This window comes from Leptodactylus fuscus, chromosome 7 (genome assembly GCF_031893055.1).
Source record: "Leptodactylus fuscus isolate aLepFus1 chromosome 7, aLepFus1.hap2, whole genome shotgun sequence".
In the NCBI taxonomy this organism is placed as follows: domain Eukaryota; kingdom Metazoa; phylum Chordata; class Amphibia; order Anura; family Leptodactylidae; genus Leptodactylus; species Leptodactylus fuscus.
The window spans coordinates 229312-301400 of NC_134271.1; the positions used below are offsets into that span (position 1 = coordinate 229312).

Genomic DNA, 72089 nt, shown 5'->3' on the forward strand with positions numbered 1-72089 from the left:
CAATGATATGACCTGTTCTGTACATAAGTAGCAGCTTAGACAAAACCTCTGAGGGAAGGGGCTCAAACACCTTAGTGGAGGCGGCAGCATTAGTCACTGACTAGACTGGACTGACCCTATAAACTATCGAGAAAGCCAAGGACGGTCAGGCATTGCTTAAATATCTAAGAACATGTCATCAATGTTTCTGCTCAGACAAGGTCTTTTAAAGAGGTTTTCTAGTTCGGATATTGTTTTCTTATTTCCCACAGATGGCAATTTATGGTTATAATCACATTAGTGATCAGTTACATGCTAGGTTCATTGCAAGCGGATGGCACCCAAAACTTTACATATCTGTTGACCCCTTGAGGTAGAGGTATTATACATAGGAGGCATAACCTTTAATGAAGTTTCCCCCTTCTTTGTACTGGTTGTTGTACAAGTAACCTATCTATCTGCAGGGCTGGGGTGATATGCTGGGTCTGGTGACAGTAACCTATCTATCTGCAGGGCTGGGGTGATATGCTGGGTCTGGTGACAGTAACCTATCTATCTGCAGGGCTGGGGTGATATGCTGGGTCTGGTGACAGTAACCTATCTATCTGCAGGGCTGGGGTGAAGTGCTGGGTCTGGTGACAGTAACCTATCTATCTGCAGGGCTGGGGTGATGTGCTGGTTCTGGTGACAGTAACCTATCTATCTGCAGGGCTGGGGTGATATGCTGGTTCTGGTGAGACTAACCTATCTATCTGCAGGGCTGGGGTGATATGCTGGGTCTGGTGACAGTAACCTATCTATCTGCAGGGCTGGGGTGATATGCTGGGTCTGGTGACAGTAACCTATCTATCTGCAGGGCTGGGGTGATATGCTGGTGACAGTAACCTATCTATCTGCAGGGCTGGGGTGATGTGCTGGGTCTGGTGACAGTAACCTATCTATCTGCAGGGCTGGGGTGATGTGCTGGTTCTGGTGACAGTAACCTATCTATCTGCAGGGCTGGGGTGATGTGCTGGGTCTGGTGACAGTAACCTATCTATCTGCAGGGCTGGAGTGATATGCTGGGTCTGGTGACAGTAACCTATCTATCTGCAGGGCTGGAGTGATATGCTGGTTCTGGTGACAGTAACCTATCTATCTGCAGGGCTGGGGTGATGTGCTGGGTCTGGTGACAGTAACCTATCTATCTGCAGGACTGGGGTGATGTGCTGGTTCTGGTGACAGTAACCTATCTATCTGCAGGGCTGGGGTGATGTGCTGGTTCTGGTGACAGTAACCTATCTATCTGCAGGGCTGGGGTGATGTGCTGGTTCTGGTGACAGTAACCTATCTATCTGCAGGGCTGGGGTGATGTGCTGGTTCTGGTGACAGTAACCTATCTATCTGCAGGGCTGGGGTGATGTGCTGGGTCTGGTGACAGTAACCTATCTATCTGCAGGGCTGGGGTGATGTGCTGGGTCTGGTGACAGTAACCTATCTATCTGCAGGGCTGGGGTGATGTGCTGGGTCTGGTGACAGTAACCTATCTATCTGCAGGGCTGGGGTGATGTGCTGGTTCTGGTGACAGTAACCTATCTATCTGCAGGGCTGGGGTGATGTGCTGGTTCTGGTGACAGTAACCTATCTATCTGCAGGGCTGGGGTGATGTGCTGGTTCTGGTGACAGTAACCTATCTATCTGCAGGGCTGGGGTGATATGCTGGTTCTGGTGACAGTAACCTATCTATCTGCAGGGCTGGGGTGATATGCTGGTTCTGGTGACAGTAACCTATCTATCTGCAGGGCTGGGGTGATATGCTGGGTCTGGTGACAGTAACCTATCTATCTGCAGGGCTGGGGTGATATGCTGGGTCTGGTGACAGTAACCTATCTATCTGCAGGGCTGGGGTGATATGCTGGGTCTGGTGACAGTAACCTATCTATCTGCAGGGCTGGGGTGATATGCTGGGTCTGGTGACAGTAACCTATCTATCTGCAGGGCTGGGGTGATATGCTGGTTCTGGTGACAGTAACCTATCTATCTGCAGGGCTGGGGTGATATGCTGGTGACAGTAACCTATCTATCTGCAGGGCTGGGGTGATATTAACCTTTGCTTGACCTTACAGATTGCTCTGGTTGCAAATTGGGAATATTAACCCGATCAGAACTTTACTTTTAAAGGTGGTTTCAAATGAATTTCTTGTTTGATGTTTCTGTGCAGAAAATGGCAGAACCAAAACTTTTTTACCACAACCGGATGAATTTGCATTAAATGTGTTTAACCCCTTTTAGGCCTCTCCATGGTCGTGCGCACCTTCCCACTGCCAATATCTTCCAACGTTATGACGAATTGTTTTCTTCTTTATCCAATCCCTGATGTCTCTGTTGACCATTGCTGTTCGCATTGAGTATTGATGGAGATTTTTTTGTTAGAGATCTCTATATAGAGCAGTGTTTTGCACCCTGTGTCTTTCCAGCATGTAGAAGATGATAGAAGACACCGCACGGAATAATATCAGAACGATCAGAACGAAGCATCCAAATCTCTAAGAATCTAATAGAAAGGTTACTTGTCATAATCAGAGCAGGGAAAAGCTGACAAAACCTCATTGGATACGAAGAGTTTTGATTAAAAAGTGCTCAACTAGTCGGGTCTTGGTTTTCATTTGTATCATTGAACGCAACGTTTTGCTAATTCATGTATCCTAGAAATCGCTCCATTAGGCTGAAACCACACATTGCTGCATTTAGTTGTGTTGTTTGTTGCAGATTTTTCTGCACTTTTTCAGCCAAAGCCAGCAGTTGTCTCAAAAGGACGGGGCCGTATAACTTCTATAGCTTCTTAGACATTTCCCTTCTTCTAAATCCACAAATGGCTTGAAAAACAAACAAACAAAAAAAAAAAACAGCTGCAAAATTTACAACAAAAGCAGAAATTTCCACAAAGTGCCGTGAAATGTCATTCCCTCCAAACTTCAGCATTTTTTGCTGTAAACATCTCAAAGTCTGTTCATTCAAGAAAATCTAACATGTCCTTCCCTTGTGTCATCAGATATCGACTATGAGAGGGCTGGAGACAGCACTTACTACCTAGGGGGAACCGAGAGGAATCGTGGGAAATACAGAGAGCGAGAGGAATCGTGGGAAATAGAGCGAGCGAGAGGAATCGTGGGAAATAGAGCGAGCGAGAGGAATCGTGGGAAATACAGAGAGCGAGCGAGAGGAATCGTGGGAAATACAGAGAGCGAGAGGAATCGTGGGAAATACAGAGAGCGAGCGAGAGGAATCGTGGGAAATACAGAGAGCGAGCGAGAGGAATCGTGGGAAATACAGAGAGCGAGCGAGAGGAATCGTGGGAAATACAGAGAGCGAGCGAGAGGAATCGTGGGAAATAGAGCGAGCGAGAGGAATCGTGGGAAATAGAGCGAGCGAGAGGAATTGTGGGAAATACAGAGAGCGAGCGAGAGGAATCGTGGGAAATACAGAGAGCGAGAGGAATCGTGGGAAATACAGAGAGCGAGAGGAATCGTGGGAAATACAGAGAGCGAGAGGAATCGTGGGAAACAGAGCGAGCGAGAGGAATCGTGGGAAACAGAGCGAGCGAGAGGAATCGTGGGAAACAGAGCGAGCGAGAGGAATCGTGGGAAACAGAGCGAGCGAGAGGAATCGTGGGAAACAGAGCGAGCGAGAGGAATCGTGGGAAATAGAGCGAGCGAGAGGAATCGTGGGAAATACAGAGGGCGAGAGGAATCCTGGGAAATACAGAGAGCGAGAGGAATCCTGGGAAATACAGAGGGCGAGAGGAATCCTGGGAAATACAGAGCGAGAGGAATCGTCAGAAATACAGAGAGCGAGAGGAATCCTGGGAAATAGAGCGAGAGGAATCGTCAGAAATACAGAGGGCGAGAGGAATCGTGGGAAATACAGAGCGAGAGGAATCCTGGGAAATACAGAGAGCGAGAGGAATCCTGGGAAATACAGAGGGCGAGAGGAATCGTGGGAAATAGAGCGAGAGGAATCCTGGGAAATGGAGAGAGCGAGAGGAATCCTGGGAAATACAGAGAGCGAGAGGAATCCTGGGAAATACAGAGAGCGAGAGGAATCCTGGGAAATACAGAGAGCGAGAGGAATCCTGGGAAATACAGAGAGCGAGAGGAATCCTGGGAAATACAGAGAGCGAGAGGAATCCTGGGAAATACAGAGGGCGAGAGGAATCGTGGGAAATAGAGCGAGAGGAATCCTGGGAAATGGAGAGAGCGAGAGGAATCCTGGGAAATACAGAGAGCGAGAGGAATCCTGGGAAATACAGAGAGCGAGAGGAATCCTGGGAAATACAGAGAGCGAGAGGAATCCTGGGAAATACAGAGGGCGAGAGGAATCCTGGGAAATGGAGAGAGCGAGAGGAATCCTGGGAAATACAGAGAGCGAGAGGAATCCTGGGAAATACAGAGCGAGCGAGAGGAATCGTGGGAAATAGAGCGAGAGGAATCCTGGGAAATGGAGAGAGCGAGAGGAATCCTGGGAAATACAGAGAGCGAGAGGAATCGTGGGAAATACAGAGAGCGAGAGGAATCCTGGGAAATACAGAGAGTGAGAGGAATCGTGGGAAATAGAGCGAGAGGAATCCTGGGAAATACAGAGAGTGAGAGGAATCGTGGGAAATAGAGCGAGAGGAATCCTGGGAAATGGAGAGAGCGAGAGGAATCCTGGGAAATACAGAGAGCGAGAGGAATCGTGGGAAATACAGAGAGCGAGAGGAATCGTGGGAAATACAGAGAGCGAGAGGAATCCTGGGAAATACAGAGAGCGAGAGGAATCCTGGGAAATACAGAGAGCGAGAGGAATCGTGGGAAATACAGAGAGCGAGAGGAATCGTGGGAAATACAGAGCGAGCGAGAGGAATCCTGGGAAATACAGAGCGAGCGAGAGGAATCGTGGGAAATACAGAGCGAGCGAGAGGAATCGTGGGAAATACAGAGAGCAAGAGGAATCCTGGGAAATACAGAGAGCGAGAGGAATCGTGGGAAATACAGAGGGCGAGAGGAATCCTGGGAAATACAGAGAGCGAGAGGAATCGTGGGAAATGGAGAGAGCGAGAGGAATCCTGGGAAATACAGAGAGCGAGAGGAATCCTGGGAAATACAGAGAGCGAGAGGAATCGTGGGAAATGGAGAGAGCGAGAGGAATCCTGGGAAATACAGACAGCGAGAGGAATCGTGGGAAATACAGAGGGCGAGAGGAATCCTGGGAAATACAGAGAGCGAGAGGAATCCTGGGAAATACAGAGAGCGAGAGGAATCCTGGGAAATACAGAGCGAGCGAGAGGAATCCTGGGAAATGGAGAGAGCGAGAGGAATCCTGGGAAATGGAGAGAGCGAGAGGAATCGTGGGAAATACAGAGCGAGCGAAAAGAATCCTGGGAAATACAGAGAGCGAGAGGAATCCTGGGAAATGGAGAGAGCGAGAGGAATCGTGGGAAATAGAGCGAGAGGAATCCTGGGAAATACAGAGAGCGAGAGGAATCCTGGGAAATAGAGCGAGAGGAATCCTGGGAAATGGAGAGAGCGAGAGGAATCCTGGGAAATACAGAGCGAGCGAGAGGAATCGTGGGAAATACAGAGGGCGAGAGGAATCGTGGGAAATACAGAGAGCGAGAGGAATCGTGGGAAATACAGAGAGCGAGAGGAATCGTGGGAAATACAGAGAGCGAGAGGAATCCTGGGAAACAGAGCGAGCAAGAGGAATCCTGGGAAATACAGAGGGCGAGAGGAATCCTGGGAAACAGAGCGAGCAAGAGGAATCCTGGGAAATACAGAGAGCGAGAGGAATCGTGGGAAATACAGAGAGCGAGAGGAATCGTGGGAAATACAGAGAGCGAGAGGAATCCTGGGAAATACAGAGAGCGAGAGGAATCATGGGAAATAGAGCGAGAGGAATCATGGGAAATAGAGCGAGAGGAATCCTGGGAAACAGAGCGAGCAAGAGGAATCCTGGGAAATACAGAGAGCGAGAGGAATCGTGGGAAATACAGAGAGCGAGAGGAATCGTGGGAAATACAGAGAGCGAGAGGAATCGTGGGAAATACAGAGGGCGAGAGGAATCGTGGGAAATACAGAGAGCGAGAGGAATCGTGGGAAATACAGAGGGCGAGAGGAATCCTGGGAAACAGAGCGAGCGAGAGGAATCGTGGGAAATACAGAGGGCGAGAGGAATCCTGGGAAACAGAGCGAGAGGAATCGTGGGAAATACAGAGCGAGCGAGAGGAATCCTGGGAAATAAAGAGGGCGAGAGGAATCCTGGGAAATACAGAGGGCGAGAGGAATCCTGGGAAATACAGAGAGCGAGAGGAATCGTGGGAAATACAGAGCGAGCGAGAGGAATCCTGGGAAATACAGAGAGCGAGAGGAATCCTGGGAAATACAGAGGGCGAGAGGAATCCTGGGAAACAGAGCGAGCGAGAGGAATCCTGGGAAACAGAGCGAGCGAGAGGAATCGTGGGAAATACAGAGCGAGCGAGAGGAATCGTGGGAAACAGAGCGAGCGAGAGGAATCGTGGGAAATACAGAGAGCGAGAGGAATCGTGGGAAATACAGAGAGCGAGAGGAATCCTGGGAAATACAGAGAGCGAGAGGAATCCTGGGAAATACAGAGCGAGCGAGAGGAATCGTGGGAAATACAGAGAGCGAGAGGAATCCTGGGAAATACAGAGCGAGCGAGAGGAATCGTGGGAAATACAGAGCGAGCGAGAGGAATCCTGGGAAATACAGAGCGAGCGAGAGGAATCCTGGGAAATACAGAGAGCGAGAGGAATCCTGGGAAATACAGAGAGCGAGAGGAATCCTGGGAAATACAGAGCGAGCGAGAGGAATCGTGGGAAATACAGAGCGAGCGAGAGGAATCGTGGGAAATACAGAGCGAGCGAGAGGAATCCTGGGAAATACAGAGTGAGCGAGAGGAATCCTGGGAAATACAGAGAGCGAGAGGAATCGTGGGAAACAGAGCGAGCTAGAGGAATCCTGGGAAATACAGAGCGAGCGAGAGGAATCCTGGGAAATACAGAGAGCGAGAGGAATCGTGGGAAACAGAGCGAGCGAGAGGAATCCTGGGAAATACAGAGGGCGAGAGGAATCCTGGGAAATGTAATCTGTCCACGGATTCACTGCATGTAAATAACCGATTATATATTTATCACTTACTTTGTGGCTAAATTTCTCTAAACAGACAAGAACTCGGGAACAAGATGTGGGTCGTGTACACAGAACAGAGAACAGGACGTGGACCCAGAGGATTTTTTTTTATTTAGGACGGAGCCTTTCTGGAGAATCCGCAGCTGCAGACAGAATGAGCGGCCATATTGAGTCTGTGACATTCCACGTCCTATCAGCCTCCATTTCCCGCAGCGTCTGAATTAGTCACTAACCGATAAAACTTCTCCAGCATTTGCCGCTGTCTGTTGTGGATCAAGATGTGAGGACGGATTTGTGCGATGAAAGCGCTGGCAACATCGGGTTTCCATTTATGTCTCTGCGAATAGGAACAAGTGTGTGCGTTAGTGATTTGGCCCTAGAATTTTCCTTTTACATCCTCACCTCTATAAGCGGAATACGGGGAGAATCTTGTATTGAACAAAAACGGTCATTCCATGTGTAAGATTTAGGCAGTAATGCATCTTTGTGATCCTGCCCCAATAGCGGGACCTCTATGATGCTTCTAGTTTAGGTCATTAGACCCCCAGCTGGGATAGAACTTGTGACTCTGAACATGAATATCATGTTATGGCTGAATGTGGCCTTACCCATAATTACTGATATTCTAGCACTCGATGCCAGGCTGCTGCATGTAAAGCTAATAAGGTTCATTGTCTTACAGCACTCGGGTCAATACTGTGAGATCATCAGTGTATACCAAGCACAGTTGCACACAGAACATAGTGACAGTGCCTGGTATAGTAGCTCAGTCCTACTCGAATGGGACTGAGCTGCAGAAGGATCACATGATGCCGGCTACTTAAAAAAGCTGCAGAGCTTGTCAGTGCATTGCAACCCTTCCATCAAATGTTGGGCGCACTCGTCTTATACAGATGTTCTGAAGACCTACCTATAGGACACGCCATCAATATATGGGCTAGTTCACACTTTTGGCAGCCGAATCCGCCTCAAAATCTGCTGCCAAAAATGTCTCCCATTGACTTCAATGGGAGCCGCTCGCTTCTTTTTTCCACAAGCGTTTTTTTAGTGCTAGCGGAAAAAAGAAGCGAGGTGACCTATCTTGCCACAGATTCCGCAACTGATTCAGCCATGGCGTCCGCAGCACAAGACTCGCTCCTGACTAGACTCCATTCATTTGGTTCTAATCCAGAGCAGAATGCCAATGCACTGCACCTACAACCCGTCGCGGCTAGCCGCGCAGAATAGTCACATGTCCCAAATACCCCTTTATAGAGAGACTACATTGTGAGGTTCTTCCCTTACTTGTCTATTGAGATTTGTCCTCGCCATCTCACTGTGTGCGGAATACGAGAAAATCTATCACATGCCGGACGGTCGTCGTTCTAACCGGATTATTGTCAGACATATCGCTGGTTGAAAACGCCGTCGGGATTGGGACATTTCTCATCATGTACATATGTGTATATAGGCGAACCTCAGCGGTGGGTCACTCGGCTCACATGTCAGGACACGTATATTCAGCAGCTGCGCCCAATCCTGACTATTTCCAATCTCTTCATGGCCAAGCTTGGGAGTGACTTCCTCTCCACCTGCACCATTAGGCCTCGGGCCTACTACCGATTCATTGACGATATCCTAATCATTTGGACCGGGTCTGAACAACAGCTGAAAACCTTCCATGAACAATTCCACCAGTTCCATCCCACCATCAACCTGACGCTCAATCACTTCTTCTCTGAAATAAACTTCCTGGACGCCGTCATCAAGATACAGGACAACAAAATGGAGACATCGCTGTATCGGAAGCCGACTGACCGCCTGACCTACCTAGGATGGGACAGCTTTCATCCTAAACACATAAAGAACTCCATTGTCTACAGCAAGGCCATCAGATACCATCGCATATGTTCAGACCCTGCAGATACAGACAAACACCTTGGAGGCCTCAAAAACACATTCTTAGGGCAGGGTTACCATCCAGGAACAACTGATAACCAAATCACCAGAATACCAAGATCGGAGTTATTAAGATACAATACCAAACAGGAGAACAATCGGGGGCCCCTGGTGTCACATATAACCCCCACCTGGAGACGCTGAGAGGAATCACACGCAGATTACATCCACTACTGCAATAAGACCACCGTGTAATATCCAGATCTCCAGACCCCCCTCTCCTGTGCTACAGACACCAAACCTCAGGAATATGGTGATTGTCAGCAGCTCACTGTCACCTCCAACTAACACAGGAACATTCCCATGTGGACAGAAGAGGAGCAAAACCTGCCCGCACATACTGACCACCGACAGGATAGAGATACCAAACTCAAACAGGGAATATAAAATCCCAGGTACGTTCACCTGTAACACCCCGCATGTAGTGTATGTAATAATGTGCACCAAGTTAACCAAATGGGTTTTATTGGTAGAGTAAATGTTTTTGGTCTCCGTGCACCTTCATCAGACTCTACACAAAGAAATAAGAAACAAAAATAAGGCTTTATCACCTTACTGAGCATGCTCAGACATAGAAGGCTTTATTTTGGTTTCTTATTTCTTTGTGTAGAGTCTGATGAAGGTCCACGGAGACCGAAAACGTTTACTCTACCAATAAAACCCATTTGGTTGGCTTTGGCAAAACATCTTATGAAGTTCCTTTTTTATCTATTGAAACGGGGTGGGACCCTAACTTCACCATCCGGGACTACATCTGTATCCCTTTATATAATGTGCCCCAAGTGTCCCACTGATAATCTGTATGTTGGAGAGAACGGACAGCAGCTTAGAATGCGGATGAACGCACATCGCCATACAATTAGAGAACAAAGACTGGACCTGCCCGTGCCAAAACATTTCTGCAATGAGGATCAGAATATCACCGATCACATGAAAGTTTTGGTTTTTAGAGGAAATTTCAAATCAAAGAAAGAACGACGGATTTAGGAGTATAAACTTATGACCCGGCTTCATACAGTGGAGAAGGGGTTAAATCTGTCACATGGGTTTATGGCATCTTACAGACATCACTGACCTGAGACCCCGAGAACTGATAAGAACCTGGAAGTGTTACATTGTTTCTACCAATTACTAATAACCCCCCCCCCCCCCTCCCCCTTCCTCCTGGAATTCTATCCCTATGTGTCCTCTGTACATAAATCTGCTCCTTCACAAATGGTTTTTAAATTTATTTGAGAAAGGAGCCGAGTATATACAGCCCTAGATCTGACAGTATATACAGCCCCAGATCTGACAGTATATACAGCCCCAGATCTGACAGTATATACAGCCCCAGGTCTGACAGTGCATACAGCCCCAGATCTGACAGTGTATACAGCTCCAGATCTGACAGTATATACAGCCCTAGATCTGACAGTATATACAGCCCCAGATCTGACAGTATATACAGCCCCAGATCTGACAGTGTATACAGCCCCAGATCTGACAGTGTATACAGCCCCAGATCTGACAGTATATACAGCCCCAGGTCTGACAGTATATACAGCCCCAGATCTGACAGTGTATACAGCCCCAGATCTGACAGTGCATACGGCCCCAGATCTGACAGTGCATACGGCCCCAGATCTGACAGTATATACGGCCCCAGGTCTGACAGTATATACAGCCCCAGATCTGACAGTGTATACAGCCCCAGATCTGACAGTATATACAGCCCCAGGTCTGACAGTATATACAGCCCCAGATCTGACAGTGTATACAGCCCCAGATCTGACAGTGCATACAGCCCCAGATCTGACAGTATATACGGCCCCAGGTCTGACAGTATATACAGCCCCAGATCTGACAGTGTATACAGCCCCAGATCTGACAGTATATACAGCCCCAGATCTGACAGTGTATACAGCCCCAGGTCTGACAGTGTATACAGCCCTAGATCTGACAGTGTATACAGCCCCAGATCTGACAGTGTATACAGCCCCAGATCTGACAGTGTATACAGCCCCAGATCTGACAGTGTATACAGCCCCAGATCTGACAGTATATACAGCCCCAGATCTGACAGTGTATACAGCCCCAGATCTGACAGTATATACAGCTCCAGATCTGACAGTGTATACAGCTCCAGATCTGACAGTGTATACAGCCCCAGATCTGACAGTATATACAGCCCCAGATCTGACAGTATATACAGCCCCAGATCTGACAGTGCATACAGCCCCAGATCTGACAGTGTATACAGCCCCAGGTCTGACAGTATATACAGCTCCAGATCTGACAGTGTATACAGCTCCAGATCTGACAGTGCATACAGCCCCAGATCTGACAGTGTATACAGCCCCAGATCTGACAGTATATACAGCCCCAGATCTGACAGTGTATACAGCCCCAGATCTGACAGTGTATACAGCCCCAGGTCTGACAGTGTATACAGCTCCAGATCTGACACTGCATACGGCCCCAGATCTGACAGTGTATACAGCCCCAGATCTGACAGTATATACAGCTCCAGATCTGACAGTGTATAGCGGCCCCAGATCTGACAGTGTATACAGCCCCAGATCTGACAGTGTATAGCGGCCCCAGATCTGACAGTGTATACAGCCCCAGATCTGACAGTGCATACGGCCCCAGATCTGACACTGCATACGGCCCCAGATCTGACAGTGTATACAGCCCCAGATCTGACAGTATATACAGCCCCAGGTCTGACAGTATATACAGCCCCAGATCTGACAGTGTATACAGCCCCAGATCTGACAGTGTATACAGCCCCAGATCTGACAGTGTATACAGCCCCAGATCTGACAGTGTATACAGCCCCAGATCTGACAGTGTATACAGCCCCAGATCTGACAGTGTATACAGCCCCAGGTCTGACAGTATATACAGCTCCAGATCTGACAGTGTATACAGCCCCAGATCTGACACTGCATACGGCCCCAGATCTGACAGTGTATACAGCCCCAGATCTGACAGTATATACAGCCCCAGATCTGACAGTATATACAGCCCCAGATCTGACAGTATATACAGCCCCAGATCTGACAGTGTATACAGCCCCAGATCTGACAGTATATACAGCTCCAGATCTGACAGTGTATACAGCCCCAGATCTGACAGTGTATAGCGGCCCCAGATCTGACAGTGTATACAGCCCCAGATCTGACAGTGCATACAGCCCCAGATCTGACACTGCATACGGCCCCAGATCTAACAGTGTATACAGCCCCAGATCTGACAGTATATACAGCCCCTATACAGCCCCAGATCTGACAGTGCATACAGCCCCAGATCTGACAGTGTATACAGCCCCAGATCTGACAGTATATACAGCCCCAGATCTGACAGTATATACAGCCCCAGATCTGACAGTGCATACAGCCTAGATCTGACAGTGTATACAGCTCCAGATCTGACAGTGTATACAGCCCCAGATCTGACAGTGTATACAGCCCCAGATCTGACAGTGTATACAGCCCCAGGTCTGACAGTGTATACAGCTCCAGATCTGACAGTGTATACAGCTCCAGATCTGACAGTGTATACAGCCCCAGATCTGACAGTATATACAGCCCCAGATCTAACAGTATATACAGCTCCAGATCTGACAGTGTATACAGCCCCAGATCTGACAGTGTATACAGCCCCAGATCTGACAGTGTATACTGCCCCAGGTCTGACAGTGTATACAGCTCCAGATCTGACAGTGTATACAGCCCAGATCTGACAGTATATGCAGCCCCAGATCTGACAGTGTATACAGCCCCAGGTCTGACAGTGTATACAGCCCCAGGTCTGACAGTGTATAGCGGCCCCAGATCTGACAGTATATACAGCCCCAGGTCTGACAGTATATACAGCCCCAGGTCTGACAGTGTATACAGCTCCAGATCTGACAGTGTATAGCGGCCCCAGATCTGACAGTATATACAGCTCCCAGATCTGACAGTGTATACAGCCCCAGATCTGACAGTATATACAGCCCCAGATCTGACAGTATATACAGCCACAGATCTGACAGTGTATACAGCCCCAGATCTGACAGTATATACAGCCCCAGATCTGACAGTATATACAGCCCCAGATCTGACAGTGTATACAGCCCCAGATCTGACAGTGCATACAGCCCCAGATCTGACAGTGTATACGGCCCCAGATCTGACAGTGTATACGGCCCAGATCTGACAGTGTATACAGCCCCAGATCTGACAGTATATACAGCCCCAGATCTGACAGTGTATACAGCTCCAGATCTGACAGTGTATACAGCCCCAGATCTGACAGTGTATACAGCCCTAGATCTGACAGTGCATACAGCCCCAGATCTGACAGTGTATACAGCCCAGATCTGACAGTATATACAGCCCCAGATCTGACAGTGTATACAGCCCCAGATCTGACAGTATATACGGCTCCAGATCTGACAGTGTATACGGCCCCAGATCTGACAGTGTATACGGCCCCAGATCTGACAGTGCATAGCGGCCCCAGATCTGACAGTGTATAGCGGCCCCAGATCTGACAGTATATACAGCCCCAGGTCTGACAGTATATACAGCTCCAGGTCTGACAGTGTATACAGCCCCAGATCTGACAGTATATACAGCCCCAGATCTGACAGTGTATACAGCCCCAGATCTGACAGTGTATACAGCCCCAGGTCTGACAGTGTATACAGCCCCAGATCTGACAGTATATACAGCCCTAGATCTGACAGTGCATACAGCCCCAGATCTGACAGTGTATACAGCCCCAGATCTGACAGTGTATACAGCCCTAGGATCTAACAGTGTATACAGCCCCAGATCTGACAGTATATACAGCCCCAGATCTGACAGTATATACAGCCCCAGATCTGACAGTGTATACAGCTCCAGATCTGAAAGTGTATACAGCCCCAGATCTGACAGTGTATACAGCTCCAGATTCTGACAGTATATACAGCCCCAGATCTGACAGTGTATACAGCCCCAGATCTGACAGTATATACAGCCCCAGATCTGACAGTGTATACGGCCCCAAGATCTGACAGTGTATAGCGGCCCCAGATCTGACAGTATATACGGCCCCAGATCTGACAGTGTATACAGCCCCAGATCTGACAGTGTATACAGCCCCAGGTCTGACAGTGTATACAGCCCCAGGTCTGACAGTGTATACATCTCCAGATCTGACAGTGTATAGCGGCCCCAGATCTGACAGTATATACGGCCCCAGATCTGACAGTATATACAGCCCCAGATCTGACAGTGCATACAGCCCCAGATCTGACAGTATATACAGCCCCAGATCTGACAGTATATACAGCCCCAGATCTGACAGTATATACGCCCCAGACCTGACAGTGTATACAGCTCCAGATCTGACAGTGTATACGGCCCCAGATCTGACAGTGTATACGGCCCCAGATCTGACAGTGTATAGCGGCCCCAGATCTGACAGTGCATACAGCCCCAGATCTGACAGTATATACAGCCCCAGATCTGACAGTGTATACAGCCCCAGATCTGACAGTGTATACAGCCCAGATCTGACAGTGCATACAGCCCCAGATCTGACAGTATATACAGCCCTAGATCTGACAGTGTATACAGCCCCAGATCTGACAGTGTATACAGCCCCAGATCTGACAGTGCATACAGCCCCAGATCTGACAGTGTATACAGCCCCAGATCTGACAGTATATACAGCCCCAGGTCTGACAGTATATACAGCCCCAGATCTGACAGTATATACAGCCCCAGATCTGACAGTGCATACAGCCCCAGATCTGACAGTGTATACAGCCCCAGATCTGACAGTATATACAGCCCTAGATCTGACAGTGTATACAGCCCCAGATCTGACAGTATATACAGCCCCAGATCTGACAGTGCATACAGCCCCAGATCTGACAGTGTATACAGCTCCAGATCTGACAGTATATACAGCCCCAGATCTGACAGTGTATACAGCTCCAGATCTGACAGTATATACAGCCCCAGATCTGACAGTATATACAGCCCCAGATCTGACAGTGCATACAGCCCCAGGTCTGACAGTATATACAGCCCCAGATCTGACAGTGTATACAGCCCCAGATCTGACAGTGTATACAGCCCCAGATCTGACAGTATATACAGCCCCAGATCTGACAGTATATACAGCCCCAGATCTGACAGTGTATAGCGGCCCCAGATCTGACAGTGCATACAGCCCCAGATCTGACAGTGTATACAGCCCCAGATCTGACAGTATATACAGCCCCAGATCTGACAGTGTATAGCGGCCCAGATCTGACAGTGTATACAGCCCCAGATCTGACAGTATATACAGCCCAGATCTGACAGTGCATACAGCCCCAGATCTGACAGTATATACAGCCCCAGATCTGACAGTATATACAGCTCCAGATCTGACAGTGTATACAGCCCCAGATCTGACAGTATATACAGCCCCAGATCTGACAGTGTATAGCGGCCCCAGATCTGACAGTATATACAGCCCCAGGTCTGACAGTATATACAGCCCCAGGGTCTGACAGTATATACAGCCCCAGGTCTGACAGTATATACAGCCCCAGGTCTGACAGTATATACAGCCCCAGGTCTGACAGTATATACAGCCCCAGATCTGACAGTGTATACAGCCCCAGATCTGACAGTATATACAGCCCCAGATCTGACAGTATATACAGCCCCAGGTCTGACAGTATATACAGCCCCAGGTCTGACAGTATATACAGCCCCAGGTCTGACAGTATATACAGCCCCAGATCTGACAGTATATACAGCCCCAGATCTGACAGTATATACAGCCCCAGATCTGACAGTGTATACAGCCCCAGATCTGACAGTGTATACAGCCCCAGATCTGACAGTATATACAGCCCCAGATCTGACAGTGTATACAGCTCCAGATCTGACAGTGTATACAGCCCCAGATCTGACAGTATATACAGCCCCAGGTCTGACAGTGCATACAGCCCCAGATCTGACAGTATATACAGCCCCAGATCTGACAGTATATACAGCCCCAGATCTGACAGTGTATACAGCCCCAGGTCTGACAGTGTATACAGCCCCAGGTCTGACAGTATATACAGCCCCAGATCTGACAGTATATACAGCCCCAGATCTGACAGTGTATACAGCCCCAGGTCTGACAGTATATACAGCTCCAGATCTGACAGTATATACAGCCCCAGATCTGACAGTGTATACAGCCCCAGGTCTGACAGTATATACAGCCCCAGATCTGACAGTATATACAGCCCCAGATCTGACAGTGCATACAGCCCCAGATCTGACAGTGCATACAGCCCCAGATCTGACAGTGTATACAGCCCCAGATCTGACAGTATATACAGCTCCAGATCTGACAGTGCATACAGCCCCAGATCTGACAGTGTATACAGCTCCAGATCTGACAGTGTATAGCGGCCCCAGATCTGACAGTGTATACAGCCCCAGATCTGACAGTGTATACAGCTCCAGATCTGACAGTGTATACAGCCCCAGATCTGACAGTGTATAGCGGCCCCAGATCTGACAGTATATACAGCCCCAGATCTGACAGTGTATACAGCTCCAGGTCTGACAGTATATACAGCCCCAGATCTGACAGTGTATAGCGGCCCCAGATCTGACAGTGTATACAGCCCCAGATCTGACAGTGTATACAGCCCCAGATCTGACAGTGTATACAGCCCTAGATCTGACAGTGTATACAGCCCCAGATCTGACAGTATATACAGCCCCAGATCTGACAGTGTATACAGCCCCAGATCTGACAGTGTATACAGCCCCAGATCTGACAGTATATACAGCTCCAGATCTGACAGTGTATACAGCCCCAGATCTGACAGTGCATACAGCCCTAGATCTGACAGTGTATACAGCCCCAGATCTGACAGTATATACAGCCCCAGATCTGACAGTATATACAGCCCCAGATCTGACAGTGTATACAGCCCCAGATCTGACAGTATATACAGCCCCAGATCTGACAGTGTATACAGCTCCAGATCTGACAGTATATACAGCCCCAGATCTGACAGTATATACAGCCCCAGGTCTGACAGTGCATACAGCCCCAGATCTGACAGTATATACAGCCCCAGATCTGACAGTATATACAGCCCCAGATCTGACAGTGTATACAGCCCCAGGTCTGACAGTGTATACAGCCCCAGGTCTGACAGTATATACAGCCCCAGATCTGACAGTATATACAGCCCCAGATCTGACAGTGTATACAGCCCCAGGTCTGACAGTATATACAGCTCCAGATCTGACAGTATATACAGCCCCAGATCTGACAGTGTATACAGCCCCAGGTCTGACAGTATATACAGCCCCAGATCTGACAGTATATACAGCCCCAGATCTGACAGTGCATACAGCCCCAGATCTGACAGTGCATACAGCCCCAGATCTGACAGTGTATACAGCCCCAGATCTGACAGTATATACAGCTCCAGATCTGACAGTGCATACAGCCCCAGATCTGACAGTGTATACAGCTCCAGATCTGACAGTGTATAGCGGCCCCAGATCTGACAGTGTATACAGCCCCAGATCTGACAGTGTATACAGCTCCAGATCTGACAGTGTATACAGCCCCAGATCTGACAGTGTATAGCGGCCCCAGATCTGACAGTATATACAGCCCCAGATCTGACAGTGTATACAGCTCCAGGTCTGACAGTATATACAGCCCCAGATCTGACAGTGTATAGCGGCCCCAGATCTGACAGTGTATACAGCCCCAGATCTGACAGTGTATACAGCCCCAGATCTGACAGTGTATACAGCCCTAGATCTGACAGTGTATACAGCCCCAGATCTGACAGTATATACAGCCCCAGATCTGACAGTGTATACAGCCCCAGATCTGACAGTGTATACAGCCCCAGATCTGACAGTATATACAGCTCCAGATCTGACAGTGTATACAGCCCCAGATCTGACAGTGCATACAGCCCTAGATCTGACAGTGTATACAGCCCCAGATCTGACAGTATATACAGCCCCAGATCTGACAGTGCATACAGCCCCAGGTCTGACAGTGTATACAGCCCCAGGTCTGACAGTGTATACAGCTCCAGATCTGACAGTGCATAGCGGCCCCAGATCTGACAGTATATACAGCCCCAGATCTGACAGTGCATACAGCCCTAGATCTGACAGTGTATACAGCCCCAGATCTGACAGTGTATACAGCCCCAGATCTGACAGTGTATACAGCCCCAGATCTGACAGTATATACAGCTCCAGATCTGACAGTGTATACAGCCCCAGATCTGACAGTGTATACAGCCCCAGATCTGACAGTGTATACAGCCCCAGATCTGACAGTGTATACAGCCCCAGGTCTGACAGTGTATACAGCCCCAGGTCTGACAGTGTATACAGCTCCAGGTCTGACAGTATATACAGCCCCAGATCTGACAGTGTATAGCGGCCCCAGATCTGACAGTGTATACAGCCCCAGATCTGACAGTGTATACAGCCCCAGATCTGACAGTGTATACAGCCCTAGATCTGACAGTGTATACAGCCCCAGATCTGACAGTATATACAGCCCCAGATCTGACAGTGTATACAGCCCCAGATCTGACAGTGTATACAGCCCCAGATCTGACAGTATATACAGCTCCAGATCTGACAGTGTATACAGCCCCAGATCTGACAGTGCATACAGCCCTAGATCTGACAGTGTATACAGCCCCAGATCTGACAGTATATACAGCCCCAGATCTGACAGTGCATACAGCCCCAGGTCTGACAGTGTATACAGCCCCAGGTCTGACAGTGTATACAGCTCCAGATCTGACAGTGCATAGCGGCCCCAGATCTGACAGTATATACAGCCCCAGATCTGACAGTGCATACAGCCCTAGATCTGACAGTGTATACAGCCCCAGATCTGACAGTGTATACAGCCCCAGATCTGACAGTGTATACAGCCCCAGATCTGACAGTATATACAGCTCAAGATCTGACAGTGTATACAGCCCCAGATCTGACAGTGTATACAGCCCCAGATCTGACAGTGTATACAGCCCCAGATCTGACAGTGTATACAGCCCCAGGTCTGACAGTGTATACAGCCCCAGGTCTGACAGTGTATACAGCTCCAGATCTGACAGTATATACAGCCCCAGATCTGACAGTGTATACAGCCCCAGATCTGACAGTATATACAGCCCCAGGTCTGACAGTGTATACAGCCCCAGATCTGACAGTGTATACAGCCCTAGATCTGACAGTGTATACAGCCCCAGATCTGACAGTATATACAGCCCCAGATCTGACAGTGCATACAGCCCCAGATCTGACAGTATATACAGCCCCAGATCTGACAGTGTATACAGCCCCAGATCTGACAGTATATACAGCCCCAGATCTGACAGTATATACAGCTCCAGATCTGACAGTGTATACAGCCCCAGATCTGACAGTGTATACTGCCCCAGGTCTGACAGTGTATACAGCCCTAGATCTGACAGTGTATACAGCCCCAGGTCTGACAGTGTATACAGCCCCAGGTCTGACAGTGTATACAGCTCCAGATCTGACAGTGCATAGCGGCCCCAGATCTGACAGTGTATAGCGGCCCCAGATCTGACAGTATATACAGCCCCAGGTCTGACAGTATATACAGCCCCAGATCTGACAGTATATACAGCCCCAGGTCTGACAGTGTATACAGCCCCAGATCTGACAGTGTATACAGCCCCAGATCTGACAGTGTATACAGCCCCAGGTCTGACAGTGTATACAGCCCCAGATCTGACAGTATATACAGCCCCAGATCTGACAGTGTATACAGCCCCAGATCTGACAGTATATACAGCCCCAGATCTGACAGTGTATACAGCCCTAGATCTGACAGTGTATACAGCCCCAGATCTGACAGTATATACAGCCCCAGATCTGACAGTGTATACAGCCCTAGATCTGACAGTGTATACAGCCCCAGATCTGACAGTGTATACAGCCCCAGGTCTGACAGTGTATACAGCCCCAGATCTGACAGTATATACAGCCCTAGATCTGACAGTGTATATAGCCCCAGATCTGACAGTGCATACAGCCCCAGATCTGACAGTGTATACAGCCCCAGATCTGACAGTGTATACAGCCCCAGGTCTGACAGTGTATACAGCCCCAGATCTGACAGTATATACAGCCCCAGATCTGACAGTGTATACAGCCCTAGATCTGACAGTGTATACAGCCCCAGATCTGACAGTATATACAGCCCCAGATCTGACAGTATATACAGCCCCAGATCTGACAGTGTATACAGCCCCAGATCTGAAAGTGTATACAGCCCCAGATCTGACAGTGTATACAGCTCCAGATCTGACAGTGTATACAGCCCCAGATCTGACAGTGTATACAGCCCCAGATCTGACAGTGTATACAGCCCTAGATCTGACAGTGTATACAGCCCCAGATCTGACAGTATATACAGCCCCAGATCTGACAGTGTATACAGCCCCAGATCTGACAGTGTATACAGCCCCAGATCTGACAGTATATACAGCTCCAGATCTGACAGTGCATACAGCCCTAGATCTGACAGTATATACAGCCCCAGATCTGACAGTGCATACAGCCCCAGGTCTGACAGTGTATACAGCCCCAGGTCTGACAGTGTATACAGCCCCAGGTCTGACAGTATATACAGCCCCAGATCTGACAGTGTATACAGCCCTAGATCTGACAGTGTATACAGCCCCAGATCTGACAGTATATACAGCCCCAGATCTGACAGTGTATACAGCCCCAGATCTGACAGTGTATACAGCCCCAGATCTGAAAGTGTATACAGCCCCAGATCTGACAGTGTATACAGCTCCAGATCTGACAGTGTATACAGCCCCAGATCTGACAGTGTATACAGCCCCAGATCTGACAGTGTATACAGCTCCAGATCTGACAGTATATACAGCCCCAGATCTGACAGTGTATAGCGGCCCCAGATCTGACAGTGTATACGGCCCCAGATCTGACAGTGTATACAGCCCCAGATCTGACAGTGTATACAGCTCCAGATCTGACAGTATATACAGCCCCAGATCTGACAGTGTATACAGCCCTAGATCTGACAGTGTATACAGCCCCAGATCTGACAGTGTATACAGCCCCAGATCTGACAGTATATACAGCCCCAGATCTGACAGTGTATACAGCTCCAGGTCTGACAGTATATACAGCCCCAGATCTGACAGTATATACAGCCCCAGATCTGACAGTGTATACAGCTCCAGATCTGACAGTATATACAGCCCCAGATCTGACAGTGTATACAGCCCTAGATCTGACAGTGTATACAGCCCCAGATCTGACAGTGTATACAGCCCCAGATCTGACAGTATATACAGCCCCAGATCTGACAGTGTATACAGCTCCAGGTCTGACAGTATATACAGCCCCAGATCTGACAGTGTATAGCGGCCCCAGATCTGACAGTGCATACGGCCCCAGATCTGACAGTATATACGGCCCCAGATCTGACAGTGTATACAGCCCCAGATCTGACAGTGTATACAGCCCCAGGTCTGACAGTGTATACAGCCCCAGGTCTGACAGTGTATACAGCTCCAGATCTGACAGTGCATACAGCCCCAGATCTGACAGTGTATACAGCCCCAGGTCTGACAGTATATACAGCCCCAGGTCTGACAGTGTATACAGCCCCAGGTCTGACAGTGTATACAGCCCCAGATCTGACAGTGTATACAGCCCCAGGTCTGACAGTATATACAGCCCCAGATCTGACAGTGCATACAGCCCCAGATCTGACAGTATATACAGCCCCAGATCTGACAGTATATACAGCCCCAGGTCTGACAGTGTATACAGCCCCAGATCTGACAGTATATACAGCCCCAGATCTGACAGTGTATACAGCCCCAGGTCTGACAGTATATACAGCCCCAGATCTGACAGTATATACAGCCCCAGATCTGACAGTGTATACAGCCCCAGGTCTGACAGTGTATACAGCTCCAGATCTGACAGTGTATACAGCCCTAGATCTGACAGTGTATACAGCCCCAGATCTGACAGTGTATAGCGGCCCCAGATCTGACAGTATATACAGCCCCAGGTCTGACAGTATATACAGCCCCAGGTCTGACAGTGTATACAGCCCCAGATCTGACAGTATATACAGCCCCAGATCTGACAGTGTATACAGCCCCAGGTCTGACAGTATATACAGCCCCAGATCTGACAGTGCATACAGCCCCAGATCTGACAGTATATACAGCCCCAGATCTGACAGTATATACAGCCCCAGATCTGACAGTATATACAGCCCCAGATCTGACAGTGTATACAGCCCCAGATCTGACAGTGCATACAGCCCCAGATCTGACAGTGCATACAGCCCCAGATCTGACAGTGTATACAGCCCCAGATCTGACAGTATATACAGCCCCAGATCTGACAGTGTATACAGCCCCAGATCTGACAGTGTATACGGCCCCAGATCTGACAGTGTATACAGCCCCAGATCTGACAGTGTATACAGCCCCAGATCTGACAGTATATACAGCCCCAGGTCTGACAGTGTATACAGCCCCAGGTCTGACAGTGTATACAGCCCCAGATCTGACAGTGTATACAGCCCCAGATCTGACAGTGTATACAGCCCCAGATCTGACAGTATATACAGCCCCAGATCTGACAGTATATACGGCCCCAGATCTGACAGTATATACGGCCCCAGATCTGACAGTGTATACAGCCCCAGATCTGACAGTGTATACAGCCCCAGATCTGACAGTATATACAGCTCCAGATCTGACAGTGTATACAGCCCCAGATCTGACAGTGTATACAGCCCCAGATCTGACAGTATATACAGCTCCAGATCTGACAGTGTATACAGCCCCAGATCTGACAGTGTATACAGCCCTAGATCTGACAGTATATACAGCTCCAGATCTGACACTGCATACAGCCCCAGGTCTGACGGTGTATACAGCCCCAGATCTGACAGTATATACAGCCCCAGATCTGACAGTGTATACAGCCCCAGATCTGACAGTGTATACAGCCCTAGATCTGACAGTATATACAGCCCCAGATCTGACAGTGTATACAGCCCCGGATCTGACAGTATATACAGCCCCAGATCTGACAGTATATACAGCCCCAGATCTGACAGTGTATACAGCCCCAGGTCTGACAGTGTATACAGCCCCAGATCTGACAGTGTATACAGCCCCAGATCTGACAGTATATACAGCCCCAGATCTGACAGTGCATACAGCCCCAGATCTGACAGTGTATACAGCCCTAGATCTGACAGTGTATACAGCTCCAGATCTGACAGTATATACAGCCCCAGATCTGACAGTGTATACAGCCCCAGATCTGACAGTATATACAGCCCCAGATCTGACAGTGTATACAGCCCCAGATCTGACAGTATATACGGCTCCAGATCTGACAGTGTATACGGCCCCAGATCTGACAGTGTATACGGCCCCAGATCTGACAGTGCATAGCGGCCCCAGATCTGACAGTGTATAGCGGCCCCAGATCTGACAGTATATACAGCCCCAGGTCTGACAGTATATACAGCCCCAGGTCTGACAGTGTATACAGCCCCAGATCTGACAGTATATACAGCCCCAGATCTGACAGTGTATACAGCCCCAGATCTGACAGTGTATACAGCCCCAGGTCTGACAGTGCATACAGCCCCAGATCTGACAGTGTATAGCGGCCCCAGATCTGACAGTATATACAGCCCCAGATCTGACAGTGTATACAGCCCCAGATCTGACAGTATATACAGCCCCAGATCTGACAGTGTATAGCGGCCCCAGATCTGACAGTGTATACAGCCCCAGATCTGACAGTGTATACAGCCCCAGATCTGACAGTATATACAGCCCCAGATCTGACAGTGTATAGCGGCCCCAGATCTGACAGTGTATACAGCCCCAGATCTGACAGTATATACAGCTCCAGATCTGACAGTGTATACAGCCCCAGATCTGACAGTGTATACAGCCCTAGATCTGACAGTGTATACAGCCCCAGATCTGACAGTGTATACAGCCCCAGATCTGACAGTATATACAGCCCCAGATCTGACAGTATATACAGCCCCAGATCTGACAGTGTATACAGCCCCAGGTCTGACAGTATATACAGCCCCAGATCTGACAGTGCATACAGCCCCAGATCTGACAGTGTATACAGCCCTAGATCTGACAGTGTATACAGCTCCAGATCTGACAGTATATACAGCCCCAGATCTGACAGTGTATACAGCCCCAGATCTGACAGTGCATACAGCCCCAGATCTGACAGTGTATACAGCCCCAGGTCTGACAGTGTATACAGCTCCAGATCTGACAGTATATACAGCCCCAGATCTGACAGTATATACAGCCCCAGATCTGACAGTGCATACAGCCCCAGATCTGACAGTGTATACAGCCCCAGATCTGACAGTATATACAGCCCCAGATCTGACAGTATATACAGCCCCAGATCTGACAGTGCATACAGCCCTAGATCTGACAGTGTATACAGCTCCAGATCTGACAGTGTATACAGCCCCAGATCTGACAGTGTATACAGCCCCAGATCTGACAGTGTATACAGCCCCAGGTCTGACAGTGTATACAGCTCCAGATCTGACAGTGTATACAGCTCCAGATCTGACAGTGTATACGGCCCCAGATCTGACAGTGTATACGGCCCCAGATCTGACAGTGCATAGCGGCCCCAGATCTGACAGTGTATAGCGGCCCCAGATCTGACAGTATATACAGCCCCAGGTCTGACAGTATATACAGCCCCAGGTCTGACAGTGTATACAGCCCCAGATCTGACAGTATATACAGCCCCAGATCTGACAGTGTATACAGCCCCAGATCTGACAGTGTATACAGCCCCAGGTCTGACAGTGTATACAGCCCCAGATCTGACAGTATATACAGCCCTAGATCTGACAGTGCATACAGCCCCAGATCTGACAGTGTATAGCGGCCCCAGATCTGACAGTGCATACAGCCCCAGATCTGACAGTGTATACAGCCCCAGATCTGACAGTATATACAGCCCCAGATCTGACAGTGTATAGCGGCCCCAGATCTGACAGTGTATACAGCCCCAGATCTGACAGTATATACAGCTCCAGATCTGACAGTGTATACAGCCCCAGATCTGACAGTGTATACAGCCCTAGATCTGACAGTATATACAGCTCCAGATCTGACACTGCATACAGCCCCAGGTCTGACGGTGTATACAGCCCCAGATCCGACAGTATATACAGCCCCAGATCTGACAGTGTATACAGCCCCAGATCTGACAGTGTATACAGCCCTAGATCTGACAGTATATACAGCCCCAGATCTGACAGTGTATACAGCCCCAGATCTGACAGTATATACAGCCCCAGATCTGACAGTATATACAGCCCCAGATCTGACAGTGTATACAGCCCCAGGTCTGACAGTATATACAGCCCCAGATCTGACAGTGCATACAGCCCCAGATCTGACAGTGTATACAGCCCTAGATCTGACAGTGTATACAGCTCCAGATCTGACAGTATATACAGCCCCAGATCTGACAGTGTATACAGCCCCAGATCTGACAGTGCATACAGCCCCAGATCTGACAGTGTATACAGCCCCAGGTCTGACAGTGTATACAGCTCCAGATCTGACAGTATATACAGCCCCAGATCTGACAGTATATACAGCCCCAGATCTGACAGTGCATACAGCCCCAGATCTGACAGTGTATACAGCCCCAGATCTGACAGTATATACAGCCCCAGATCTGACAGTATATACAGCCCCAGATCTGACAGTGCATACAGCCCTAGATCTGACAGTGTATACAGCTCCAGATCTGACAGTGTATACAGCCCCAGATCTGACAGTGTATACAGCCCCAGATCTGACAGTGTATACAGCCCCAGGTCTGACAGTGTATACAGCTCCAGATCTGACAGTGTATACAGCTCCAGATCTGACAGTGTATACAGCCCCAGATCTGACAGTATATACAGCCCCAGATCTAACAGTATATACAGCTCCAGATCTGACAGTGTATACAGCCCCAGATCTGACAGTGTATACAGCCCCAGATCTGACAGTGTATACTGCCCCAGGTCTGACAGTGTATACAGCTCCAGATCTGACAGTGTATACAGCCCAGATCTGACAGTATATGCAGCCCCAGATCTGACAGTGTATACAGCCCCAGGTCTGACAGTGTATACAGCCCCAGGTCTGACAGTGTATAGCGGCCCCAGATCTGACAGTATATACAGCCCCAGGTCTGACAGTATATACAGCCCCAGGTCTGACAGTGTATACAGCTCCAGATCTGACAGTGTATAGCGGCCCCAGATCTGACAGTATATACAGCTCCAGATCTGACAGTGTATACAGCCCCAGATCTGACAGTATATACAGCCCCAGATCTGACAGTATATACAGCCACAGATCTGACAGTGTATACAGCCCCAGATCTGACAGTATATACAGCCCCAGATCTGACAGTATATACAGCCCCAGATCTGACAGTGTATACAGCCCCAGATCTGACAGTGCATACAGCCCCAGATCTGACAGTGTATACGGCCCCAGATCTGACAGTGTATACGGCCCCAGATCTGACAGTGTATACAGCCCCAGATCTGACAGTATATACAGCCCCAGATCTGACAGTGTATACAGCTCCAGATCTGACAGTGTATACAGCCCCAGATCTGACAGTGTATACAGCCCTAGATCTGACAGTGCATACAGCCCCAGATCTGACAGTGTATACAGCCCAGATCTGACAGTATATACAGCCCCAGATCTGACAGTGTATACAGCCCCAGATCTGACAGTATATACGGCTCCAGATCTGACAGTGTATACGGCCCCAGATCTGACAGTGTATACGGCCCCAGATCTGACAGTGCATAGCGGCCCCAGATCTGACAGTGTATAGCGGCCCCAGATCTGACAGTATATACAGCCCCAGGTCTGACAGTATATACAGCTCCAGGTCTGACAGTGTATACAGCCCCAGATCTGACAGTATATACAGCCCCAGATCTGACAGTGTATACAGCCCCAGATCTGACAGTGTATACAGCCCCAGGTCTGACAGTGTATACAGCCCCAGATCTGACAGTATATACAGCCCTAGATCTGACAGTGCATACAGCCCCAGATCTGACAGTGTATACAGCCCCAGATCTGACAGTGTATACAGCCCTAGATCTAACAGTGTATACAGCCCCAGATCTGACAGTATATACAGCCCCAGATCTGACAGTATATACAGCCCCAGATCTGACAGTGTATACAGCTCCAGATCTGAAAGTGTATACAGCCCCAGATCTGACAGTGTATACAGCTCCAGATCTGACAGTATATACAGCCCCAGATCTGACAGTGTATACAGCCCCAGATCTGACAGTATATACAGCCCCAGATCTGACAGTGTATACGGCCCCAGATCTGACAGTGTATAGCGGCCCCAGATCTGACAGTATATACGGCCCCAGATCTGACAGTGTATACAGCCCCAGATCTGACAGTGTATACAGCCCCAGGTCTGACAGTGTATACAGCCCCAGGTCTGACAGTGTATACATCTCCAGATCTGACAGTGTATAGCGGCCCCAGATCTGACAGTATATACGGCCCCAGATCTGACAGTATATACAGCCCCAGATCTGACAGTGCATACAGCCCCAGATCTGACAGTATATACAGCCCCAGATCTGACAGTATATACAGCCCCAGATCTGACAGTATATACAGCCCCAGACCTGACAGTGTATACAGCTCCAGATCTGACAGTGTATACGGCCCCAGATCTGACAGTGTATACGGCCCCAGATCTGACAGTGTATAGCGGCCCCAGATCTGACAGTGCATACAGCCCCAGATCTGACAGTATATACAGCCCCAGATCTGACAGTGTATACAGCCCCAGATCTGACAGTGTATACAGCCCCAGATCTGACAGTGCATACAGCCCCAGATCTGACAGTATATACAGCCCTAGATCTGACAGTGTATACAGCCCCAGATCTGACAGTGTATACAGCCCCAGATCTGACAGTGCATACAGCCCCAGATCTGACAGTGTATACAGCCCCAGATCTGACAGTATATACAGCCCCAGGTCTGACAGTATATACAGCCCCAGATCTGACAGTATATACAGCCCCAGATCTGACAGTGCATACAGCCCCAGATCTGACAGTGTATACAGCCCCAGATCTGACAGTATATACAGCCCTAGATCTGACAGTGTATACAGCCCCAGATCTGACAGTATATACAGCCCCAGATCTGACAGTGCATACAGCCCCAGATCTGACAGTGTATACAGCTCCAGATCTGACAGTATATACAGCCCCAGATCTGACAGTGTATACAGCTCCAGATCTGACAGTATATACAGCCCCAGATCTGACAGTATATACAGCCCCAGATCTGACAGTGCATACAGCCCCAGGTCTGACAGTATATACAGCCCCAGATCTGACAGTGTATACAGCCCCAGATCTGACAGTGTATACAGCCCCAGATCTGACAGTATATACAGCCCCAGATCTGACAGTATATACAGCCCCAGATCTGACAGTGTATAGCGGCCCCAGATCTGACAGTGCATACTGCCCCAGATCTGACAGTGTATACAGCCCCAGATCTGACAGTATATACAGCCCCAGATCTGACAGTGTATAGCGGCCCCAGATCTGACAGTGTATACAGCCCCAGATCTGACAGTATATACAGCCCCAGATCTGACAGTGCATACAGCCCCAGATCTGACAGTATATACAGCCCCAGATCTGACAGTATATACAGCTCCAGATCTGACAGTGTATACAGCCCCAGATCTGACAGTATATACAGCCCCAGATCTGACAGTGTATAGCGGCCCCAGATCTGACAGTATATACAGCCCCAGGTCTGACAGTATATACAGCCCCAGGTCTGACAGTATATACAGCCCCAGGTCTGACAGTATATACAGCCCCAGGTCTGACAGTATATACAGCCCCAGGTCTGACAGTATATACAGCCCCAGATCTGACAGTGTATACAGCCCCAGATCTGACAGTATATACAGCCCCAGATCTGACAGTATATACAGCCCCAGGTCTGACAGTATATACAGCCCCAGGTCTGACAGTATATACAGCCCCAGGTCTGACAGTATATACAGCCCCAGATCTGACAGTATATACAGCCCCAGATCTGACAGTATATACAGCCCCAGATCTGACAGTATATACAGCCCCAGATCTGACAGTGTATACAGCTCCAGATCTGACAGTGTATACAGCCCCAGATCTGACAGTGTATACAGCCCCAGATCTGACAGTGTATACAGCCCCAGATCTGACAGTGTATACAGCCCCAGGTCTGACAGTGTATACAGCCCCAGATCTGACAGTGTATACAGCCCCAGGTCTGACAGTGTATACAGCCCCAGGTCTGACAGTGTATACAGCCCCAGGTCTGACAGTGTATACAGCCCCAGGTCTGACAGTGTATAGCGGCCCTTCCTCAAATTGAGTGAGAAGCCGGGGAAGAGAAAGAGTGGCAGAAAAGTGGTAAGAAAGTATATAATGTGTACACAATGTGTCACTGACACCACATGACAACGTCCGGTTACACTTTAGCTTTCTGCAATATGGAGGCCCATGGTCAGATCTTACCTCTACTAGATAGGCCGCTACCATGGTGGCGCTGCGGGAGCGCCCGGCCTTACAGTGGATGTAAACGCTGTGCCCCATTTTCCGATGCTTGTGAACAAACTGAACCCCCTCCTGTAAGTGCTCCAGGGTGGGAACGCCAGTGAAGTCGACAGTGCTGAGTCGGAGCTGCTCCACACCAAAAGCTTCCCACTCCTGTGGAGAGAAGAGACAATGGGCGACACGTAACAGCAATCCAATCTTACTGGCTTTTCGGTATCTTGAATGTCATCCTGTTCCATAGGATTTGGAGAATGAGGCCGCACCTGGGAGGAGGGGCAGAGCAGTCGGGTCTCATATTCTTCATTCATGGTGACAACTCCGTGGACATTTTCTTCTGTAATTAACTGTAAGAGACGTTGTCATCAGCCCCGTAAAGTTGTGACCAATGACTGACACAATCGCCAGATCGCTGCAGAGCGTTTTCTCACATTAAAGAACAAATTTAGCGCTTCTCACCAATGTGTATGGACAAAGTGGCAATACCTTGCCCCACCATGGCTCAGCTGATGGCGCACTAGAGTAAGGAGCAGTCTATTCACTGAAAGATGTCTGAGCGCCAAGACCCCTTCCCACAGCCAATTGGTGGCGATGTTTACAGTAAGACCCTGTCTGTGACTGAGACACTTATGGGGGACATGTCTGGGGCTGAGACACTTATGGGGGGCACGTCTGGGGCTGAGACACTTATGGGCGGCACGTCTGTGACTGAGACACTTATGGGGGGCACGTCTGGGGCTGAGACACTTATGGGGGCACGTCTGGGGCTGAGACACTTATGGGGGACATGTCTGTGACTGAGACACTTATGGGGAGCACGTCTGGGGCTGAGACACTTATGGGGGGCACGTCTGTGACCGAGACACTTATGGGGAGCACGTCTGTGACTGAGACACTTATGGGGGGCACGTCTTGGGCTGAGACACTTATGGGGGGCACGTCTGTGACCGAGACACTTATGGGGAGCACGTCTGGGGCTGAGACACTTATGGGGGCACGTCTGGGGCTGAGACACTTATGGGGGACATGTCTGTGACTGAGACACTTATGGGGGGCACGTCTGGGGCCGAGACACTTATGGGGGACACATCTGGGGCTGAGACACTTATGGGGGGGGACACGTCTGGGGCTGAGACACTTATGGGGGACACGTCTGTGACTGAGACACTTATGGGGGACACGTCTGGGGCTGAGACACTTATGGGGGACATGTCTGGGGCTGAGACACTTATGGGGGGACACGTCTGGGGCTGAGACACTTATGGGGGGCACGTCTGTGACCGAGACACTTATGGGGAGCACGTTTGGGGTTGAGACACTTATGGGGGCACGTCTGGGGCTGAGACACTTATGGGGGACATGTCTGTGACTGAGACACTTATGGGGGGCACGTCTGGGGCCGAGACACTTATGGGGGACACATCTGGGGCTGAGACACTTATGGGGGGACACGTCTGGGGCTGAGACACTTATGGGGGGCACGTCTGTGACTGAGACACTTATGGGGGACACGTCTGGGGCTGAGACACTTATGGGGGGGACACGTCTGGGGCTGAGACACTTATGGGCGGCACGTCTGTGACTGAGACACTTATGGGGGGCACGTCTGGGGCTGAGACACTTATGGGGGGCACGTCTGTGACCGAGACACTTATGGGGAGCACGTCTGGGGCTGAGACACTTATGGGGGCACGTCTGGGGCTGAGACACTTATGGGGGACATGTCTGTGACTGAGACACTTATGGGGAGCACGTCTGGGGCTGAGACACTTATGGGGGGCACGTCTGTGACCGAGACACTTATGGGGAGCACGTCTGTGACTGAGACACTTATGGGGGGCACGTCTTGGGCTGAGACACTTATGGGGGGCACGTCTGTGACCGAGACACTTATGGGGAGCACGTCTGGGGCTGAGACACTTATGGGGGCACGTCTGGGGCTGAGACACTTATGGGGGACATGTCTGTGACTGAGACACTTATGGGGGGCACGTCTGGGGCCGAGACACTTATGGGGGACACATCTGGGGCTGAGACACTTATGGGGGGGGACACGTCTGGGGCTGAGACACTTATGGGGGACACGTCTGTGACTGAGACACTTATGGGGGACACGTCTGGGGCTGAGACACTTATGGGGGACATGTCTGGGGCTGAGACACTTATGGGGGGACACGTCTGGGTCTGAGACACTTATGGGGGGCACGTCTGTGACCGAGACACTTATGGGGAGCACGTTTGGGGTTGAGACACTTATGGGGGCACGTCTGGGGCTGAGACACTTATGGGGGGGCACGTCTGGGGCTGAGACACTTATGGGGGACATGTCTGTGACTGAGACACTTATGGGGGACATGTCTGTGACTGAGACACTTATGGGGGGCACGTCTGGGGCCGAGACACTTATGGGGGACACATCTGGGGCTGAGACACTTATGGGGGGACACGTCTGGGGCTGAGACACTTATGGGGGGCACGTCTGTGACTGAGACACTTATGGGGGACACGTCTGGGGCTGAGACACTTATGGGGGGGACACGTCTGGGGCTGAGACACTTATGGGGGACACGTCTGTGACTGAGACACTTATGGGGGACACGTCTGGGGCTGAGACACTTATGGGGGACACGTCTGGGGCTGAGACACTTATGGGGGGACACGTCTGGGGCTGAGACACTTATGGGGGGACACGTCTGGGGCTGAGACACTTATGGGGGGACACGTCTGGGGCTGAGACACTTATGGGGGACACGTCTGTGACTGAGACACTTATGGGGGACACGTCTGTGACCGAGACACTTATGGGGACACGTCTGGGGCTGAGACACTTATGGGGGGACACGTCTGGGGCTGAGACACTTATGGGGAGCACGTCTGGGGCTGAGACACTTATGGGGGACACATCTGGGGCTGAGACACTTATGGGGGGACACGTCTGGGGCTGAGACACTTATGGGGGCACGTCTGGGGCTGAGACAATTATGGGGGACACGTCTGGGGCTGAGACACTTATGGGGGACATGTCTGTGACTGAGACACTTATGGGGGGACACGTCTGGGGCTGAGACACTTATGGGGGACACGTCTGGGGCTGAGACACTTATGGGGGACACGTCTGGGGCTGAGACACTTATGGGGGACATGTCTGGGGCTGAGACACTTATGGGGGACATGTCTGTGACTGAGACACTTATGGGGGGCACGTCTGGGGCTGAGACACTTATGGGAGACATGTCTGTGACTGAGACACTTATGGGGGGGCACGTCTGGGGCTGAGACACTTATGGGGGACATGTCTGTGACTGAGACACTTATGGGGGGCACGTCTGGGGCTGAGACACTTATGGGGGACACGTCTGTGACCGAGACACTTATGGGGGGCACGTCTGGGGCTGAGACACTTATGGGGAGCACGTCTGGGGCTGAGACACTTATGGGGGACATGTCTGTGACTGAGACATTTATGGGGGGCACGTCTGGGGCTGAGACACTTATGGGAGACATGTCTGTGACTGAGACACTTATGGGGGGGGCACGTCTGGGGCTGAGACACTTATGGGGGACACGTCTGTGACCGAGACACTTATGGGGGGACACGTCTGGGGCTGAGACACTTATGGGGGGCACGTCTGGGGCTGAGACACTTATGGGGGACACGTCTGGGGCTGAGACACTTATGGGGGGCACGTCTGGGGGCTGAGACACTTATGGGGGACACGTCTGGGGCTGAGACACTTATGGGAGGCACGTCTGGGGCTGAGACACTTATGGGGGGCACGTCTGGGGCTGAGACACTTATGGGGGGGCACGTCTGGGGCTGAGACACTTATGGGGGACACGTCTGTGACCGAGACACTTATGGGGGGACACGTCTGGGGCTGAGACACTTATGGGGGGGCACGTCTGTGACCGAGACACTTATGGGGGGCACGTCTGGGGCTGAGACACTTATGGGAGGCACGTCTGGGGCTGAGACACTTATGGGGGGGACACGTCTGTGACTGAGACACTTATGGGGGGGCACGTCTGGGGCTGAGACACTTATGGGGGACATGTCTGTGACTGAGACACTTATGGGGGACATGTCTGTGACTGAGACACTTATGGGGGGACACGTCTGGGGCTGAGACACTTATGGGGGACACGTCTGTGACCGAGACACTTATGGGGGGCACGTCTGGGGCCGAGACACTTATGGGGGGCACGTCTGGGGCTGAGACACTTATGGGGGACATGTCTGTGACTGAGACACTTATGGGGGGCACGTCTGGGGCTGAGACACTTATGGGGGACATGTCTGTGACTGAGACACTTATGGGGGGCACGTCTGGGGCTGAGACACTTATGGGGCACACAGTTGTCATTCATTTAAGAAACTACAATGTACAAATCGCATCAGAGCTAAATACTGAACCCAATGGGGCTGTGACTACATAGCCTACGAGAAAGCAAGTGCGCATGCGCACTTACCCTGTCACTGATTCCCCGGAAGGGCAGCGCTCCAAGGATCACGGTCTCATCGATCCTGTCATACCACTTCCGGCTGGAGATCTTCTCCATGATCACATTGTACAGCAAGGTCGGATAGAATAACACACGCGTCGCTGCCGACTGTAAAGTCATGATTCCGACCGACCATGTTAGTTGTTACAGGACAGAACTGCGGTCGCCATATTTGTCAATGGCACTTCCGCCTAAACCGGTTCTTGAGACCGGAAATAAGATGCGGCCATGTTGTGTGAGGGCAGTGGTCACCATTAATCTGGTCTGAGCTCAGAGAGATGACGCAATAATACTGAGGGCTTAGTCACACCTGGCGACCACTGTCTGCTTTTTTTTGTGTCCCCACACAGAATAACACCCCTACAGTCACCATAACATGGTATGCCCTCACAATATAATGTCTCCCTCTAAATGCCTCCACAGTATAAAGTCCCCCTCCAGTTACCCTTACAATTCAATTTCCCCTCCTAGTTGCCCAGTTTATTGTCCCCCTCCAGCTACCCCCCCAGTTTATTGTCCCCCTCCAGCTACCCCCCCAGTTTATTGTCCCCCTCCAGCTACCCCCCAGTTTATTGTCCCCCTCCAGCTACCCCCCCAGTTTATTGTCCCCCCTCCAGCTACCCCCCCAGTTTATTGTCCCCCTCCAGCTACCCCCCCAGTTTGTCCCCTCCAGCTACCCCCCCCAGTTTATTGTCCCCCTCCAGCTACCCCCCAGTTTGTCCCCGTCCAGCTACCCCCCCCCAGTTTATTGTCCCCCTCCAGCTACCCCCCCACCCAGTTTATTGTCCCCTCCAGCTACCCCCCCCCCAGTTTATTGTCCCCCTCCAGCTACCCCCCCAGTTTATTGTCCCCCTCCAGCTACCCCCCCAGTTTATTGTCCCCCTCCAGCTACCCCCCCCAGTTTATTGTCCCCCTCCAGCTACCCCCCAGTTTATTGTCCCCCTCCAGCTACCCCCCCAGTTTATTGTCCCCCTCCAGCTACCCCCCAGTTTATTGTCCCCCTCCAGCTACCCCCCAGTTTATTGTCCCCCTCCAGCTACCCCCCCAGTTTATTGTCCCCCTCCAGCTACCCCCCCAGTTTATTGTCCCCCTCCAGCTACCCCCCCCAGTTTATTGTCCCCCTCCCAGCTACCCCCCCAGTTTGTCCCCTCCAGCTACCCCCCCCAGTTTATTGTCCCCCTCCAGCTACCCCCCCAGTTTGTCCCCGTCCAGCTACCCCCCCAGTTTATTGTCCCCCTCCAGCTACCCCCCCCAGTTTAATGTCCCCTCCAGCTACCCCCCCAGTTTATTGTCCCCTCCAGCTACCCCTCCCAGTTTATTGTCCCCCTCCAGCTACCCCCCCTAGTTTATTGTCCCCCTCCAGCTACACCCCCAGTTTATTGTCCCCCTCCAGCTACCCCCCAGTCCATTGTCCCCTCCAGCTACCCCCCCAGTTTATTGTCCCCCTCCAGCTACCCCCCAGTTTGTCCCCGTCCAGCTACCCCCCCCCAGTTTATTGCCCCCCTCCAGCTACCCCCCCCACCCAGTTTATTGTCCCCTCCAGCTACCCCCTCCCAGTTTATTGTCCCCCTCCAGCTACCCCCCCAGTTTATTGTCCCCCTCCAGCTACCCCCCCAGTTTATTGTCTCCTCCAGCTACCCCCCCAGTTTATTGTCCTCCTCCAGCAACCCCCCCAGTTTATTGTCCCCTCCAGCTACCCCCCCAGTTTATTGTCCCCCTCCAGCTACCCCCCCCCCAGTTTATTGTCCCCCTCCAGCTACCCCCCCCCCCAGTTTATTGTCCCCCTCCAGCTACCCCCCCCCAGTTTATTGCCCCCCTCCAGCTACCCCCCCAGTTTGTTGTCCCCCTCCAGCTACCCCCCAGTTTAATGTCCCCTCCAGCTACCCCCCCTAGTTTATTGTCCCCTCCAGCTACCCCCCAGTTTATTGTCCCCCTCCAGCTACCCCCCCAGTTTGTCCCCGTCCAGCTACCCCCCCCAGTTTATTGTCCCCCTCCAGCTACCCCCCCCCCCCAGTTTATTGTCCCCCTCCAGCTACCCCCCCAGTTTATTGTCCCCCTCCAGCTACCCCCCCAGTTTGTCCCCGTCCAGCTACCCCCCCCAGTTTATTGTCCCCCTCCAGCTACCCCCCCCCCCCCAGTTTATTGTCCCTTCCAGCTACCCCCCCAGTTTATTGTCCTCCTCCGGCTACCCCCCCAGTATATTGTCCCCCTCCAGCTACCCCCCCCAGTTTATTGTCCTCCTCCGGCTAACCCCCCCAGTTTATTGTCCCCCTCCAGCTACCCCCCCAGTTTATTGTCCCCCTCCAGCTACCCCCTCCCAGTTTATTGTCCCCCTCCAGCTACCCCCAGTTTATTGTCCCCTCCGGCTACCCCCCCAGTTTATTGTCCCCCTCCAGCTACCCCCCAGTTTATTGTCCCCCTCCAGCTACCCCCCAGTTTATTGTCCCCCTCCAGCTACCCCCCAGTTTATTGTCCCCCTCCAGCTACCCCCCAGTTTATTGTCCCCCTCCAGCTACCCCCCAGTTTATTGTCCCCTCCAGCTACCCCCCCAGTTTATTGTCCCCTCCAGCTAACCCCCAGTTTATTGTCCCCCTCCAGCTACCCCCCCAGTTTATTGTCCCCTCCAGCTACCCCCCCCAGTTTATTGTCCCCCTCCAGCTACCCCCCCAGTTTATTGTCCCCTCCAGCTACCCCCCCAGTTTATTGTCCCCTCCAGCTACCCCCCCAGTTTATTGTCCTCCTCCAGCTACCCCCCCAGTTTATTGTCCCCCTCCAGCTACCCCCCCAGTTTATTGTCCCCTCCAGCTACCCCCTCAGTTTATTGTCCCCTCCAGCTACCCCCTCAGTTTATTGTCCCCTCCAGCTACCCCCCCAGTTTATTGTCCCCCTCCAGCTACCCCCCCGTTTATTGTCCCCCTCCAGCTACCCCCCAGTTTATTGTACCCTCCAGCTACCCCCCCAGTTTATTGTCCCCTCCAGCTACCCCCCCCAGTTTATTGTCCCCCTCCAGCTACCCCCCAGTTTAATGTCCCCTCCAGCTACCCCCCCAGTTTATTGTCCCCTCCAGCTACCCCCCCAGTTTATTGTCCCCCTCCAGCTACCCCCCCCCCAGTTTATTGTCCCCCTCCAGCTACCCCCCCAGTTTATTATCCTTTCCAGCTACCCCCCCAGTTTATTGTCCCCTCCAGCTACCCCCCCAGTTTATTGTCCCCCTCCAGCTACCCCCCCAGTTTATTGTCCCCCTCCAGCTACCCCCCCAGTTTATTGTCCCCCTCCAGCTACCCCCCCAGTTTATTGTCCCCCTCCAGCTACCCCCCCAGTTTATTGTCCCCTCCAGCTACCCCCCCAGTTTATTGTCCCCTCCAGCTACCCCCCCAGTTTATTGTCCCCCTCCAGCTACCCCCCCAGTTTATTGTCCTCCTCCAGCTACCCCCCCAGTTTATTGTCCCCTCCAGCTACCCCCTCAGTTTATTGTCCCCTCCAGCTCGAGTGGCCGAGCAACAGCCTAAAATCTTACTGACGCTGTGTTCACACCTGCGTTCAGGGTCTCCGTACTATGGTTTCCATCTTCTGCATGGCAGAAGACGGAAACCATAGACCGGGTCCGGCCGTGCGCGGCAGTGAGCGTTTTAGGCTCTCCGCCGCGAAACCGGATTTTTTTATCCGGACACAGAGTAGTGCATGTCCGACTCTGTGTCCGGATTATAAAACCCGGTTTCGCGGCGGAGAGCGCAAAACGCTCACTGCCGCGCACGGCCGGACAGCTTTCTCACCCATTCAAATGAAAGACTCCTGCAGGCTTCCGTCTCCTGCATCTGTTTTATGCAGGAAACGGAAACCTGCAATAAGGACCGACGACGCAGATGTGAACGAGCCCTGATATAGAGAAGATCTGCAGAGAGGAGCCGAGCGAGACCCCCCTGACATGTCTGACCTGTGTGCAAACCTCATCATCACCCCCAAACCTCTGACTGCTGTTATCATTAACTGACCCCTAAATGATAGACTGTCCATGTCTTTGTCAGAGGGGAATTTCCAGAATCAGCGGGGGGTCACATACTTCTCTCCTTCACTGTATGTGTAATGGAGATAGAATTTTAGCAGAGCCTTTTTTTCCTACATTTATTATCACAACTTTTTTCATTCTTTTTACTTCACCTGCTTTTCTACATTTATCCATATAGTAAAAATACGAAGAAAAAACAACCCCCCCCCCAAAAAAAAATGATAAAAATAAAGCCCCAAAAAGACACAAAATAAGCGAATAACTTGAATGAAAACAGCTTTATCCCTAAAAACACAAAAAAAACCCCTAAAAACTGTTTCATGGAGTGGTTGAGTCCGATCTATATTTGTTTCACGAGGGCTGGTGACGTTTTTGATTAGTTTCCAGCATTCCTCAGTGTGGGGGCCAGTGGTGGGACCGCCAGCGATCAGTCCACAGTGGTGAAGATAACGCAGTACCAGTTGTGTCCACCAGATGTCGCTGAAGATTTACTATTAGCATGTTGGGGCTTGGCTGCTCCTCCTGGTACGAATCAGACTTGTTGGCCTTTATTACATTTCACTGTTGCAGTAGTCCCAAGGTGCCGGAAGCTGCTAGTAGATGGGGAGAGCGTGCACTCAAGTAATAGGAGCAACACAGTGGAGCCCAAGAGTCGGACCCCTACAGCAGCATATCACCCCAGCCCTGCAGATAGATAGGTTACTGTCATCAGAACCAGCATATCACCCCAGCCCTGCAGATAGATAGGTTACTGTCACCAGACCCAGCATATCACCCCAGCCCTGCAGATAGATAGGTTACTGTCACCAGTCCCAGCATATCACCCCAATCCTGCAGATAGATAGGTTACTGTCACCAGAACCAGCATATCACCCTAGCCCTGCAGATAGATAGGTTACTGTCACCAGTCCTAGCATATCACCCCAGCCCTGCAGATAGATAGGTTACTGTCACCAGAACCAGCATATCACCCCAGCCCTGCAGATAGATAGGTTACTGTCACCAGAAGCAGCATATCACCCCAGCCCTGCAGATAGATAAGTTACTGTCATCAGAACCAGCATATCACCCCAGCCCTGCAGATAGATAGGTTACTGTCATCAGAACCAGCATATCACCCCAGCCCTGCAGATAGATAGGTTACTGTCATCAGAACCAGCATATCACCCCAGCCCTGCAGATAGATAGGTTACTGTCACCAGAACCAGCATATCACCCCAGCCCTGCAGATAGATAGGTTACTGTCACCAGAACCAACATATCACCCCAGCCCTGCAGATAGATAGGTTACTGTCACCAGACCCAGCACATCACCCCAGCCCTGCAGATAGATAGGTTACTGTCACCAGAACCAGCATATCACCCCAGTCCTGCAGATAGATAGGTTACTGTCACCAGACCCAGCATATCACCCCAGCCCTGCAGATAGATAAGTTACTGTCATCAGAACCAGCATATCACCCCAGCCCTGCAGATAGATAGGTTACTGTCATCAGAACCAGCATATCACCCCAGCCCTGCAGATAGATAGGTTACTGTCATCAGAACCAGCATATCACCCCAGCCCTGCAGATAGATAGGTTACTGTCACCAGAACCAGCATATCACCCCAGCCCTGCAGATAGTTAGGTTGCTGTCACCAGACCCAGCATATCACCCCAGCCCTGCAGATAGATAGGTTACTGTCACCAGTCCCAGCATATCACCCCAATCCTGCAGATAGATAGGTTACTGTCACCAGAACCAGCATATCACCCCAGCCCTGCAGATAGATAGGTTACTATCACCAGACCCAGCATATCACCCCAGTCCTGCAGATAGATAGGTTACTATCACCAGAACCAACATATCACTCCAGCCCTGCAGATAGATAGGTTACTGTCACCAGACCCAGCATATCACCCCAGCCCTGCAGATAGATAGGTTACTGTCACCAGACCCAGCATATCACCCCAGCCCTGCAGATAGATAGGTTACTGTCACCAGACCCAGCATATCACCCCAGCCCTGCAGATAGATAGGTTACTATCACCAGAACCAGCATATCACTCCAGCCCTGCAGATAGATAGGTTACTGTCACCAGAACCAGCATATCACCCCAGCCCTGCAGATAGATAGGTTACTGTCACCAGACCCAGCACATCACCCCAGCCCTGCAGATAGATAGGTTACTGTCACCAGAACCAGTATATCCCCCCAGCCCTGCAGATAGATAGGTTACAGTCACCAGAACCAGCATATCACCCCAGCCCTGCAGATAGATAGGTTACTGTCACCAGACCCAGCATATCAGCCCAGCCCTGCAGATAGATAGGTTACTGTCACCAGAACCAGCATATCACCCCAGCCCTGCAGATAGATAGGTTACTGTCACCAGTACCAGCATATCACCCCAGTCCTGCAGATAGATAGGTTACTGTCACCAGACCCAGCATATCACCCCAGCCCTGCAGATAGATAGGTTACTGTCACCAGAACCAGCATATCACCCCAGTCCTGCAGATAGATAGGTTACTGTCACCAGAACCAGCATATCACCCCAGCCCTGCAGATAGATAGGTTACTGTCACCAGACCCAGCATATCACCCTAGCCCTGCAGATAGATAGGTTACTGTCACCAGACCCAGTATATCACCCCAGCCCTGCAGATAGATAGGTTACTATCACCAGAACCAGCATATCACCCCAGCCCTGCAGATAGATAGGTTACTGTCACCAGAACCAGCATATCACCCCAGCCCTGCAGATAGATAGGTTACTGTCACCAGACCCAGCATATCACCCCGGTCCTGCAGATAGATAGGTTACTGTCACCAGAACCAGCATATCACCCCAGCCCTGCAGATAGGTTACTGTCACCAGAACCAGTATATCCCCCCAGCCCTGCAGATAGATAGGTTACTGTCACCAGAACCAGCATATCACCCCAGCCCTGCAGATAGATAGGTTACTGTCACCAGACCCAGCATATCACCCCAGCCCTTCAGATAGATAGGTTACTGTCACCAGACCCAACATATCCCCCAGCCATGCAGATAGATAGGTTAGTGTCACCAGAACCAGCATATCACCCCAGCCCTGCAGATAGATAGGTCACTGTCACCAGAACCAGCATATCACCCCAGCCCTGCAGATAGATAGGTTACTGTCACCAGAACCAGCATATCACCCCAGTCCTGCAGATAGGTTACTGTCACCAGAACATCACCCCAGCCCTGCAGATAGATAGGTTACTGTCACCAGACCCAGCATATCACCCCAGCCCTGCAGATAGATAAGTTACTGTCACCAGAACCAGCATATCACCCCAGCCCTGCAGATAGATAGGTTACTGTCACCAGAACCAGCATGTCACCCCAGCCCTGCAGATAGATAGGTTACTGTCACCAGAACCAGCATATCACCCCAGCCCTGCAGATAGATAGGTTACTGTCACCAGAACCAGCATATCACCCCAGCCCTGCAGATAGATAGGTTACTGTCACCAGAACCAGCATATCACCCCAGTCCTGCAGATAGGTTACTGTCACCAGAACCAGTATATCACTCCAGCCCTGCAGATAGATAGGTTACTGTCACCAGAACCAGCATATCACCCCAGCCCTGCAGATAGATAGGTTACTGTCACCAGACCCAGCATATCACCCCAGCCCTGCAGATAGATAGGTTACTGTCACCAGAACCAGCATATCACCCCAGCCCTGCAGATAGATAGGTTACTGTCACCAGACCCAGCATATCACCCCAGTCCTGCAGATAGATAGGTTACTGTCACCAGAACCAGCATATCACCCCAGCCCTGCAGATAGATAGGTTACTGTCACCAGACCCAGCATATCACCCCAGCCCTGCAGATAGATAGGTTACTGTCACCAGAACCAGCATATCACCCCAGTCCTGCAGATAGATAGGTTACTGTCACCAGAACTAGAATATCACCCCAGCCGTGCAGATAGATAGGTTACTGTCACCAGACCCAGCATATCACCCCAGTCCTGCAGATAGATAGGTCAGTGTCACCAGAACTAGCATATCCCCCCAGCCCTGCAGATAGATAGGTTACTGTCACCAGAACCAGCATATCACCCCAGTCCTGCAGATAGATAGGTTACTGTCACCAGAACCAGCATATCACCCCAGCCCTGCAGATAGATAGGTCAGTGTCACCAGAACTAGAATATCACCCCAGCCGTGCAGATAGATAGGTTACTGTCACCAGAACCAGCATATCACCCCAGCCCTGCAGATAGATAGGTTACTGTCACCAGACCCAGCATATCACCCCAGCCCTGCAGATAGATAGGTTACTGTCACCAGAACCAGCATATCACCCCAGTCCTGCAGATAGATAGGTTACTGTCACCAGAACTAGCATATCACCCTAGTCCTGCAGATAGATAGGTTACTGCCACCACAACCAGCATATCACCCCAGTCCTGCAGATAGATAGGTTACTGTCACCAGAACTAGCATATCCCCCCAGCCCTGCAGATAGATAGGTTACTGTCACCAGAACCAGCATATCACCCCAGTCCTGCAGATATGTTACTGTCACCAGAATCAAACACTGAACTGCTGCCTCAAGTGCTGAGATATTGCCAATGTGCATATGAGCTCTGTGGAGCAATGAGGTTGTGGCTACTTACCTCTTTTGACTTTTGCAAAAAATAGAATTCGTTATTTTTGGTAATTTGGTTTCTAGGAATCCTTCATGACAACACCCTTATATCCTATCTATGGATTGCATTTTGCCTTAGGTAATTTATAATCACTGGGTATAGAGGGGGAGGACTACCCTTTTAAACCTGTTTTCTGTCCCTATTGGGTCACAAGGTTCTGGAGGATTCCTAGAAACCAAATTACCAGTAACAATTATATTTTTCAGGACAGAGGTGGAGTCAACTTTAATCCATTTCACCTGGCTGCAAGTGTGATTTAGTTATTGCCACCACCTGTTAGGTGCCTCAGGTAAGTAACAGGTGCTGTTAATTACACAAATTAGAGACGCATCACATGATTTTTCAGACAGTGCCAATACTTTTGTCCACCTCCTTTTTTATGTTTGGTGTGGAATTAGATCCAATTTGGCTTTTTCACAATTCTTTTTGTGGTTTTCCATTGAAGACAAATTAAATGAAGAAAATACCAAAGAATTTGTGATTGTAATCATTTTCTGGAAGAAACGGAGTATTATCTGACAGAATTGCAGGGGGGCCAATACTTTTGGCCAACACTGTAGATAGATAGATAGGAGATAGATAGATAGATAGATAGATAGATAGATAGATAGTTGATAGATAGATAGAGATAGGAGATAGATAGAGATAGATAGATAGATAGATAGATAGATAGTAGATAGATAGATGATAGGAGATAGATAGATAGATAGGAGATAGATAGATAGATAGGAGATAGATAGATAGATAGATAGATAGATAGAGGCTCAAATAAAAGGAGTCATTGAGAGAGACAGAGAGCTCACGCTCATTATATGGCATCCCAGCGAGCTGTTGAGATGCCAGAACAATCACAGGCATGGTGCGAGGAACAAGTTCAGTAGCAGGACAGCTTAAGAACTGCCAAAACGCCAGAGCAGGCGTACCATCGATGGCAGCAATTTGCTGAATATAAGCGGATCATTAATGCCAACAACACGCAGACGAAGTTGCGGGCAAAGGCTAGTATTAAATATACATCTTTTACTCAATAAATACACTCACATTTGGCTGAATTGCTGGGTGCACTGGGCATGGAGGAGGCTCATGTGCAGCTCTGCCTAGCAGTACTGAAGCTCTTACATCGCAGCAGACTTCCTCATTTACGCTACAATCTGCTGGATGAGTCACTGCTTGTGAGGAGGAGGGGGAAAAGAGACCGTTTCTAAATGCCAGGAAACTATAGAAGCAGCGATCAGGAGACCTTGTGTGTGCCAAGGTAGCCAAATCAGGAGATCAAGGAGAGGTAGTCTGGAAGGTAAGCCAAGGTCATACACAGGAACACAGAAGGACAAACAGAAAGTTCAGGGTCAGGATCAGAATAGGAGTGCAAGAGGGAGTTGTCACTAGGTATACTGAATAACAGGCCGAGCCAGAATGAGGCCTAGTGTCCAGCCCGCTGCTGACCTCCCCAACCTCAAAAGTAAGGTTTCTGGTCCCAGGAGGAGACTGGAATCCCGCAGACTATTGCGGAGGTTCCGGCACCCCTCCATAAGACCAGAAGTGCTGATGCACGCCAACAGCAGAGCGAGTCGGTAGCCTCTACGTGGTGCAGCAGAGGCTCTGGCCTGACGTAACAGTACTGCATCTCTCTCTATATGTAAATAATGTAGGCACAGATCGTACTGCCTTCCTGTCTATCCTACTAATATTATCAATATGAAAGTTTGTGTGTTTGGATGTTTGTTCCTCAATCACGCAAAAACGGCTGAACGGATTTGGATGAAATTTGGCACATAGATAGATTGTAACCTGAAGTAACACATCGGCTACTTTGTATCCCAGTAATGACATGGCTTCACTACTGTTCTGGATTTATGGTCACATACTATATTACACTGCTCCTTTAGCCGCTTATCTCAGGTCCCAAGTCTGTTATCTCTCTATGTAACACTCAGCTAACCCTCAGTCCATTGTGTACAAGCATCTGCATATTATCTGATCTGCTCCAGGCAGTGCTGACACACTGGAGGGGAAAACACCTTTACTCCACATTGGCAGTTTGCTGATATTAAACATGGCGGGAAAAAGAAAATCTAATTTGTTGCAAAATTATAAAACAATGAGAGCTATGAAGGAGCCAGAAGTCACAGAGATCTCCTCAAGTGCAGCTCAGGGGGATCACCGGCGCCAACAACACACTCATTATATGGCGTTGCAGCGAGCTGCTGAGATGCCGAAACAATCACAGGCACAGTGCAAGGAACGAGTTCAGCAGCAGGACAGCTTGAAAGCTGCTGAAACGCCCGAGCAGGCGGATTATCAACGCCAACATCACTCTCATTATATGGCTTCCCAGCGAGCTGCTGAGATGCTGGAACAATCATGGGCACAGCGTAAGGAATAAGTTCAGCGGCAGGCCAGCTTGACAGCTGCCGAAATGCCGGAGCAGGCAAACCATTAAAGGCAGCAATTTGCTAAATATAGGCGGATTATCGAGCCAACAACATGCAGACGAAGTCGTGGGCAGAGGCTAGTAGGTAAATAATGTAGGCACAGATAGTACTGCCTTCCTGTCTATAGGTAAATAATGTAGGCACAGATAGTACTGCCTTCCTGTCTATAGGTAAATAATGTAGGCACAGATAGTACTGCCTTCCTGTCTATAGGTAAATAATGTAGGCACAGATAGTACTGCCTTCCTGTCTATAGGTAAATAATGTAGGCACAGATAGTACTGCCTTCCTGTCTATAGGTAAATAATGTAGGCACAGATAGTACTGTCTTCCTGTCTAAAGATAAATAATGTAGGCACAGATAGTACTGTCTTCCTGTCTATAGATAAATTATGTAGGCACAGATAGTACTGCCTTCCTGTCTATAGGTAAATAATGTAGGCACAGATAGTACTGCCTTCCTTTCTATAGGTAAATCATGTAGGCACAGATAGTACTGCCTTCCTGTCTATAGGTAAATAATGTAGGCACAGATAGTACTGCCTTCCTGTCTATAGGTAAATAATGTCGGCACAGATAGTACTGCCTTCCTGTCTATAGGTAAATAATGTCGGCACAGATAGTACTGCCTTCCTGTCTATAGGTAAATAATGTCGGCACAGATAGTACTGCCTTCCTGTCTATAGGTAAATAATGTCGGCACAGATAGTACTGCCTTCCTGTCTATAGGTAAATAATGTCGGCACAGATAGTACTGCCTTCCTGTCTATAGGTAAATAATGTCGGCACAGATAGTACTGCCTTCCTGTCTATAGGTAAATAATGTAGGCACAGATAGTACTGCCTTCCTGTCTATAGGTAAATAATGTCGGCACAGATAGTACTGCCTTCCTGTCTATAGGTAAATAATGTCGGCACAGATAGTACTGCCTTCCTGTCTATAGGTAAATAATGTCGGCACAGATAGTACTGTCTTCCTGTCTAAAGATAAATTATGTAGGCACAGATAGTACTGCCTTCCTGTCTATAGGTAAATCATGTCGGCACAGATAGTACTGCCTTCCTGTCTATAGGTAAATAATGTCGGCACAGATAGTACTGCCTTCCTGTCTATAGGTAAATAATGTCGGCACAGATAGTACTGCCTTCCTGTCTATAGGTAAATAATGTCGGCACAGATAGTACTGCCTTCCTGTCTATAGGTAAATAATGTAGGCACAGATAGTACTGTCTTCCTGTCTAAAGATATATAATGTAGGCACAGATAGTACTGCCTTCCTGTCTATAGGTAAATCATGTCGGCACAGATAGTACTGCCTTCCTGTCTATAGGTAAATAATGTAGGCACAGATAGTACTGCCTTCCTGTCTATAGGTAAATAATGTAGGCACAGATAGTACTGCCTTCCTGTCTATAGGTAAATAATGTAGGCACAGATAGTACTGCCTTCCTGTCTATAGGTAAATAATGTAGGCACAGATAGTACTGCCTTCCTGTCTATAGGTAAATAATGTAGGCACAGATAGTACTGCCTTCCTGTCTATAGGTAAATAATGTAGGCACAGATAGTACTGTCTTCCTGTCTAAAGATAAATTATGTAGGCACAGATAGTACTGCCTTCCTGTCTATAGGTAAATAATGTAGGCACAGATAGTACTGCCTTCCTGTCTATAGGTAAATAATGTAGGCACAGATAGTACTGCCTTCCTGTCTAAAGATAAATTATGTAGGCACAGATAGTACTGCCTTCCTGTCTATAGGTAAATAATGTAGGGACAGATAGTACTGCCTTCCTGTCTATAGGTAAATCATGTCGGCACAGATAGTACTGCCTTCCTGTCTATAGGTAAATAATGTAGGCACAGATAGTACTGCCTTCCTGTCTATAGGTAAATAATGTAGGCACAGATAGTACTGCCTTCCTGTACATAGGTAAATCATGTAGGCACAGATAGTACTGTCTTCCTGTCTAAAGATAAATAATGTAGGCACAGATAGTACTGTCTTCCTGTCTATAGATAAATTATGTAGGCACAGATAGTACTGCCTACCTGTCTATAGGTAAATAATGTAGGCACAGATAGTACTGCCTTCCTGTCTATAGGTAAATAATGTAGGCACAGATAGTACTGCCTTCCTGTCTATAGGTAAATAATGTCGGCACAGATAGTACTGCCTTCCTGTCTATAGGTAAATAATGTCGGCACAGATAGTACTGCCTTCCTGTCTATAGGTAAATAATGTCGGCACAGATAGTACTGCCTTCCTGTCTATAGGTAAATAATGTTGGCACAGATAGTACTGCCTTCCTGTCTATAGGTAAATAATGTCGGCACAGATAGTACTGCCTTCCTGTCTATAGGTAAATAATGTAGGCACAGATAGTACTGTCTTCCTGTCTAAAGATATATAATGTAGGCACAGATAGTACTGCCTTCCTGTCTATAGGTAAATCATGTCGGCACAGATAGTACTGCCTTCCTGTCTATAGGTAAATAATGTAGGCACAGATAGTACTGCCTTCCTGTCTATAGGTAAATAATGTAGGCACAGATAGTACTGCCTTCCTGTCTATAGGTAAATAATGTAGGCACAGATAGTACTGCCTTCCTGTCTATAGGTAAATAATGTAGGCACAGATAGTACTGCCTTCCTGTCTATAGGTAAATAATGTAGGCACAGATAGTACTGCCTTCCTGTCTATAGGTAAATAATGTAGGCACAGATAGTACTGTCTTCCTGTCTAAAGATAAATTATGTAGGCACAGATAGTACTGCCTTCCTGTCTATAGGTAAATAATGTAGGCACAGATAGTACTGCCTTCCTGTCTATAGGTAAATCATGTCGGCACAGATAGTACTGCCTTCCTGTCTATAGGTAAATAATGTAGGCACAGATAGTACTGCCTTCCTGTCTATAGGTAAATCATGTAGGCACAGATAGTACTGTCTTCCTGTCTAAAGATAAATAATGTAGGCACAGATAGTACTGTCTTCCTATCTATAGATAAATTATGTAGGCACAGATAGTACTGCCTACCTGTCTATAGGTAAAAAATGTAGGCACAGATAGTACTGCCTTCCTGTCTATAGGTAAATAATGTAGGCACAGATAGTACTGCCTTCCTGTCTATAGGTAAATAATGTCGGCACAGATAGTACTGCCTTCCTGTCTATAGGTAAATAATGTCGGCACAGATAGTACTGCCTTCCTGTCTATAGGTAAATAATGTCGGCACAGATAGTACTGCCTTCCTGTCTATAGGTAAATAATGTAGGCACAGATAGTACTGCCTTCCTGTCTATAGGTAAATAATGTCGGCACAGATAGTACTGCCTTCCTGTCTATAGGTAAATAATGTCAGCACAGATAGTACTGCCTTCCTGTCTATAGGTAAATAATGTCGGCACAGATAGTACTGCCTTCCTGTCTATAGGTAAATAATGTTGGCACAGATAGTACTGCCTTCCTGTCTATAGGTAAATAATGTCGGCACAGATAATACTGCCTTCCTGTCTATAGGTAAATAATGTAGGCACAGATAGTACTGTCTTCCTGTCTAAAGATAAATAATGTAGGCACAGATAGTACTGCCTTCCTGTCTATAGGTAAATAATGTAGGCATAGATAGTACTGCCTTTCTGTCTATAGGTAAATAATGTAGGCACAGATAGTACTGCCTTCCTGTCTATAGGTAAATAATGTAGGCACAGATAGTACTGCCTTTCTGTCTATAGGTAAATAATGTAGGCACAGATAGTACTGCCTTCCTGTCTATAGGTAAATAATGTCGGCACAGATAGTACTGCCTTCCTGTCTATAGGTAAATAATGTCGGCACAGATAGTACTGCCTTCCTGTCTATAGGTAAATAATGTAGGCACAGATAGTACTGCCTTCCTGTCTATAGGTAAATAATGTCGGCACAGATAGTACTGCCTTCCTGTCTATAGGTAAATCATGTCGGCACAGATAGTACTGCCTTCCTGTCTATAGGTAAATAATGTAGGCACAGATAGTACTGCCTTCCTGTCTATAGGTAAATAATGTCGGCACAGATAGTACTGCCTTCCTGTCTATAGGTAAATAATGTCGGCACAGATAGTACTGTCTTCCTGTCTATAGGTAAATAATGTCGGCACAGATAGTACTGCCTTCCTGTCTATAGGTAAATAATGTAGGCACAGATAGTACTGCCTTCCTGTCTATAGGTAAATAATGTCGGCACAGATAGTACTGCCTTCCTGTCTATAGGTAAATCATGTCGGCACAGATAGTACTGTCTTCCTGTCTATCGGTAAATAATGTAGGCACAGATAGTACTGCCTTCCTGTCTATAGGTAAATAATGTCGGCACAGATAGTACTGCCTTCCTGTCTATAGGTAAATAATGTCGGCACAGATAGTACTGCCTTCCTGTCTATAGGTAAATAATGTAGGCACAGATAGTACTGCCTTCCTGTCTATAGGTAAATAATGTAGGCATAGATAGTACTGCCTTTCTGTCTATAGGTAAATAATGTAGGCACAGATAGTACTGCCTTCCTGTCTATAGGTAAATAATGTAGGCACAGATAGTACTGCCTTTCTGTCTATAGGTAAATAATGTAGGCACAGATAGTACTGCCTTCCTGTCTATAGGTAAATAATGTCGGCACAGATAGTACTGCCTTCCTGTCTATAGGTAAATAATGTCGGCACAGATAGTACTGCCTTCCTGTCTATAGGTAAATAATGTAGGCACAGATAGTACTGCCTTCCTGTCTATAGGTAAATAATGTCGGCACAGATAGTACTGCCTTCCTGTCTATAGGTAAATCATGTCGGCACAGATAGTACTGCCTTCCTGTCTATAGGTAAATAATGTCGGCACAGATAGTACTGCCTTCCTGTCTATAGGTAAATAATGTCGGCACAGATAGTACTGCCTTCCTGTCTATAGGTAAATAATGTAGGCACAGATAGTACTGCCTTCCTGTCTATAGGTAAATAATGTCGGCACAGATAGTACTGCCTCAGTCATTCACAGACTTCATTAGTATAAAATAAAGCATTGAGGCCCAAATTCTATTTTCTATGTAATTGCGTCATTTTTGACATGCGATAGTTAATACCAGGCCCCGCTACATCTTTCAAATCCACAGAACAAGGTTGGCAATAGAAATTATAATGCAAAAAAACAACCCGTCTCCGATCAATAAAACTTAAAAGGCACTTAAGGTGAGAGGAAGCTCCGGAGCACATGGAGTAATCGCCAGCGGCAGACGAGCCCCGGCCATCTGGGTGGTTTCTACTAAAGTAGTCTGAAAGCTAAATTGCTTCTCTATATTAAGTAGCCATTTTAGTGTTCCGCTCTCCGGTTTCCATGGCAACAAGTGAATTTGTACATCTGAAGCTCTATTCACGGGTTCAATACCAAGATTCAATGACAAAGCTCCATTCTCAGACAGATTATTCTGTGCACAGCCAGAGACAGCAATATGATTTACCTACAACATGCAGAAGGTGTAATGGAAGGAACGGCTACACCCCACAAGGACCCGAAACAGCATCAACATAACTCTGGTGGGTGGTAAGACGATCACATCCTACACATGCAAATATAGCGCTGCCTGCAATTAGTACGGAACACCTCATGTCAGAAAATACAAAAAAAAAACCTGCAGGGGTGGACTTGTTATTTTGGGAACCCCAATTAAGTCTGGGGCTCCATCAGGAAATTTTTAGGCCATGCCCTTCTCTTTATCACAAATGACACCCATTTTCAAGTCAAAACAAATCCCCCATTTCTGGCTCCCACTCAGTATAATGCCCCCTATACTGATCCCCTTTTCTTTTTGCCACCAAACCACCCACAAATTTTCTTGGGCCGCACATTTCCAAGGGTGGGCACACGAACAACAAGATTCAAACATAGCCAGGACTTTCTTATGAAGGGGTGGGATATACTTGCAGAAACAGACTCGGAACTTCACCTATGTGCAAAGACATCATCACTCACTTCCAGGGGGCAGGCGTTACCCTGCAGAGGCCCCAAAGGTCCCTCTGCCACGTATGCTGGTTGTGGTGACAGTAACCTATCTATCTGCAGGATTGGGGTGATAGATTACTGTCACCAGAACCAGCACATCACCCCAGCCCTGCAGATAGATAGGTTACTGTCACCAGAACCAGCATATCACCCCAGCCCTGCAGATAGATAGGTTACTGTCACCAGAACCAGCATATCACCCCAGTCCTGCAGATAGATAGGTTACTGTCACCAGAACCAGCACATCACCCCAGCCCTGCAGATAGATAGGTTACTGTCACCAGAACCAGCATATCACCCCAGTCCTGCAGATAGATAGGTTACTGTCGCCAGACCCAGCATATCACCCTAGTCCTGCAGATAGATAGGTTACTGTCACCAGAACCAGCATATCACCCCAGTCCTGCAGATAGATAGGTTACTATCACCAGACCCAGTATATCACCCCAGCCCTGCAGATAGATAGGTTACTGTCACCAGAACCAGCATATCACCCCAGCCCCGCAGATAGATAGGTTACTGTCAGCAGAACCAGCATATCACCCCAGCCCTGCAGATAGATAGGTTACTATCACCAGAACCAGCATATCACCCCAGCCCTGCAGATAGATAGGTTACTGTCACCAGAACCAGCATATCCCCACAGCCCTGCAGATAGATAGGTTACTGTCACCAGAACCAGCATATCACCCCAGCCCTGCAGATAGATAGGTTACTGTCACCAGAACCAGCATATCACCCCAGCCCTGCAGATAGATAGGTTACTGTCACCAGACCCAGCACATCACCCCAGCCCTGCAGATAGATAGGTTACTGTCACCAGAACTAGCATATCACCCTAGTCCTGCAGATAGATAGGTTACTATCACCAGAACCAGCATATCACCCCAGCCCCGCAGATAGATAGGTTACTGTCACCAGACCCAGCATATCACCCCAGCCCTGCAGATAGATAGGTTACTATCACCAGAACCAGCATATCACCCCAGCCCCGCAGATAGATAGGTTACTGTCACCAGACCCAGCATATCACCCCAGCCCTGCAGATAGATAGGTTACTGTCACCAGAACCAGCATATCACCCCAGCCCTGCAGATAGATAGGTTACTGTCACCAGACCCAGCACATCACCCCAGCCCTGCAGATAGATAGGTTACTGTCGCCAGACCCAGCATATCACCCTAGTCCTGCAGATAGATAGGTTACTATCACCAGAACCAGCATATCCCCCCAGCCCTGCAGATAGATAGGTTACTGTCACCAGAACCAGCATATCACCCCAGCCCTGCAGATAGATAGGTTACTGTCACCAGAACCAGCACATCACCCCAGCTCTGCAGATAGATAGGTTACTGTCACCAGAACCAGCACATCACCCCAGCCCTGCAGATAGATAGGTTACTATCACCAGAACCAGCATATCACCCCAGCCCTGCAGATAGATAGGTTACTGTCACCAGAACCAGCATATCACCCCAGTCCTGCAGATAGATAGGTTACTGTCATCAGACCCAGTATATCACCCCAGCCCTGCAGATAGATAGGTTACTGTCACCAGAACCAGCATATCACCCCAGCCCCGCAGATAGATAGGTTACTGTCACCAGACCCAGCATATCACCCCAGCCCTGCAGATAGATAGGTTACTATCACCAGAACCAGCATATCACCCCAGCCCTGCATATAGATAGGTTACTGTCACCAGAACCAGCATATCACCCCAGCCCTGCAGATAGATAGGTTACTGTCACCAGACCCAGCACATCACCCCAGCCCTGCAGATAGATAGGTTACTGTCACCAGACCCAGCATATCCCCCCAGCCCTGCAGATAGATAGGTTACTGTCACCAGAACCAGCATATCACCCCAGTCCTGCAGATAGATAGGTTACTGTCACCAGACCCAGCATATCCCCCCAGCCCTGCAGATAGATAGGTTACTGTCACCAGAACCAGCATATCACCCCAGTCCTGCAGATAGATAGGTTACTGTCACCAGACCCAGCATATCACCCCAGCCCTGCAGATAGATAGGTTACTGTCACCAAAACCAGCATATCACCCCAGCCCTGCAGATAGATAGGTTACTGTCACCAGATCCAGCATATCACCCAAGCCCTGCAGATAGATAGGTTACTGTCACCAGAACCAGCATATCACCCCAGCCCTGCAGATAGATAGGTTACTGTCACCAGAACCAGCATATCACCCCAGCCCTGCAGGTAGATAGGTTACTGTCACCAGAACCAGCATATCACCCCAGCCCTGCAGATAGATAGATGACGAGTCCCTAACACCCATGGGCTACAAGGAACTCTCAGTGCCCGCCCAGAAAAATAAGACCACCAAACATGGCCGCCACTCAGGAGGCATACTAATATGGTACAAGGAGGAGCTCAAAGAACACGTAAAAGCTACCAAATGTGGAACTAATCACATATGGATAAAAATAAGCAGCTCCATCCTCAGCGGCCAGCAGGACATCTATCTCTGTGCAGTATATATGCCCCCACCAGGGTCCCCCTACCACGACCCCGACACTTACGAGGTCCTACAAAGGGAAGCTGTCCACTTCCAACCCAAAGGCAGAGTACTAATATGCGGAGACCTGAATGCAAGGACAGGCACAGAGATAGACTACCTGCCCCCGGACGACAACCCACATACGCACGGTAGTGAGATCCACCACCCAGAACCCACACAGACAAGAAGAAACAGCCAAGACAGAATTGTCAACAAGAGTGGGAGACAACTGCTGAACATGTGCCGAAGCCTAGGACTGTACATAATAAACGGACGTACCACAGGTGATCCCAGAGGACGCTTCACACTAAACTCTCAAGTGGGCAACAGCGTGGTGGACTATGCCATTACAGACGCAGACCTGTCAGACATTGAAGACTTCACAATCGCACCTGACTCCCATCTATCAGACCACAACCAGATCCTACTATACATGAGAACCAGGAACAAAACACCCATACATGAGCCCCAACAGTCCGGCCTCTACAACCTACCAAGACATTTCACATGGGCCAACCAACAGGCGATAGAATATAGCAACGCAACCAACCGACCCGAAATCAAGACACTGCTCACAAACTTCCATACAAACACCTATCAGCCAGACCAACAGGGAGTCACCAGAGCTGTGAAGGATCTCAAGTACATCCTACAGACCACAGCAGAACTAGCAGGCCTGAAACCAACCAAACCCATAAGACAAACCAACAAACAGTCCCACAAATGGTTCGACAGCGACTGCAGAGCACTACGCCATACCCTAAGAACAGCCTCCAACCAAAAACACAGGGACCCCAACAACAAGGAGGTGAGGGAAGCCTACAGCAATCTATGCAAGCAATACAAGGGCACCCTCAGAGAGAAGAAACAGAGGGACCTCTCCCACAAAATACAGCAACTAGAGGACTCCCTCCAGGACAGCTCATTCTGGGAGACCTGGCACCACATGGGCACAAAGCCCAAGAAAAACTCTCTCCACATCCAAAATGGCAATATCTGGCTCAACTACTTCAGAGGTCTCTACAAAAACATCCCAGAAGAAGAACTAACTCCAGAACAGCAACAGATAATCACCAAACTGAGGGACATGGAGAAAGTCATCAAAGACTTCCAGAACCCTCTGGACTCACCAATCACCATAAAAGATATACAGGAAAGAATTGCCGTGCTGAAAGGCAAAAAGGCCAGTGGCCCTGACGGCATCCTACCAGAGATGATCAAATACAGCCCTCCAGCAATACACGCGGCACTGGCAAAGCTATTCACCCTCGTGCTCAATGCTGGACACTTCCCCGAAGACTGGAACAAAGGGCTCATAACCCCCATCTACAAGAATGGGGACCAATATGACCCCAACAACTACAGAGGGATCTGCGTCAGCAGCACATAGCTGGGGAAACTGTTCAACAGCATCATCAATAACAGAATCCTCACCTTCCTCACACAACACGGGGTCCTCAGCAAGAGCCAAGCAGGGTTCATGCCAAACCACCGCACCACAGACCATATCTACACCCTGCACAGCCTCATCAAGACGCACGTCCACAACACCAGAAGAGGCAAGATATTCGCCTGCTTCGTGGACTTTAAGAAGGCGTTCGACTCAGTATGGCAACCAGGCCTACTCCTAAAACTCCTAGAGAGTGGAATAGGAGGAAGAACGTACGACGTCATCAAGAGCTCCTACACCGGAAACCAGTGCAGTGTGAAGGTGAATGGGAAAAGGACAGCATACTTCCAACAGGCCCGAGGGGTCAGACAAGGCTGTAGCCTGAGCCCAACGCTCTTCAACATCTATATCAATGAACTGGCTACAGCCCTGGAGGCCTCACCAACCCCAGGCCTCACCCTGAACAATCGAGAGGTGAAGTTCCTGCTGTACGCCGATGATCTCCTACTCCTGGCCCCCACCGAGAAAGACCTCCAAGAAAGCCTGTCAGTGCTGGAAAAATTCAGCACCACATGGGCCCTACCCATCAACCAGAAGAAGACCAAAGTCATGGTATTCCAGAAGAAGGGCCACAATAAAGCCTCCACCACCTCACAATTCACACTGAACGGCTCCACACTGGAGAAAACCAACAGCTACACCGACCTGGGGCTGGAGCTCAGCCAATCAGGAAGCTTCAAAGCAGCAATAGAAACCCTGAAAGCAAAAACCTGCAGAACCTTCTACGCCATCAGAAGACAACTGTACCACCTCAAACCACCGGTGAGGGTCTGGATGAAGATATTTGACGCTGTCATCTCCCCGATCCTTCTCTATGGCAGTGAGGTTTGGGGCCCAGCCACCTACCCAGACCAGTCAAGGTGGGATTCCAGCCCAACAGAGAACTTCCACCTGGAGTTCTGCAAATACCTGCTACATGTCCATCGCAACACCACCAACATAGCCTGCAGGGCAGAGCTAGGCAGACTCCCCCTATGGCTCACCATACAGAAGAGGGCGCTAGCTTTCCAGGCACACATCCAGGGGAGCGACTCCTACCACCACCAAGCCTGGCTAAGCCACCGGAGCAAACCAGACATTCACCAACCAAACAGCAGCCAACCACCAAACCAAAAACACCAACAGATGATAACCAAGGCCGAAATAAAGGCGACCACAGAGGCAAACAGAGAGCGGTACATTGAAGAATGGAGAAACCAAATAAATAACTCCAAGAAACTCACCAATGTGTACCAATCCCTACAAAGGGACTACACCATGGCCACCTACCTGGAGAGAATATGCCACCCCAAGCACAGACAGACCCTGAGCCGGTACAGACTGAGCGCCCACAACCTAGAGATAGAGACGGGGTGATACAGGCAGACGTACAAGCCACGGGAGAAGAGACTGTGCCAGCACTGTGACCAGGGGGTCCTAGAAGACCAGACCCACTTCCTGCTACACTGCACCAAATACTCAGCTGTGAGGGCCGTCTACTACCAAAGACTCTCTGCCCACATCCCAGACTGGGAGAAGAGGAAACTCTACATCCTACTGGGAGAAGAAGAGGCCACTGTGGAGATCGCTGCCCAATACGTGTCCAGCTGTCACCAAACCAGAGGAAGATGAGACTCCATGGACTGTTATATTTATCCCAAAACACCCGCCCCACCCCACCCCCACCCCCACCCACCCCCACCCCCACCTCCCCATATAGCAGTCACCAACGAAGAGGAAGATGAGACTCCATGGACTGTTATAACCGAACCCCCCCCCCCCATACCCACCACCCACCCAACCCAACTCCCCCCCCCACCCACCCACTTTACTAGCTTTGGCAATGCCAAATACCTATTCGAACGTGCCAATAAAGCATTTTTTGATTTGATTTGATTGATTTGATTTGATTTGATAGGTTACTGTCACCAGACCCAGCATATCACCCCAGCCCTGCAGATAGATAGGTTACTGTCACCAGACCCAGCATATCACCCCAGCCCTGCAGATAGATAGGTTACTGTCACCAGACCCAGTATATCACCCCAGTCCTGCAAATAGATAGGTTACTGTCACCAGAACCAGCATATCACCCCAGCCCTGCAGATAGATAGGTTACTGTCACCAGACCCAGAATATCACCCCAGCCCTGCAGATAGATAGGTTACTGTCACCAAAACCAGCATATCCCCCCAGCCCTGCAGATAGATAGGTTACTGTCACCAGAACCAGCATATCACCCCAGTCCTGCAAATAGATAGGTTACTGTCACCAGACCCAGCATATCACCCCAGCCCTGCAGATAGATAGGTTACTGTCACCAGACCCAGCATATCACCCCAGCCCTGCAGATAGATAGGTTACTGTCACCAAAACCAGCATATCACCCCAGCCCTGCAGATAGATAGGTTACTGTCACCAGATCCAGCATATCACCCAAGCCCTGCAGATAGATAGGTTACTGTCACCAGAACCAGCATATCACCCCAGCCCTGCAGATAGATAGGTTACTGTCACCAGAACCAGCATATCACCCCAGTCCTGCAGATAGATAGGTTACTGTCACCAGACCCAGCATATCACCCCAGCCCTGCAGATAGATAGGTTACTGTCACCAGAACCAGCATATCACCCCAGCCCTGCAGATAGATAGGTTACTGTCACCAGAACCAGTATATCACCCCAGTCCTGCAGATAGATAGGTTACTGTCACCAGAACCAGCATATCACCCCAGCCCTGCAGATAGATAGGTTACTGTCACCAAAACCAGCATATCACCCCAGCCCTGCAGATAGATAGGTTACTGTCACCAGATCCAGCATATCACCCCAGCCCTGCAGATAGATAGGTTACTGTCACCAGAACCAGCATATCACCCCAGCCCTGCAGATAGATTGGTTACTGTCACCAAAACCAGCATATCCCCCCAGCCCTGCAGATAGATAGGTTACTGTCATCAGACCCAGCATATCACCCCAGCCCTGCAGATAGATAGGTTACTGTCACCAAAACCAGCATATAACCCCAGCCCTGCAGATAGATAGGTTACTGTCACCAGATCCAGCATATCACCCAAGCCCTGCAGATAGATAGGTTACTGTCACCAGAACCAGCATATCACCCCAGCCCTGCAGATAGATAGGTTACTGTCACCAGAACCAGTATATCACCCCAGTCCTGCAGATAGATAGGTTACTGTCACCAGAACCAGCATATCACCCCAGCCCTGCAGATAGATAGGTTACTGTCACCAAAACCAGCATATCACCCCAGCCCTGCAGATAGATAGGTTACTGTCACCAGATCCAGCATATCACCCCAGCCCTGCAGATAGATAGGTTACTGTCACCAGAACCAGCATATCACCCCAGCCCTGCAGATAGATTGGTTACTGTCACCAAAACCAGCATATCCCCCCAGCCCTGCAGATAGATAGGTTACTGTCATCAGACCCAGCATATCACCCCAGCCCTGCAGATAGATAGGTTACTGTCACCAAAACCAGCATATAACCCCAGCCCTGCAGATAGATAGGTTACTGTCACCAGATCCAGCATATCACCCAAGCCCTGCAGATAGATAGGTTACTGTCACCAGAACCAGCATATCACCCCAGCCCTGCAGATAGATAGGTTACTGTGACCAGAACCAGCATATCACCCCAGTCCTGCAGATAGATAGGTTACTGTCACCAGACCCAGAATATCACCCCAGCCTTGCAGATAGATAGGTTACTGTCACCAGAACCAGCATATCCCCCCAGCCCTGCAGATAGATAGGTTACTGTCAACAGAACCAGCACATCACCCCAGCCCTGCAGATAGATAGGTTACTGTCACCAGAACCAGCATATCCCCCCAGCCCTGCAGATAGATAGGTTACTGTCAAAGGAACCAGCACATCACCCCAGCCCTGCAGATAGATAGGTTACTGTCACCAGAACCAGCATATCACCCCAGTCCTGCAGATAGATAGGTTACTGTCACCAGACCCAGCATATCACCCCAGCCCTGCAGATAGATAGGTTACTGTCACCAAAACCAGCATATCACCCCAACCCTGCAGATAGATAGGTTACTGTCACCAGAACCAGTATATCACCACAGCCCTGCAGATAGATAGGTTACTGTCACCAAAACCAGAATATCACCCCAGCCCTGCAGATTGATAGGTTACTGTCACCAGACCCAGCATATCACCCCAGTCCTGCAGATAGATAGGTTACTGTCACCAGACCCAGCGTATCACCCCAGCCCTGCAGATAGATAGGTTACTGTCACCAGACCCAGCATATCACCCCAGCCCTGCAGATAGACAGATTAGTGTCACCAGAACCAGCATATCACCCCAGTCCTGCAGATAGATAGGTTACTGTCACCAGATCCAGCATATCACCCCAGCCCTGCAGATTGATAGGTTACTGTCACCAAAACCAGCATATCACCCCAGCACTGCAGATAGATAGGTTACTGTCACCAGAACCAGCAAATCACCCAGCCCTGCAGATAGATAGGTTACTGTCACCAAAACCAGCATATCACCCCAGCACTGCAGATAGATAGGTTACTGTCACCAGAACCAGCATATCACCCCAGCCCTGCAGATAGATAGGTTACTGTCACCAGACCCAGCATATCACCCCAGCCCTGCAGATAGATAGGCTACTGTCACCAAAACCAGCATATCACCCCAGCCCTGCAGATAGATAGGTTACTGTCACCAAAACCAGCATATCACCCCAGCACTGCAGATAGATAGGTTACTGTCACCAGACCCAGCATATCACCCCAGCCCTGCAGATAGATAGGTTACTGTCACCAAAACCAGCATATCACCCCAGCCCTGCAGATAGATAGGTTACTGTCACCAGAACCAGCATATCACCCCAGCCCTGCAGATAGATAGGTTACTGTCACCAGACCCAGCACATCACCCCAGCCCTGCAGATAGATAGGTTACTGTCACCAGACCCAGCATATCACCCCAGCCCTGCAGATAGATAGGTTACTGTCACCAGACCCAGCATATCACCCCAGCCCTGCAGATAGATAGGTTACTGTCACCAGACCCAGCATATCACCCCAGCCCTGCAGATAGATAGGCTACTGTCACCAAAACCAGCATATCACCCCAGCCCTGCAGATTGATAGGTTACTGTCACCAGATCCAGCATATCACCCCAGCCCTGCAGATTGATAGGTTACTGTCACCAAAACCAGCATATCACCCTAGCACTGCAGATAGATAGGTTACTGTCACCAGAACCAGCATATCACCCCAGTCCTGCAGATAGTTAGGTTACTGTCACCAGACCCAGCATATCACCCCAGCCCTGCAGATAGATAGGTTACTGTCACCAGACCCAGTATACCACCCCAGCCCTGCAGATAGATAGGCTACTGTCACCAAAACCAGCATATCACCCCAGCCCTGCAGATAGATAGTTTACTGTCACCAGACCCAGCATATCACCCCAGCCCTGCAGATAGATAGGTTACTGTCATCAGACCCAGCGTATCACCCCAGCCCTTCAGATAGATAGAATAGTGTCACCAGAACCAGCATATCACCACAGTCCTGCAGATAGATAGGTTACTGTCACCAGAATGAGCATATCACCCCAGCCCTGCAGATTGATAGGTTACTGTCACCAGATCCAGCATATCACCCCAGCCCTACAGATTGATAGGTTACTGTCACCAGAACCAGCATATCACCCCAGTCCTGCAGATAGATAGGTTACTGTCACCAGACCCAGCATATCACCCCAGCCCTGCAGATAGATAGGTTACTGTCACCAAAACCAGCATATCACCCCAGCCCTGCAGATAGATAGGTTACTGTCACCAGAACCAGTATATCACCACAGCCCTGCAGATAGATAGATTAGTGTCACCAGAACCAGCATATCACCCCAGCCCTGCAGATACATAGGTTACTGTCACCAGAACCAGCATATCACCCCAGGCCTGCAGATAGATAGGATACTGTCACCAGACTCAGCATATCACCCCAGCCCTGCAGATAGATAGGTTACTGTCACCAAAACCAGCATATCACCCCAGTCCTGCAGATTGATAGGATACTGTCACCAGACCCAGCATATCACCCCAGCACTGCAGATAGATAGGTTACTGTCACCAGAACCAGCATATCACCCCAACCCTGCAGATTGATAGGTTACTGTCACCAAAACCAGCATATCACCCCAGCACTGCAGATAGATAGGTTACTGTCACCAGAACCAGCATATCACCCCAGTCCTGCAGATAGATAGGTTACTGTCACCAGACCCAGCATATCACCCCAGCCCTGCAGATAGATAAATTACTGTCACCAAAACCAGCATATCACCCCAGCCCTGCAGATAGATAGGTTACTGTCACTAGAACCAGTATATCACCACAGCCCTGCAGATAGATAGGTTACTGTCACCAAAACCAGAATATCACCCCAGCCCTGCAGATTGATAGGATGCTGTCACCAGACCCAGCATATCACCCCAGTCCTGCAGATAGATAGGTTACTGTCACCAAAACCAGAATATCACCCCAGCCCTGCAGATTGATAGGATACTGTCACCAGAACCAGTATATCACCCCAGCCCTGCAGATAGATAGGTTACTGTCACCAGAACCAGCATATAACCCCAGCCCTGCAGATAGATAGGTTACTTTCACCAGAACCAGCATATCACCCCAGCCCTGCAGATAGATAGGTTACTGTCACCAGAACCAGCATATCACCCCAGCCCTGCAGATAGATAGGTTACTGTCACCAAAACCAGCATATCACCCCAGTCCTGCAGATAGATAGGTTACTGTCACCAGAACCAACATATCACTCCAGCCCTGCAGATAGATAGGTTACTGTCACCAGATCCAGCACATCACCCCAGCCCTGCAGATAGATAGGTTACTGTCACCAGAACCAACATATCACTCCAGCCCTGCAGATAGATAGGTTACTGTCACCAGAACCAGCATATCACCCCAGCCCTGCAGATAGATAGGTTACTATCACCAGAACCAGTATATCACCCCAGCCCTGCAGATAGATAGGTTACTGTCACCAGAACCAGCATATTACCCCAGCCCTTCAGATAGATAGGTTACTGTCACCAGAACCAGCATATCACCCCAGCCCTGCAGATAGATAGGTTACTGTCACCAGAACCAGCATATCTCCCCAGTCCTGCAGATATATAGGTTACTGTTGCCAGACCCAGCATATCACCCCAGCCCTGCAGATAGATAGGTTACTGTCACCAGAACCAACATATCACTCCAGCCCTGCAGATAGATAGGTTACTGTCACCAGAACCAGCATATCACCCCAGCACTGCAGATAGATAGGTTACTGTCACCAGAACCAACATATCACTCCAGCCCTGCAGATAGATAGGTTACTGTCACCAGATCCAGCACATCACCCTAGCCCTGCAGATAGATAGGTTACTGTCACCAGAACCAGCATATCACCCCAGCCCTGCAGATAGATAGGTTACTATCACCAGAACCAGTATATCACCCCAGCCCTGCAGATAGATAGGTTACTGTCACCAGAACCAGCATATAACCCCAGCCCTGCAGATAGATAGGTTACTTTCACCAGAACCAGCATATCACCCCAGCCCTGCAGATAGATAGGTTACTGTCACCAGAACCAGCATATCACCCCAGCCCTGCAGATAGATAGGTTACTGTCACAAGAACCAGCATATCACCCCAGCACTGCAGATAGATAAGTTACTGTCACCAGACCCAGCATATCACCCCAGCCCTGCAGATAGATAGGTTACTGTCACCAGAACCAGCATATCACCCCAGTCCTGCAGATAGATAGGTTACTGTCACCAGACCCAGCATATCACCCCAGCCCTGCAGATAGCTAGGTTAGTGTCACCAAAACCAGCATATCACCCCAGCCCTGCAGATTGATAGGTTACTGTCACCAGATCCAGCACATCACCCCAGCCCTGCAGATTGATAGGTTACTGTCACCAAAACCAGCATATCACCCCAGCCCTGCAGATAGATAGGTTACTGTCACCAGAACCAGCATATCACCCCAGCCCTGCAGATTGATAGGATACTGTCACCAGACCCAGTATATCACCCCAGTCCTACAGATAGATAGGTTACTGTCACCAAAACCAGAATATCACCCCAGCCCTGCAGATTGATAGGATACTGTCACCAGAACCAGTATATCACCCCAGCCCTGCAGATAGATAGGTTACTGTCACCAGAACCAGCATATAACCCCAGCCCTGCAGATATATAGGTTACTTTCACCAGAACCAGCATATCACCCCAGCCCTGCAGATAGATAGGTTACTGTCACCAGAACCAGCATATCACCCCAGCCCTGCAGATAGATAGGTTACTGTCACCAGAACCAGCATATCACCCCAGCCCTGCAGATAGATAGGTTACTGTCACCAGAACCAGCATATCACCCCGGTCCTGCAGATATATAGGTTACTGTTGCCAGACCCAGCATATCACCCCAGCCCTGCAGATAGATAGGTTACTGTCACCAGAACCAACATATCACTCCAGCCCTGCAGATAGATAGGTTACTGTCACCAGAACCAGCATATCACCCCAGCCCTGCAGATAGATAGGTTACTATCACCAGAACCAGTATATCACCCCAGCCCTGCAGATAGATAGGTTACTGTCACCAGAACCAGCATATAACCCCAGCCCTGCAGATAGATAGGTTACTTTCACCAGAACCAGCATATCACCCCAGCCCTGCAGATAGATAGGTTACTGTCACCAGAACCAGCATATTACCCCAGCCCTGCAGATAGATAGGTTACTGTCACCAAAACCAGCATATCACCCCAGCCCTGCAGATAGATAGGTTACTGTCACCAGAACCAGTATATCACCACAGCCCTGCAGATAGATAGGTTACTGTCACCAAAACCAGAATATCACCCCAGCCCTGCAGATTGATAGGATACTGTCACCAGACCCAGCATATCACCCCAGTCCTGCAGATAGATAGGTTACTGTCACCAGAACCAACATATCACTCCAGCCCTGCAGATAGATAGGTTACTGTCACCAGAACCAGCATATCACCCCAGCCCTGCAGATAGATAGGTTACTATCACCAGAACCAGTATATCACCCCAGCCCTGCAGATAGATAGGTTACTGTCACCAGAACCAGCATATCACCCCAGCCCTGCAGATAGATAGGTTACTGTCACCAGAACCAGCATATTACCCCAGCCCTGCAGATAGATAGGTTACTGTCACCAAAACCAGCATATCACCCCAGCCCTGCAGATAGATAGGTTACTGTCACCAGAACCAGTATATCACCACAGCCCTGCAGATAGATAGGTTACTGTCACCAGACCCAGCACATCACCCCAGCCCTGCAGATAGATAGGTTACTGTCACCAGAACCAGTATATCACCCCAGCCCTGCAGATAGATAGGTTACTGTCACCAGAACCAGCATATAACCCCAGCCCTGCAGATAGATAGGTTACTTTCACCAGAACCAGCATATCACCCCGGCCCTGCAGATAGATAGGTTACTGTCACCAGAACCAGCATATCACCCCAGCCCTGCAGATAGATAGGTTACTGTCACCAGAACCAGCATATAACCCCAGCCCTGCAGATAGATAGGTTACTTTCACCAGAACCAGCATATCACCCCAGCCCTGCAGATAGATAGGTTACTGTCACCAGAACCAGCATATCACCCCAGCCCTGCAGATAGATAGGTTACTGTCACCAGAACCAGCATATCACCCCAGCCCTGCAGATAGATAGGTTACTGTCACCAGAACCAGCATATCACCCCAGCCCTGCAGATAGATAGGTTACTGTCACCAGAACCAGCACATCACCCCAGCCCTGCAGATAGATAGGTTACTGTCACCAGACCCCAGCATATCACCCCAGTCCTGCAGATATATAGGTTACTGTTACCAGACCCAGCATATCACCCCAGCCCTGCAGATAGATAGGTTACTGTCGCCAGAACCAGCATATTACCCCAGCCCTGCAGATAGATAGGTTACTGTCACCAGAACCAGCATATCACCCCAGCCCTGCAGATAGATAGGTTACTGTCACCAGAACCAGCATATCACCCCAGTCCTGCAGATATATAGGTTACTGTTGCCAGACCCAGCATATCACCCCAGCCCTGCAGATAGATAGGTTACTGTCACCAGAACCAACATATCACTCCAGCCCTGCAGATAGATAGGTTACTGTCACCAGAACCAGCATATCACCCCAGCCCTGCAGATAGATAGGTTACTATCACCAGAACCAGTATATCACCCCAGCCCTGCAGATAGATAGGTTACTGTCACCAGAACCAGCATATAACCCCAGCCCTGCAGATAGATAGGTTACTTTCACCAGAACCAGCATATCACCCCAGCCCTGCAGATAGATAGGTTACTGTCACCAGAACCAGCATATTACCCCAGCCCTGCAGATAGATAGGTTACTGTCACCAGAACCAGCATATCATCCCAGCCCTGCAGATAGATAGGTTACTGTCACCAGAACCAGCATATCACCCCAGTCCTGCAGATATATAGGTTACTGTTGCCAGACCCAGCATATCACCCCAGCCCTGCAGATAGATAGGTTACTGTCACCAGAACCAACATATCACTCCAGCCCTGCAGATAGATAGGTTACTGTCACCAGAACCAGCATATCACCCCAGCCCTGCAGATAGATAGGTTACTGTCACCAGAACCAGCACATCACCCCAGCCCTGCAGATAGATAGGTTACTGTCACCAGAACCAGCATATCACCCCAGCACTGCAGATAGATAGGTTACTGTCACCAGAACCAGCATATCACCCCAGTCCTGCAGATAGATAGGTTACTGTCACCAGACCCAGCATATCACCCCAGCCCTGCAGATAGATAGGTTACTGTCACCAAAACCAGCATATCACCACAGCCCTGCAGATAGATAGGTTACTGTCACCAAAACCAGAATATCACCCCAGCCCTGCAGATTGATAGGATACTGTCACCAGACCCAGCATATCACCCCAGTCCTGCAGATAGATAGGTTACTGTCACCAAAACCAGAATATCACCCCAGCCCTGCAGATTGATAGGATACTGTCACCAGAACCAGTATATCACCCCAGCCCTGCAGATAGATAGGTTACTGTCACCAGAACCAGCATATAACCCCAGCCCTGCAGATAGATGGTTACTTTCACCAGAACCAGCATATCACCCCAGCCCTGCAGATAGATAGGTTACTGTCACCAGAACCAGCATATCACCCCAGCCCTGCAGATAGATAGGTTACTGTCACCAGAACCAGCATATCACCCCAGCCCTGCAGATAGATAGGTTACTGTCACCAGAACCAGCATATAACCCCAGCCCTGCAGATATATAGGTTACTTTCACCAGAACCAACATATCACCCCAGCCCTGCAGATAGATAGGTTACTGTCACCAGAACCAGCATATCACCCCAGCCCTGCAGATAGATAGGTTACTGTCACCAGAACCAGCATATCACCCCAGCCCTGCAGATAGATAGGTTACTGTCACCAGAACCAGCATATCACCCCAGTCCTGCAGATATATAGGTTACTGTTACCAGACCCAGCATATCACCCCAGCCCTGCAGATAGATAGGTTACTGTCACCAGAACCAGCATATTACCCCAGCCCTGCAGATAGATAGGTTACTGTCACCAGAACCAGCATATCACCCCAGCCCTGCAGATAGATAGGTTACTGTCACCAGAACCAGCATATCACCCCAGTCCTGCAGATATATAGGTTACTGTTGCCAGACCCAGCATATCACCCCAGTCCTGCAGATATATAGGTTACTGTTGCCAGAACCAGCATATCACCCCAGCCCTGCAGATAGATAGGTTACTGTCACCAGAACCAGCATATCACCCCAGCCCTGCAGATAGATTACTGTCACCAGAACCAACATATCACTCCAGCCCTGCAGATAGATAGGTTACTGTCACCAGATCCAGCACATCACCCCAGCCCTGCAGATAGATAGGTTACTGTCACCAGAACCAGCATATCACCCCAGTCCTTCAGATACATAGGTTACTGTCACCAGACCCAGCATATCACCCCAGCCCTGCAGATAGATAGGTTACTGTCACCAGAACCAGCATATCACCCCAGCCCTGCAGATAGATAGGTTACTGTCACCAGACCCAGCATATCACCCCAGCCCTGCAGATAGATAGGTTACTTTCACCAGAACCAGCATATCACCTCAGCCCTGCAGATAGATAGGTTACTGTCACCAGAACCAGCATATCACCCCAGCCCTGCAGATAGATAGGTTACTGTCACCAGAACCAGCATATCACCCCAGCCCTGCAGATAGATAGGTTACTGTCACCAGACCCAGCATATCACCCCAGCCCTGCAGATAGATAGGTTACTGTCACCAGAACCAGCATATCACCCCAGCCCTGCAGATAGATAGGTTACTGTCACCAGAACCAGCATATCACCCCAGTCCTGCAGATTTATAGGTTACTGTTACCAGACCCAGCATATCACCCCAGCCCTGCAGATAGATAGGTTACTGTCACCAGAACCAACATATCACTCCAGCCCTGCAGATAGATAGGTTACTGTCACCAGATCCAGCACATCACCCCAGCCCTGCAGCTAGATAGGTTACTGTCACCAGAACCAGCATATCACCATAGTCCTGCAGATATATAGGTTACTGTCACCAGACCCAGCATATCACCCCAGCCCTGCAGATAGATAGGTTACTGTCACCAGAACCAACATATCACTCCAGCCCTGCAGATAGATAGGTTACTGTCACCAGAACCAGCATATCACCCCAGCCCTGCAGATAGATAGGTTACTATCACCAGAACCAGTATATCACCCCAGCCCTGCAGATAGATAGGTTACTGTCACCAGAACCAGCATATCACCCCAGCCCTGCAGATAGATAGGTTACTGTCACCAGAACCAGCACATCACCCCAGCCCTGCAGATAGATAGGTTACTGTCACCAGAACCAGCATATCACCCCAGTCCTGCAGATAGATAGGTTACTGTCACCAGAACCAGCATATAACCCCAGCCCTGCAGATAGATAGGTTACTTTCACCAGAACCAGCATATCACCCCAGCCCTGCAGATAGATAGGTTACTGTCACCAGAACCAGCATATCACCCCAGCCCTGCAGATAGATAGGTTACTGTCACCAGAACCAGCACATCACCCCAGCCCTGCAGATAGATAGGTTACTGTCACCAGAACCAGCATATCACCCCAGTCCTGCAGATAGATAGGTTACTGTCACCAGAACCAGCATATCACCCCAGTCCTGCAGATATATAGGTTACTGTTGCCAGACCCAGCATATCACCCCAGCCCTGCAGATAGATAGGTTACTGTCACCAGAACCAACATATCACTCCAGCCCTGCAGATAGATATGTTACTGTCACCAGAACCAGCATATCACCCCAGCCCTGCAGATAGATAGGTTACTGTCACCAGAACCAACATATCACTCCAGCCCTGCAGATAGATAGGTTACTGTCACCAGATCCAACACATCACCCCAGCCCTGCAGATAGATAGGTTACTGTCACCAGAACCAGCATATCACCCCAGTCCTGCAGATATATAGGTTACTGTCACCAGACCCAGCATATCACCCCAGCCCTGCAGATAGATAGGTTACTGTCACCAGAACCAACATATCACTCCAGCCCTGCAGATATAGGTTACTGTCACCAGAACCAGCATATCACCCCAGCCCTGCAGATAGATAGGTTGCTATCACCAGAACCAGTATATCACCCCAGCTCTGCAGATAGATAGGTTACTGTCTCCAGAACCAGCATATCACCCCAGCCCTGCAGATAGATAGGTTACTGTCACCAGAACCAGCATATCACCCCAGCCCTGCAGATAGATAGGTTACTGTCACCAGAACCAGCATATCACCCCAGTCCTGCAGATATATAGGTTACTGTTGCCAGACCCAGCATATCACCCCAGCCCTGCAGATAGATAGGTTACTGTCACCAGAACCAACATATCACTCCAGCCCTGCAGATAGATAGGTTACTGTCACCAGAACCAGCATATCACCCCAGCCCTGCAGATAGATAGGTTACTGTCACCAGAACCAACATATCACTCCAGCCCTGCAGATAGATAGGTTACTGTCACCAGATCCAGCACATCGCCCCAGCCCTGCAGATAGATAGGTTACTGTCACCAGATCCAGCACATCACCCCAGCCCTGCAGATAGATAGGTTACTGTCACCAGAACCAGCATATCACCCCAGCCCTGCAGATAGATAGGTTACTTTCACCAGAACCAGCATATCACCCCAGCCCTGCAGATAGATAGGTTACTGTCACCAGACCCAGCATATCATCCCAGCCCTGCAGATAGATAGGTTACTGTCACCAGACCCAACATATCACCCCAGCCCTGCAGATAGATAGGTTACTGTTACCAGATCCAGCATATCACCCCAGCCCTGCAGATAGATAGGTTACTATCACCAGACCCAGAATATCACCCCAGCCCTGCAGATAGATAGGTTACTGTCACCTGACCCAGCATATCACCCCAGCCCTGTAGATAGGTTACTGTCACCAGAACCAGCACATCACCCCAGCCCTGCAGCTAGATAGGTTACTGTCACCAGAACCAGCATATCACCCCAGCCCTGCAGATAGATAGGTTAGTGTCAAAAAATTAGGACGCAGTTTTTTTTCTCAGGACCAAAAGAAGCCAGAAGGTTTTTACGTGTGAACTAGCCCTTAGACTCCATATACTCTCTGGTCTATATCACTCGGTGCAGCCCTTTAGTGAATGTTGTTCTCACTTAATCCTAAACTGAAACAAACAAAAATGAAATACTAGGTAATGCACCCACAACTATTGCAACAAAATAAATGGGCTGGCGCCTTACGGCTAGATATCACAGACAGCCGGGACGCTCAAAACACATCACGCGTATTGGCTAAATTTAGTGTTAACCCATGAGATGGGTATCACTGTGTAGGCCCTAATATAAGTGCAAGCAGCCTCTGATGAACCGGTATTCCACTGGAAGAAACGCGTCAGTGGGCTTATAGTGGCCGTATGTGTTAGTTTGTGGAAGCGTGTGTGATTGTGGCCAGTGAACCATCATCCTGGCGGAACTGTGTGACTGTTTCAGTGCTGGGTCCGATAACTGAGGGCTCAGTATTAGTGTGGGCTGTGTTTCAGGGTATTGGATTCATAATGAGGAGGGCTAACCCTAGGTTCTAGGCTTCATTAGACAACTATAGCCATTAGAATTGTTATAGGAGGCTGCTCGGATCTATACCCATACAGACACAAATAGTCACAGGCTACCACTTAGACACACAATTCCTAACAGCCCATTATATCTTTACTCACCATTTTAATCTATGGTTAATTAATTTTTAACTAATACTAATAAAAGTTACATGTTAGTGCAGTTTTCCCATTTATTTTGTTCTCACTTAATCCTCTAAGATATAACTGATATTTCTATCTCCTCCTTCTTGTGATTTGTATTATCATTCTATAATATTCTGTATCCTGAATCTATTTCTAGTCTTCTTATGTCATAGATTATATCCCTAATGCCGGTCTGTGCGCCCTATAGCATCACTATTATAGTGTTGTCGAGTACTGTTCGAAACGGCAGTTTGGAATAGCACGCACCCATAGGAATGAATGGAGCCGGCCGGCACGCAGACGGGGCCGGCGTCCTGCCGCTTAACCCCCTGTGTGCCGGCTGCGTCCATTCATTCCTATGGGTGCGTGCAATTCGAAACTGTCGTTTGAACAGTACTCACTCATCTCTAATTATTATCAGCCCTGTGTTTGGTGGATTCCACTTGTCCGGCACTTCAGCTTTTTCACTGTAGTATCTCATCTTGTGGGATTTTATAAGTATTAATATAATTTTATCATCTTTTATTTTCTGAAATGGTGATTTCATTCTGAGCTCCTCTGGTTTAATGTTTGTGTGTACTGGGGGACATATAGATGTCTACAGGGCTATATAAATGTACAAGAGGCTATATACACGTATACCTCGGGGCTATATAGATGTACACAGGGCGCTATACATGAATACGGGGCTATATATATGCATATGGGGCTGTATGGATGTACATGGGGCTAGATAAGATAATTCTTTAATAGTCGCACAGTGCGGATACTCAGTATGTTACAGCAGCCTAGTAATACAGATACAGGATAATACACAGGAATATATTACAGGACACACATATGCTGAGAAGAGAAGATATACTAGGAGTCCATAGCAGCTAAGGAACAGAAGAAGAAAGAAGGCAGACTTCATAATCATAATCATTAGTTCTCTGTGCGGAGAGATCTTCGTTTGGTCTGATGTAGATTGTACAACCTGGTCGCGGTTGGAAGGAAGGACCTGCGATAGCTCTTTCTCACACTTGGGGTGAAGCAGACGGTCACTTACAGTGCTGCCAAGTCCCATCAAGGTCCCATACATGGGGTAGGATTTGTTCTCCCGCATGGAGGTCACCATGGACAGTATCCTTCTGTCACCCACCACCTGTACTGGGTCCAAGGGGCTCCCCAGG

The 72089-nt window shown here is 49.3% G+C and overlaps 1 protein-coding gene across 1 annotated transcript; it reads right to left on the reverse strand.

Moving 5' to 3' along the window:
- Positions 1-7242: 7242 nt before the first annotated feature.
- On the reverse strand, positions 7243-34512 carry PTPMT1 (protein tyrosine phosphatase mitochondrial 1). Its single transcript, XM_075283329.1, has 4 exons — positions 34308-34512; positions 30104-30184; positions 29802-29993; positions 7243-7482 (listed from the first exon to the last, which is right to left on the reverse strand). The coding sequence occupies exons 1-4, from the start codon at positions 34458-34460 to the stop codon at positions 7339-7341; spliced, it is 570 nt and encodes a 189-aa protein (XP_075139430.1). The 5' UTR covers positions 34461-34512; the 3' UTR covers positions 7243-7338.
- Between the last annotated feature and the right edge of the window lie 37577 nt (positions 34513-72089).

What these genes read in the sequence shown, in the direction of transcription:
- PTPMT1 (XM_075283329.1), bottom strand. Translation starts at nt 34,460, where the DNA reads ATGACTTTACAGTCGGCAGCGACGCGTGTGTTATTCTATCCGACCTTG. An exon ending in TGCTCTGCCCCTCCTCCCAG is followed by an intron (nt 29,994 to 30,103) that starts GTGCGGCCTCAT and finishes TTCTCTCCACAG; the next exon opens with GAGTGGGAAGCTTTTGGTGT. An exon ending in TAGCGGCCTATCTAGTAGAG is followed by an intron (nt 7,483 to 29,801) that starts GTAAGATCTGAC and finishes TCCTATTCGCAG; the next exon opens with AGACATAAATGGAAACCCGA.